Source organism: Coptis chinensis, chromosome 9, assembly GCF_015680905.1.
Source record: "Coptis chinensis isolate HL-2020 chromosome 9, ASM1568090v1, whole genome shotgun sequence".
Taxonomy (NCBI): domain Eukaryota; kingdom Viridiplantae; phylum Streptophyta; class Magnoliopsida; order Ranunculales; family Ranunculaceae; genus Coptis; species Coptis chinensis.
The window spans coordinates 48812535-48873482 of record NC_141464.1 but is presented as its reverse complement, the minus strand read 5'-3'; the positions used below and the strand labels follow the sequence as shown (position 1 = coordinate 48873482).

Genomic DNA, 60948 nt, shown 5'->3' with positions numbered 1-60948 from the left:
CTGTTCGTGTTATATATATAAGAATAGAACACGAAAAACTTGACAACTCAAGTTCAAATCAAACCGTGGAAATCCCGAATTTCGTCGAAGCCAAGCGCAAGGCAAAGTCGAAGCTCCAAAGAAGATAGCTGGTCGCGTGCTTCTTTGAAGCGTGAGCGGCTACAATGTATAAACGAAAGTCCAAGAAGATAGCTGGTCGCTTTTTTGGCGCTTCGCGTTTTCTCGGAATTTTTCCAAAACCTCAAACGGCAACCACAAGATGAATCAAACAAGGGTGGGTGGGTGAAATGGGACTTAAAATTACTAATTCTATTATGAAAACAATGCTAAAGTGCAACTAAGATGGCAATATTTGATAATATAAAATGACTAGTTTTACCTACTGAGATAAATCGATGAAACTTACCAACGCAAGTAAAACTAAACTTGATCTAATCGTACGTTTTATCAAAGATTTATTCTACTCTCAATCCTATGAGATATAGTGGAGTAGATTAAGTTCGCTCCACTCCTAGTGCTCTAGCACGGATGTTTTCTAATCTAACTAGTCGCTTTTAAGTCTATGAGAGTTTTACGAAGGGAATTATACTACGATGCAACTACCCACAAGATGCAACTAGTCGGTTATCGTAATACTAAGGGGAATGCTACGCTGATTCTATTATAAGGAGTTAGAGGGGATTGATTCCACCATAACTCAACTTAATCCACTAACGACGAATCGTCAGAATCCGAATTGAATCGCTTCGAACAATTGGTTATTCCTAATCCCTAATTATACATGCCATTTCTACCAATTCATAACTAGCATGTGAACAATTAAACCCATTCTCATGGTGAACTAATCATTTCTAGAGTGGAATAGAAAATACGACGATTCTATTCTAATAATAATCGAATCAAGCTTTCATCAAGGCTTCACAACCCCCTCTAATGGAGGTTTAGCCTTGAATCATTCCAATCATTTCCATTTATATTAAAACTAAACATAATATAAAGCATTGAAATTTATTTAATTAAACAATAATGAAATCTAATTTAATGACTAAATTGAACTAAGGACATGAATTGAAATTAGATCTAGAATTGAATTGACAAAATCGAAAATGGATAACGAATACTACTTTATTGATCTAATCAAATGAAGAACAAAACTCAAAGGTTTAATCTAATAAGGGATTTGAAACTAATTAAAGAAAACAATTAAATCTAGATCTAGAAGCTATTTTAATGGCTACTTTCTATTCTAAGCTATGAACCCTAATTCTCTACTAATTAATCTACCATTAACAAAGACTTAAGCTTTTGTTCTTATACATTCAGATCCAAAATTCGTGCATGGGCTTGGAGCGGGGTTTGGGCCGAGAATCGTGCCCAAAACCCAATTCTTTCAAATTCAAAAGGCCTCTTCAGCTGCAGTTGACTTCCACAGACTTTTTGTCCACTTCTGCTCCTCTGATTGGGTCAAGGCTTGGACCATTACAAAGCTCTTTCCGAGCCGGTCGTTTTGACATAAGGTATGCCCAATTCAGGTCCGAGTCCAAAGATACGGCTTTTCGAAGTTCTACTTTTTTGCCTCAGATCTCGCTAAAGTGGTACATTTCTCGCACATAATGGACTTTGAAGCCCTAAAATGCATAAAAACGCGTAATCAGTGTTAACTCTTACTTATTATTCACATAATTGGTCTAACAGTATGATTATTAAGGGGTTAAAACTACAGTTTTGGGCTCTTATCACCCAACGTCTATCTCTCCATCTATTTAGGTAAACTTTCAACCAGGATTTCTTTAACTTTTTTCTTTGTATATCCAACTTAAGGTTTACACATTTAATACAAAAGTTTGTACACACCAACATATATGGCCTAGTTTCTTTCTACCATTTTCTTTTTTGTGACCAATGTTTATTGTGGTCTAAGTTTTAGCTTCTAAACTGTTGAATTTCAGTCCCTCTTGGTGCCTATTCTTCTTTTGGGAAGATATGAAAGGAAGGAGTGCACTTACGGCAACAATTATTTGAAGAGGCAAGTGTTTTTGAATAGGCACGCGCTCTTCTCTTGTCTTGGTCCTACTTGTTTATCTGAAGAGCAATGCTTAGATTTGTAGTGCTTGTAGGTTGTCTTGCCATGGTGAAAAGGTATACTCCATTTTTCCATTTTATCAAAGTTGTGTACATGTTACAACGGGTTCTTAATTATTATGTTTTGGATATTGAGTTTGTAAATGAGAACTGTGTAACCACTAGTCCACCCCACCCTTTAAAACTTGGTTAAAATTTGCATTTGTTTTATGTAAAACCCTAAACCTTGTAGTAATAGGGCTTTGTGTTTGGCTTCTTGTTTTATAACCCAAGACCCTTATACTTAAACCCATTTTGGAGAAAGCCCATGGGGAGGCTCTAAAAACAAAAGAAAGGAAAGAGAAAAATAGCACGTACCTATCTTGATTCTCGACTTTGACCTCATCTCGATCTCTTTTTCTCCAATGTCTTCACAAGAGATGGATTAGGGTTTGTTGTGGGGGGAGAAGAGATAGATTAGGGTTGTTGTGGGGGGGAGAGAGATAGAGTAAGGGTTTTGGGCAAACAATATTTCGGGGAAAATGATTCAAGGACAGTGACTTTGATTTGGATGGGAAAATTGGGAGTTTTGCTAAAATGGAACATGTGAATCTCTATGGAACCATAAGAATGTGGAATTTTGCTTAGAGGACGATGTTAGTTTGGAAGCTAGTTTGCTTGGGGGAGTTTCTTTGCAATTTAAAGATAAGTGAATCTCCTCTCTTTCTCAATTCTAATTAAGATTCACTATTGATTCGAGTAGAAATCTATGTGTGTTATATTCTCTTTATTAAGTAAATTGGTGCATTATTGAAGGTGTGTTTGTTCATGTTATTGTCTACCTGAACAGTTACGTTAGGTCTGAAAGTTTGCTTAGTTGAATTGGTATTTTATGGCTAAACACTATTGGCTGTTGATTTACTTTTATGGTTCTGACCTCACATTGTTCTGATATGATTTGAATTATTTATCTGTAAATGAACGCTACAGTTCGGCTATGCAATATATTGTTTGTCGTAACGTTTGTTTGATAGATGTTGAACTGTTGAGTTCTAATATTGAACTATCAAGCTTTAAAGGAATAACTACGTATGGTTTGATCCCTGAAAGGGTACGTAGGAAGTCACCCAGCACAGCCGCTTCCATAGGTAGATAGGGTTTGTATATTTATAGTTTTCTTCTTATTCGAGGATCGGTTACTTGACTTAACTGGCATTGGTCGAGATGGTTAAGTAGTTGGTTTTACGAATCAGTATATCTTTTAGTAGTTGAATTTAGGATTGAGGTATGAGGTTTTATATTTGGTTTGGATGTATTCTTATTAAATTTTTAGGTTACGACAGGTTTTATATTTATGAAAGGTTGAAAATACAGAGGAGACTCTGTCGAAATTTTTCTATAAAAGTCACGTATCTTAGGTATATATTTGGAATATGTTTTGGTTTTGGGGTGTTACATTTTATCTAATAATGGGTCTTTTATTAACCAATGCTCATCTAGTCACCTTGCATTGCGGTCAATATAGCTAATGTGGAGTGTCTTTAGTAAAATAAGAATATCACATGCTGACTACCAGTGTTACATATTGCAGCTCTGATAGCTTTGACGTGCTATCAGTGGCTATATAGCACTAACTAATTGCCACCAACCTAGTATATTAAATTCAATTTTTAGTTTCAGTTTTCAGTTTCCATTCTATTCAAGCTTCAAATGCTTACGGAACGTGCAAAAAGGAAGGGATGGTTTGTGTTGGAATTGAGAGGGCTTTAATCTAGACGTTGGAGCGTCTCTCACGATGATCAAAGGTATCCTCTTTATGTTTTTATAACACATTAATGCAACACTCTCAGACTTTTTTGTTTGTACTCGCATACTTTGGTTCTGTTTATGCAAGTATATATATAATTACTTTGGACAATGTTAGCTAAGTCTTGCATCACATGGCACTTATATGTATTTTCTGTTAATACTAGTATTGTCATTCTGCCTGTGCCAATTGCCTTCAATAGATAAAGTCGTTTAAGTTCTCTCTTGTAGGATCATGATGCACTTCATACGAGACATAATGAGCGATCCTTCTCTTTTGCCATTGAAAGTAAATAAAATGCCCCCACATTTAACTTAATTTATGTTTGATATATTTGGCAAGTGTGATTTTAACTTTGTTTTTTTTCCTCTATTTTGCAAAATATTAACCTTGTTGTTTCTTATATTCTAGCTAAAAATTCTTAGCCATAAAACAGCCTTCACCGACAAGGAGATAAATGAAGTTCGAATGGATTTTGTTATGTTAATCCAAGAATGTATTATGAACTATTCTCAAGACGAAGATAAACCATAAGGCTGAAGACATATATGTGGGTGATCGACTTTGACAAGATTAGGTTATTTTTTCATTTGGATTTGGATTTGGATTTGGATTTTTAATTTTATATGAATTAGATTGGAAATGTGTTATTTACTTCATTACGTTTTACAATGAAGTACAAATATATATTGGTTATCTAATGGGATTGGAATGTTTTAATGAAATTAGCAATATATATGAGTGTTACTTGAAATTTAATGGATCATAATCAGATATATAGTTTATTGCAGGTCTCCAATTTTGGAGGGTTTTTATATATATTCACTTTTTTTTTTTTTTAATAATAAAATATATATATATATATATATCTTACTATATTAGAAAAATCTGGGGTTTGATGAATAGTGTTTTCACATACGTCACAGGGGCAATTTTGTTTTTTTGCTTTCTATTGTGGGGGTATTTTGGTATTTTCATAATTTTCTCTGCGTTTCTCAATTACTCTTCTCTCTCCGTGTACTCCCTAATCTCGCCATTTACGATTTCTTTCTCTCCTCAATACCAAAACAAAAATCAGGCTAGGGTTTTTAGTTACAAAAGTCACATATAATTATATGTTTTCATTAAGTTTAAAGGAAGGATTGACTTATATTGAATTTTGCCTTTAATGAGGTAAGCAATTTTATTTGGGTTTCTTCTCTTGAATTTTTTGGCATCTGGTTTCAATATTTGTAAAACCTAAATACTAATTTGGATAGTTGAAACAGTGAGTTAATCTATGATGGAATTGGCGAACTAATCTTTGTTGTTATATCTCTAATGCTTATGAACCTCCCATCAGGTATGATTGTTTCCGATTGGGTATTTTTATGGTTATGGTCTTTCAAAATGTTTGTTCTAATTGAATTTTGGGTGTGTGGTTTGATATAGATTAGTTCTTTGGATTTAATTTACAGGTTTTTGTTCTGCCTTTATTTTCCTGTTCATTGTTAGTTTTAATTAGAAAGTGGAATTGTTGGCTTGATGAGTGTCCCAGTAATGGGGATTGGGGATTGAACCTGAATATCCAACTTCAGTCCACAAAATCTATGTCGCAGCGTCGTGCTTGGGTATTGGTATTCAACTTACAAACATCCTCAAAGACGTCGTAGAAGAGTATGTAATGGCAAGGTATTTACAGTCTGGTGATCACTATAGTTGAGTTCCAATGATGTTTGTGGCTGGTATATTTATCACTACCGTTCTCGATTATTCCTATCTCTCTGTGCACAGTCTCCTTCATTGTCCTCAATAAAAAAGTAAGCTTATTATAGTTTTGATGATTTTGTAGGCACACTACGTGGGTAAGCTAGAGAATGGCCAAATCTTCGATAGCAGCTACAATCGTGGGAAACCCCTTACATTTCGTATTGGCGTTGGTGAGGTATGCACCCATTGATTGAAACTCTCATCGGGTTTCTTATTAATTTATCAATTTATTAAGTTATATCTCTGTACACAGTTAATTAGTACATAAACTGTATTACCCTAGAGCTTCATGATACCAATAATTTTCCAATATATAGTTAAAACTTAAAAATGCTTCCTCACTAATATATGTGAAGTGGAGAAGCTGAAAATTATTAGTTGCTCAAACTTAGGAGGTGCTAGCTAGATTCATTTTGTTGTTTTGATCAATTTGATTGTAATGCAATATATGTCCTGAAGTAGTTTATTCAGAATGTCTCCCCACACCAGTTATTGATTCATTTAATTGCATGTTGCCCTGCTTTTTTGATATATATATTCTTGAGTTCTGATGCAGTTGTATGATAAATACAGGTTTGGACTGGAACTAATGAAATTGATAACGAGTCTGATGTTGACACTGAGGATGAAAGAAATGTTGAAATTGGCCTCAAGAATATGAGCTCCTTGAATATGGGGGATCAAGTAGGTTGTCGTTCCATTATATTCAGTTGATAGAATTTTTGTAATTACAAGTTGACATGTTTGTTGATTAGCACCAAGCATTTGGTTTTTAACCTCTAGAGACTTGCTTCCTGAGTCTCTTAAAGACAAAGGTAGCTACTCCTCCTTGGACTTTCACAGTTTCCATGTCCCTCTTTGTTTTGCTTTAATCTCCTAATTTATGCCGATTCTCAAATTGTTTCCTACTTGAATTATAACGGCTAACTTAGGTTGATAGCACTCTTTATCTTTTGGGTTATATTGACATACCCCCCCACCAGTAGTTGCAATTATGATTACCCCCATAATAATTGAAATTAGGATTTCCCCAACTTGATAATCAATAGGAGTCAACTAACAGTTTCCGTCTTTATCGTCAAGGATCATGAATTGTCTTAAATACCCTTTTTCTGTGGAAATTACAAAATTAGCCATTAACACTGTTTAAAGCCCACGACTCAAAGCCATTGATACTGTTTAAAGCCCATGACCATGGAATGCTAACCCAGCAATCATCGCTGTCCAGACAGCAACATCTTTTTCCACAACTTCATCAAAAATCATGAGCCTTTTCAATGCTTCCACATTTGCAGTACATGTCTACTAGTGCAGACGCTAAAAATGCATCTATCTTTATATGGGCTCTTGCCAACCATCCATGTATCTCTCCCTTGGTACAAGACTCCAACTTCTGCAGCAGCACAAACGAAGGTAACAACTGTAACCTTATCAGGCTTAACATTCTCACCAATCATGCCTTTAAACAAATCCATAACTGCTGACCAATTCCTCCTTTGTGCATACCCAGCAATCAGAGAATTCCAAGAAACAAGATCCTTTTTAGGCATTTCATTAAAAAGAGAGCTCGCAGATTCCAAGTCTCCAATCTTGGCGTATCCAGAAATTATAGTGTTCCAGGAAATAACATCCTTCTCTCTTAAAGTGCCAAATATCCTTTGAGCAAGCTCCAGCTCTTCAGATTTGTCATACATATCCAATAGAGCATTAAGCAAAATCAAATTCTGCGCACCATATAATTCTCTTCGTGCAATCCATGCATGTATTGATTTACCAAGACGCTTATCACTCAGCCGCCCACAAGACATGAGAAGACCCACCATTGTAAACTCATCTGGATCAATGCCTGTGAATACCATTTCATGAAACAGTTGTAAAGCTTCTACAGAACATCCCTTCCTAGCATACCCAGAAATCAAGATATTGAATGAAACAACATCTTGTTGGGCCATCTTTGCCCATACTCAATACATTTGATGAGGGAGTTCTCACCTGATTTGAATCCTGATGGCATGATTGATTTGCGTGATAGTGATTTGGCGGATTTGAGAAAGGAAGAGGAGGGTGTGCTTATCTGGATATATGTGTAACTGGAGCATGGATTGGTAAATGGTAAATGATTGGGTCGTTGAAAAGGATAAAGCAGATATCATCATGTTGTAAATGAAAAGATTAGGAGTAAGCGTATGATAATTAAATAGGAGGATGGCCATGTCAATGTTTTCAGGATGTGAGATGGCAGAGAAGAAAAGTTCTGGTATGTTTCGTGTCTTTATCGGAATTGTTTTTGTATTCCGTGCGAGATGGTTATATTTTGGGCTTTGAGTCGTGGGCTTTAAACAGTGTCAATGGCTAATTTCGTAATTTCCACAGAAAAAGGGTATTTAGGACAATTCATGATTCTTGACCAAATAACCCGACGGAAAACTTTGGTTGACTCCTATTGACCATCAAGTTGGGGGAAATCCTAATTTCAATTATTATGGGGGTAATCCTAATTGCAACTACTGGTGGGGGGGTATGTCAATATAACCCTTATCTTTTTTCCTTTCTTTTAAGATCACATAATCAATACCTTATACATGATTAGAGCTTTTTTTTTTTTTTTTTTTTGTATCGTATTTTATCAATTTTCATATCTGCTGACTATATTTCCAATAGAAACTTTAGGAAGAAATTTATTGACTCCCACTCTTGTTCAAGTATCTTCACATGCGTAGATTGGTAGATACAATATTTAAGTTTATTTTTGAATTTGTGATGCTATATTTACTGCCATCCAACATGATTCTGGACAATTAAGTGTTACAGTGTTTTGCATTGTGTTACTGTGTAGCTATGTTTCCAATCGTGTTTATTCTATTAAAAATAACATTTATGTTCATCTCCTATTTCACTCTAAGATGTTGTTGGAATGACGATCCTTTCCCTTAGGCAGATTTAGTGCATTCCTAATATGTAAAATTAAGACTAGATACCATTTACCATTATGCCTAAACAAGTATACTATTGCTCATTAACCTATAAGCTTATTCAATTAAGTACTTGAGTCTACTGACGAAATAGAGTGAATCATTTTTAGTTATGAAGTTTCGAGGTTTCAATACATGGACGACATTGAGTGAATCATAATTGTAAATTACTTTTATAATTTGAAAGAACTTAGTAGTAGTTTAGATTCTTATATTTGTACTAACACTCATTCGTTGTAACCTAGCATCTTTATGTTTTTTTTTTTAAAACTTTTGTTTGTTTGTTTTCTTTTTGTTGAATATGTTCTCAAATTGTGGTTTTTTTATGTCAATATTTTTTTGATATTTAGATTGGTAGTTGAAGATATATTGGTTTCCCTGGATGTTATCTCACTATGCAAAGGCTCCAAGGTGCGAATTGCTTAATGATAAGGTAATTATTGATTTTTTTTCTTCTACCAAATGTGTGGTTTTAGGTGCATTTGAGGATTAGTCTTTCTTTTTCGGTGTTATTTATCAGTTTGACTGCTATATAATTTACTAGTGGACACTCCCCGTAGTCGATCTGTAGCAATTCTTAAGATCCTCTGCCCTATTTTTGGGGGTCTAATGACTCTCAAATAAGGCTCCTTCTATTTTTATCATCATCTCAAAAGCACTTTGCACGCCGCTATCTTTACATTTCTATTAGGCACATATAACTTTTACAGTGGGTTGACAACGAACATGAATGAGTCTGCTAATTACATAGAGTTGGAATTAGGAAAATTGTTTTTACACATAAGATACATGATATAGTTGGAGTCCATACTGATGTTCCAACACTTGATGTGGTAATAAATTCACACGTTAGTCCAACATAATTAAATGCTGCTTATTTCTTTGAATTTGGCATATTGTGTTTTTTAGGTCTGTGGCAATAATGTACGGTCAAAAGGAATAGCAAATTTTAGTGTCTAATTAATTAATTATGCTTTTCAACGAAGAACTTCACTGCAAGATCAGAGACATGTTCAGATCAAATATTTTGTTCTTTTGCATTTGTACATGTACATGACATTAAGCTTTCTTTTATGTGTTCTTTACCAACTACTTTGTATATTAACTACTTTGTATATGATATGATGCATCTGTAAATCTATATGTTGTTTTCTTTTTCTCATTTGGTTCACTAGATCTTTTTTTTTTAACTATTTGAAAGCTTTTCTATTTGTCAGCAAAAATGAGTTTATATATATACTAGCGTTATGCACATGTGATGCACGTAGTCATTTTAGAGGCTTATACATTAGTGAGAAATCCAACAGCTTTACGTATCTAATGGTATATATATATATATATATATATATATATATATCACGGTTTTACCCAAACCGTCATGACTAATGGTACCTTTTATGACCGTTAAAAAGGATGAATGCATAACAGTTTATTTAAAACCGTAAAAAATTATATGATTTGTTGTGACGGTTGTTGAGCAGTTGTTACCGTTTTTTTATGGGTTTATGACCGTTAAAAAGGATGAATGCATAACCATTTATTTAAAACCATCACAAATTATATGATTTGTTGTGACGGTTTTTTAGCAGTTGTTTTCGATTTTTATGGTAGAGAGAGGCTAGTCTGGAACAAATATTTGTGACGGTTTTGGAAAAAAAAAAAATAAGTGACCCCCCTCTCATCATAGTTTTGGAAAAAAAAAAAAATGACAAAAGACTTTTTGTGTCACTGTTTTTAACAATGATATAAAGCTTTTTTTCTTGTAGTGGGGCGATACTAAACTACATTAAACAATGGTCAATCGAAGAAGAACATCTACTTCTGGTAAGCAAAAGCACATGTTCTTATGTTTGAAATCTAAACTTATTCATTGCAACAATTACTTCCAAAAGATAATGCAAACGACTAGTCCCTTGCTTATTGAAATTTCACTTTCTTCTAGTCTTTCATGATGAATACATATGTTAATTCAAAAGCAAATGGATATAAGTATATTATCTATTATGTAGGTATCCACAAAACCTTTTCCATATAAATCTATTCCAGTAAGATAGATGTTTAACGTTCCATGTATGTTTATGGTTATTAGTGAATAGTAAACTATGTACGACGAAACCACATCTAGCTTCTCACTGACTGAGCATGTGAAAGGTTAAATAATTCAACCACCTGCACCTAAAAACACATTAATAAGGCAAATGTAATATCACTTTAACACTTGCTGACTGAGTCTAGTATCTTTGTGAACCTGGCAGGCATGGAGCAAGTTTCCCAATAGCACTGTGTTTAGTGTCATGGGAATGCCCACTAGCTTTCGAACCCGTCCTACGAACGGGTGCCGTTATATTAAATTATTCTAAAAAATATTTGAACTATGTAGATAGATCTATTTATGAGATATGAATATTACATTGGTCACTCATCCAAATTTCTTGCAACATGAAAACCATACTCCAAAAAATAATAATAATAACGCACTTTTATAAAAACCCTTCGAGTTCTTTTTGTTGTTTAATAATAGAAGTTTGATAAATTTTTTGTGAGAATGCCCAATGAGGCAAAATTCATATTGAATATACTTGAATAGCAAGTCATTCCTAATCATATACTTGTCGAGACATTTCCACTACACATAAAACAACGATGTTTTGAGTTTAGTTCAATGCATTAACATTTAATTTCTGATTTTCCATTAAATATTTTTTGAGATCAGTTCATTGCATTTGTATCCAGTTTTTTATTTTCTGTTAATTCATCTTTGAGGTTAGTTCAATGCAATTAAATTCAGTTTCTGATTTCCCCTTTTTTAATTTTTGTTAATTATTCTTTGAGGTTAGTTCCATGAATTTGCACTTAGTTTTGGATTAGCAAAATTTATATAAGGTTAGATTAATGCATTTGCATCCAGTTTTCTATTTAAGTTAATTATCATTTGAATTTAATTAGTTCAATGCATTTGCATCCAGCCTCGATTTTCCGTTAATTATTTTTAGGTTAGTTCAATACATTTGCATCTAGTTTTTGATTTCCGGTTAATTATTCTTTGATGTTAGTTTGATGCATTTAAATCCAGTTTTCGATTACACCTGAATGATTCTTTTGAGATTAGTTCCATGCATTGGCATCCTTTCCGATTTGTCGTTGATTATTCCTTGAAGTTAGTTCCATTCATTTGCATCAAATTTCCTGATTTCCCTTTAATTATTCTTTAAAATTAGTTCCTTGATTTGCATCTAGTTTTCAATTTTCCAAGTTAATTATTCTTTGAGGTTAGTTTGATGCGGTTGCATCCACTTTTCGATTTTCCATTAATTTTTCTTTGGGGTTAGTTTGATGCAGTTTCATGTTGTTTTCGACACTTATTCTTTGAGGTTAGTTTGATGCATTTGTATCCGGTTTAAGTTCTCGTTAATTATTCTTTGAGGTTTATTGAATGCATTTGCATCATTTAGATTATTGTCAATTATTCTTTTGAGGTTAATTAGTACAATGCATTTGTATCCAGTTCACGGTTTCCCGTTAATTATTCTTTGAGGTTAGTTCATTGCAATGTAACATCCAGTTTTCGATTTTCCCTTATTCTATGAGGTTAGTTCATTTTATGTTGCATCCACATCCAGAATTTAAATTACATTTGCATCCAGTTTTCAATTTCATCCCACTAATTATTTTTTTTGAGGTTAGCTTGCATTTGTATCAAGTTTTTGATTTCCCATTAATTATTCTTTGAGGCTAGTCGATGCATTTGTATCCGGTTTCGATTTTCTTATTAATTATTCTTTGAGGTTAGTTAGCTTTTGCATCCAATTTTCGATGTCATGTTAATTATTCTTTGGTTCAAAATACATTTGCAAACTTCTAATTTCAATGTTAATTATTCTTTGAGGTTAGTTAAATTCATTTGGATCCAGGTTTCCAATTTCAATTCTTTGAGGATAGTTTGATGCATTTGCATCCAATTTTTTTATTTCCGCTAATTATTTCTTTGAGGTTAGTTTATGCAAAATGCATATAGTTTTTGATTTCCGCTAATTATTCTTTGAATTAGTTCAATGCATTTTTATTCAATTTTTGATTTGTCGTTAACTTTTTTTTTTGGCGTTAGTTCAATACTTTCCAGTTTCAATTTTTCTACTAATTATTCTTTTTGAGGTTAGTTTGATGCATTTGCATTTATCAAATTTTCGATTTTCCCTAATTATTCTTTTTAGGTTAGTTCAATGCAATGTTGCATCCAATTTCCTAATTAGCGTTAACTATTATTTGAGGTTTCTTCAATGCATTTGCATCAAGTTTCCGATTAACATTAATATTCTTTGGCGACGGCTGGTTCAAATTTGCATCCAATTTTCCGATTTTGCATTAATAACTCTTTGAGATTAGTTCGATGCATTTACATCCAAAGATCGTCTCCTATTTCCATTACCCTTTAATTATTCTCTCGAGGTTAGTTCATTTGTTGCATCCATTTTCCCATTAATTATTCTTTTTCGAGGTTAGTTCATGCACTCACATCCATTTTCCATTACCCATTAATTTTTCTTTGAGGTTTGTTCAATGCAGTGTTGATGAGGATTAGGTGAATGAAAATAGTTACTTGAAAAATTTATTGATCAAGAATTGCTCATATAAAGAGAAGTTCAAAGCTTATACATGTAAAGTTTAAATTAAAGCTTTAGAACTTACTAACGTTCTTATGGAAATGACTAAAATATGTTGATAGTATATAGATAGTGACAACTAAAATAAATAACTTAACATTCTCCCTAGATGAGGAAGTAGACTGAGTTAATAAACAGTTAGGGTTGGTATATATATATTAAAATATATGGTTTGTCAAAAGTCACATTCAACCCTACATTACCTTCTCCCTTAACACTCCAAACTTTATGGTAAACACAAATCAAAAGAAAAAAAGACTTTTTGAAATCAACACATGACTTGGGGAGATAGAAAAAGAAGACTTTTGAAATCAAAGACAATAGTTGTAAATTGAAGAACTCGAGAATATGGGATACTTATAAGTTCAAGAATTGAGACTTTTAGTTCCTATTTAGTTTTTTTCTCGTAGCTTATTTCTCTAGCTTTTTTATCAGCAATTTTTTTCTCCTGATTTGAATAGAGTCTCTCCTGTAATCTTTATTATTCTTTGTTTGGATGTGTGTAGATTAGGAACATGAAACATAATTAATTAGGACTCTTGAAGAAGAGAGTCTCTCCTGTAATCCTTATTATTCTTTGTTTGGATGTGTATAGATTAGGAAACATGAAACATAATTAATTAGGACTCTTCAAAAGAGATTTAGTATACAAAAGAAACATAATTAATTGGGACTCTTACTTACTATATTTTTTCTCCTATTTTTTCTTAATCCCCTTGATTACGTGGACAGCCCCAATGAGCTTGAAAAGGGACTGCTATTATATATATATAAAGATTACTAGTTCTAAAGCCTCTTCAAGGGAACCAACTCACACAAAGAAGGTGACCATGCAACCATACTGCTCAATTACAAGCTCAACTTTAGAGATTAAGCTTGAGTGCTTGGGTTAGGTAATACTACATTGCCACCATCTAATTGTATATTAAGAAAAGTTAAAATGATGCAAACTATTGTGGTTGCCTAATTAAATAACAAATGTGATCAAGTTCATCATAGTGTCATACAAACGAAGAATACTGAAGTAGTAGTATTGTGGTAGTCAAAGTTGAGGTTCACCAAAAACTTTTAGAGATGGATTGATGGGAGTTTATGAAGGTGAGAAGATAGTAGTTCTTAAAGTTCATAACTTGTTTTTGAAAGAATGAAAACTTGTGTTGATACTTGACTAAAAAACTTGAATGGAAAAACTTGTATTGAAGAACAAATTTGGATTGAAACTTGAATAATAAACTTGAATGGAAACTTGTATTGAAGAACAACTTGGATTGAAACTTGAAGAACAAACTTGAATTGAAAAGTTGTATTGAAGAACAAAAGTAAATAAAGCAATAAAAACTTGAAAATATAAAGGACATGAAATTAAAATCTACACTACTCCTACATGACCATAGATTAAGTCTAGGTGCTCTCTCTCCTCCTACTTTTTGGCTTTTATATTACACTTTTTTCCAATGACTAAGTTGCCCTCTCCCTCTACATTCAAGACACCTCACTATGTTGCTTTTTGCTTTTTGCTTTTTCTCTATCTTCTTGAGCAAGCTAGGTTTTGAGCAAGTCTTCTTTTGTGATTCAAGATCATCCATCTCCAGTCTTCTAAGTTAAGGACATAACTTTCAATCCTCTAGTTTTTAGACCTTGACTTTGACTTTTTCATAGCATCTTGAGTCATCATAATAAGTATTAATAAATTTCATTTCGGCGCTAAAATGAATCTTTTATGATAAGTGGTCTGAAATGGCCTATAACTTGCAAAAGGCAGTAAAATTTATGAGTTGTCTGTTTATTATGAGTAAGAAGAGTTGTAATGCAGTAATATAAAGATAATAAAATGCACATTTTGGAGTTAATCAAATATCTTGTCGTAAGACAACTCAGTAATTGTTTCATAGGCCCAATCATCACCAAAAGTATATCCATATCACCAACAAATAAGTGATACCCAACTCCAAAACTACAAACAAATTTCACTATCTTCCAATTTTCTATCATTCAAAATATGATAAATAAAATATGAATTGATTATCAATCAATAGACATATGTAAAATAATTTAAAAGCTAGTATTTCTTTTTCAATGCTACAATGATTGATAAAAAGTGTAAAATTAGTGTTCTTCCACAAAATAGAATGGTTGTTAGAATTCCTCACCAAGTCAGCAGCTGAACAACACAATTTCTATAATGCCTTCTTCTCTAGTTTAATTAATAAGCCGATATTACCTCTCTCAATACCCACTGTTACTACACATTTATTAAGAAATTTCATTCAAGTTTATGAAATAGACCTATATTTAATAAAGCATGTAGTACTACTTAACAAAATTGAAATATAAATCAAATAAGAAAAATGATTGGTCTCACCTATAAACTAATTAGATGGAAAGTCAACGGAACTCGAATCTCAATTTGCTGCGAGAAAAATAGTCGAACATAAGTAGTGCAAAAAATATTTGGAAATGATGACATGATGTAGTTGTATTGCCTTCTACGCGTATACCAAATTCCATATAAAACACTAAACATGTGTCCATTATTATTATTACACTAACAATTGGAGAAATAAAAGTGCGAAATGTAAATTACGTAAACAACTATGTAAACGGGCACATATGAAATGTGTGTGTGTGTGTGTGTGTGTAGTAATTGTTTTTCTTAATCTAAATGTATCTCTAACCATATAGAAGGTTTCTACAAGAGAATAAAATCATATGTTTGTCCAATATCATTTTGGTTACTCTGGTACGTAAGATTTTCATTTTTATATCCTCAAGTTTTTTAAAACTATGAAGAGATTTTATAATATACTCGTACCCAAAAGCTGTGATTTTTAAAGCTAAGTTTGAAAACAAACCATAACAGGTGATCTTAGGCAACTTTCGTGTCAGCTCTTTATTGAACCCAATCCAGTCAGACTGTGGCTTCAGTTATGTATGTTGAGGGATTTACTGTGCAAGACGTAAGATGTCTTGTACAAAAAACATGGTGATATGGTCGACTCTTAGTAATACATAACTGATCCTTAAACCACTCTTAGAAGAATGGAGATTGCGTAATTCTAAGGGTTGTTCTGTGTGGAATCCATTACCTATGTTTTTGTTTTGTAGAAAATCACATAACTATTGTTGTATAGAGAATCTTCTATTATGGGAACGAGGAAAAACAACTATTTTGAAAAAGAAATGAAAAATAAAGAAAAAGAAATTTGTATATTTGCTCCATAGGATCACTTACTCAAACGACGAGTAAAAAGTATTTTACAAACAATATGCGAGATATACGTAGACAAAGGTTCCAACACTTACAACCACACACTCCAAGAGGAGGGTCCGGTTACCTTAAGGATGCACTCCCATGGAATGCATCAAAAAACATAATATGAATCTTTTATAGTCAGATATTCAAGACTATATGCGGGGTCATTTTAAATCAGATTCCTCAATATCATGCATAAGATGGATGATATGTTGTTAACTATATACTAATAGTCTAAACAATTGGGGATCTTTATAGAAAACCATATGAAAGCATATACCCCCAAACAGAATGAAATGATGTAGTTGGAGTGTAATATGCAGAATGATAAGAGAAAGCTTATGTAACCCATCATGGAACTTATGTAATAACCCGTCATGTTTGAGTTTTCCAAGAGAGTGTGAATGTGGTAGTAGTTGTTTTTCATGAAGCTCAGATGATTCAAAATAGGACATACCCGACTTCTCAACTATTGGAATGATAGACTCTTAAGTTTGTATGTTTGGCAAAGTCACTTTACTAGGAGGATTGAAAAAAATATGAAGTATTTCGGAGGTGATTGGTTCAAGTGCAAAATTGAGGTTTCTTTGAAATAAAGGAGAGACATATAGCTTGGTGATATTAGATGGGTGAATGGCAAGAGGTGTTAACTTGGGCGAATGGTGGTTGGGTGGTGGCTCTTCACATACTCTCAGGAACTCAAAAGACTCTTCATCTAGTTTGGGCGTATCCACATAATTATGGTTCATTTCAGAAATTATAAGGATGTCACAAATATGTTCCATTGTTAAGTCTGGAACGTCCAAAGTAAATTAAGATCCTCGTTCCACCATAGATTTGTTATCCTCTTTTTTGGGCACTTGATTTTCTTTTTCCTCTCTTTCTATATCTTCATAAATTTTCTCAATGTCATTGTCTAAGTTTGTTGAGTTAATTTCCAACACAGGTTCTTGAGTTTCTTCTGCCGGAGTTTTCTCATTTATGGGTGATAATGCATTAAGGCATGTGAGAGAAAATGTGACTTCAGGCATATAGTCATCGTCATAATAGCTGAAATTCTCACGATAGTCAGGTGGAGGTTGATGGGGATTTGATTGGTCATGAGGTCAGAGAGGGTATCATTTTAAATGGATTGGAGAAAACACAAGGTTTGTGTCATTTCCTGAATTGTTTTTTATTGTTCGGCCATTATTTGGTAGAGTTGGTATGTGATAGATGGTGGTGTGGAATATGAATTTGGAATGGACGACTGAGATAGGTATAGTGATGGATCGTTAATGAAACTGTAATCTAACTGACTAGGTAGAGATATGAATGGTGGTTGACTATTCGTGGTGGAATTCCATGAATTGTCGGAATGATTAGAAAACTCTTGAGTGTATGAGGCACTATGGAAATTTGAAAATTAAGGTTCGTAATCGTAAGGATTTCCCATAGTAGACTCGAATTCAGTATATGATAGACAATGAGATAACCAGTGATAAGGACTACGGAAAAAAGAACAAGGTTATAGGTTTGCATTGTACTTCCATGATAGTTGCAATGCATACTGATAAGGGTTTTTTAGACTTTGGTCCTACGCATAGTTGGTTTATTAGACTTTGGTACAGAAAAGCTTGAATATTAGACTTTAGTCCTAGTTCTGTTTGTTGACCATTAGTCAACTCAGTTAACTGATAGTCAACGTGGTCAATCTGCTTACATACGACTGAGTTGACTAACAGTCAACAAACAGAACTAGGACTAAAGCCTAATATTCAAGCTTTTCTGGACCAAAGTCTAATAAACCAACTATGCGTAGGACCAAAGTCTAAAAAACTCTATTGATAAGTCGTGAATGCTCAAACAAGGATGATGCACAAACAACAGAAATTCATTTTTTTAGATTTTTGAAAATATTTCCTTGGTCTATAAATTAGACTATGTCATGTTCAAACGAACAGTTGGCCGCGAAACTAGGTGGGATCTACTACACGACTCAAAAGAGTAGGCAATCACTTCACCAAGTGGTGTGCTACCAAGAAACTCACTCACGATGAATCTTGGGGAGGTGGAGTGAGGAAGGTAGTTGGTCCACCGGAATCTGGTAATTTATTACTTTAAGTTCTCGTGGTTATATTTTTGTTCTTTTCTGGAGGAGCGTGACTACTTTAGACTCTAGTTGATTGATTTTAATTTGTTTATTCGACTAGGCCTCAATTAACAAGCAACGTCAGGTTTATCTACATAGGGTAATGACCTCCCAATGGTTGTTATTTGGCTCAGGGTCAGCCTTATGCGTGAATTGAAAATACAGTGTGAAAATTTAACTCAAACAATCATATAAGCATGCTCATAACACTCAAGGTATCCTCTTACAGGGGCTTCGAGGATGTTTAGAGCTTACCTCTCAAGTCGTGCTTACACACTATTTGAGGTGAAAGCGACATTGGTTGGCGCGTGATATGAGGATCAGGCCCAACCGTTCGAGTGTTCCATATTTTATGTTACAAAAGCCTACTTAAAAAGAAAGCCCACAATCCGGGTTTTAATAATTATATAATTTTGCCTTCAAGGGCCCAAAACATAAAAGTAAAACTAATACTAATATACTAATTAATTAAGTAGAGCTAATCATAATTAGAGTGTTGATTACCAAGTTGATTCAAAGTATGCGCGCGTATATTTTCGTGTTTTTTTTATTATGATATTTATCAAAACAAAGTTCACTGATTTATACTACGCTATTACAAAATCCGGATCCATAGTTGAAATCACAAGATAAAGTAGATTAGACTGTCAAAAAATGGTGTTACTGTTGTTGGAGGTAGGTGGGCGGTCGGCGGCTGGTCAACGGGCGGTCGCCCTTCTAGTTCCGGTGAAGTTGTCCCAATTTTCATCAGCAGCTCCAGCTCCTCTCCAGCTATTTAACCACGTTCCTAGATTTGATTCAAAATAGATAAGTACTGAAAATAAATGAAATAAAATGATGAAAAAATTAAAAAAATAAGAAATGGAGATGGTAGAATGTTGTTTCCCTCCTTAGAGCTCAACCATGAATCTATTTCTTCCAATTCATGATGGCGGTGTCATTTGAAGTAGTAGTATTGTGGTAGTCAAAGTTGAGGTTCACCATAAATTTTTAGAGATGGATTGATGGGAGTTTATGAAGGTGAGAAGGTAATAGTTCTTAAAGTTCATAACTTGTTTTTGAAAGAATGAAAACTTGTATTGAAGAACAAAAGTAAATAAAGCAATAAAAACTTGAAACTGTAAAGGATTTGAAATTAAAATATACACTACTCCTACATGACCATAGATTAAGTCTAGGTGCTCTCTCTCCTCCTACTTTTGGTTTTTATATTGCACATTATTCCAATGACTGATTTGCCCTCTCCCTCCACAATCAAGACACCTCACTATGTTGCTTTTTGTTTTTTCTCTATCTTCTTAAGCAAGCTAGGTTTTGAGCAAGTCTTCTTTTGTGATAAGGCCATCCATCTCCAGTCTTCTGAGTTAAGGACTTGACTTTCAGCCCTTGACTTTTGACCTTTGACTTTGACTTTTTCAGTAATTTTTTATAGCTGCTTGAGTCTTCATAATAAGCGTTAATAAAGCTCCTTTTGGGGCTAAAATGCATCTTTTATGATAATTGGTTTGAAATGGCCTGTAACATGCAAAATGTAGTAAAAACTATGAGTTGTCTGTTTATTATGCGTAAGAAGGGTTGTAATGTAGTAATGTAAAGGTAATAAAACGCACATTTGGGAGCTGATCAATACATTGTCATAAGACAACTCAATAATTGTTTCATAGGCCCAATCATCACCAAAAGTATATCCATATCACCAACAAATAAGCAATACCCAACTCCAAAACTACAAACAAATTTCACTATCTTCCAAATTTCTATCATTCGTAATATGATAAATAAAATATGAACTGATTATCAATCAATAGACATATGTAGAAGAATTTAAAAGCTAGTATTTCTTCTTTGATGCTACAATGATTGATAAAAAGTGTAAAATTAGTGTTCTGCCACAAAATAGAATGATTGTTAGAATTTCTCACCAAGTCATCAATTAAACAACACAATTGCTATAATTCCTTCTTCTCTAGTTTAACTAAGTCGATATTATCTCTCTCAATACCCACTGTTACTGCACATTTATTAAGAAATTTCATTCAAGTTTCTGAAATAGACCTATATTTAATAAAGCACGTAGTACTATTCAACAAAATTAAAATATAAATCAAATAAGAAAAAGGACTGGTCTCACCTCTAAACTAATTAGATAGAAAGTCGACAGAACTTGAATCTCAATTTGCCGCGAGAAAAATAGTCGAACAACCACACCACACCACGTACTTACTCTAATTTAAGTATTTATTAGAATATTTAGGGGGGGGGGGGGACTTGACAAATTTTACTCTAATTTAAGTGCTTGCTATTAGAATATTTAGATGTGGGGTGTAGAAACTAAAGTGGATAGATGAGTAATTAGCAAATTTGGATTTCTCTTAACTATTTATTTGTATAAGCTATTAGCGTGAAAATATAATTATTTGATATTAAGATTGTATGCAATGATCACGTGCTTATAAATTTCCCATGGAATCGCATCTTAGGTCAAAAAACATTCACAAGTAAATAAAACTTAATTTGGGAGCCAAGTAGAATCACAGTTCATATATAAGGATAGATTGAAAAAGAAGTAATGTAAGCTTTTAATTCTAAAAGAACTACGAAAAGCTTTTGAATTGTTTATAATGAAAATCATGCCTCCTTAAAATATTTTACTAGCATCTAAAGGCTCTAACTCAAACATATTGTTTGCAAAATTTTGAGCAACTCAAGCATCTCCAAACTAAAGTGTATTCAAATGTGTTGCAAACCACCATTATATTTGTTTTAACTCTAACCCTTTTCATGCTACCTAATTAACGTAGCATCGAAGTAAAAGAATATATGTTCTACATTATGAAAAAAAAAATTACAAATTACAAATCCTATAAAGATAGTTCAATTAAGTTGAGCTAAAATAAAATTTATTTAATTGACAAAGAATGATTCACGTCACCTGAATGAAATCAACACTAGGAAAACTCTGAGAGAAGTGATGTACTCAAAGGAGCTGCACCACTTGAAAGTTGCTTCAAAGTTAGAAATTTCTTCATATTCAGTTCGGCCTATAAGTTCAATCTTCATATCGGAAATTGGACTTCTTAATCTACTTCGAAGTGCAAGTTGCTACAGAAAAGTACTCACTGGCAAAAGGAGACCTGAGATACCATATAAACTGCAAATTCTCAAGTTCATCAATAGAAACAATGGTTTCTATGATGCAAGCAAACAGCTACAACTAAGATTATTTTTCGAAGAGAAGTGCATGACATATATTGATAGTCTTAGTGTGTAATCCAAACCAATAGTGCTACAAATGTGAAGTTGTTGAGTCGTGAAAGATCACTATCACCAGAAAGAAAACAGTATCAGTGAGACATTATCACAAACACTTAGACCCCAATTCTATTGAACATAAACAATAACTATTACTAATTCAAAATAAAATAAGGGAACATATGAGGGATTTTTTTACTTCAAAATCACACAGAAAAAGAGTAATACTTGAGGAATTCGATGGTAATTAAACAACCACAAAATTAGCAATCAATAATAACTGTGAAAGAGCAGAGCAAAAAATCTCACCTGGAAACTCCTCACCAAGCCCCTAATGTTTAATGAAGTTGCAGAGAGGGTGTTCAACAAACATGGCCATTATAGAATTTGATGAAGGCAGATGATTTGAGAAGATTGATGAATTGAAGAAGACTAGAATCAAAAAATACGAAAAGAAAATTGCAAAATTGTTGTTGATTTTGTTGTTGTTCTTGTTGATTGATTGAAAGAGTAGTGTTGGGTGGATGATGAGGTTTTGACAAAGGGTTTTGCTTGTTTTTGGTTATTAACGTTTGGTAATTGTAACACGAATGGAGGAAGACGAAGATAACCTAGCTTGTTTTTAATTCATGAAAATAGATTATTTGATTTGAAAGAACAAAGTTTGCAGTGAGGTTGACAAAGGTTTTGTGAATTAAAGGTTCGAGAAATACGGCTTGGATGCTTGAGAGCAACTAAGAAAAACAGGTGTTAAATTCTAGTAGGATGAAAGGCCCAGACGTACAGGTGATCTCAACCTTCGAAACATGAGATGCATCTTACTTCCAAAAGAAATGAAATTGATGAGGATGAACTTACACGACACCAATTTATTTCCCAACTGTATACCAAATTGTAGTGGTTCACCGGTCTACGCACGTCAAGTATACGGGAACAAGTCACAATGATTTTCAAGTGGGATGGCAAAAAGAATATGGATGTCCTCATGTCCTACATTTAGCACTCCTGATTTGTCAATAAAATAAAATCATTTAGCACACCCAATGTCTAAATATTTAAAAATCTTCAATGGTTAATGTTTTATCACTATTGATTCTCAGTGATTTACAGTCTACACTCATCTTTTTTCTTTTACTGATGAGGCTTATTTACAACACATAAAATATTCAGGGAAGTAGGCACTTGTGATTCATGAAATATAATCAGTTTGAACTTAGCACTTGATGTATCAAAATCTTGGATTCTTGGTTGCTTAATATTGCATTTACAAAATTTCAATCTTATAAAGATTCTAGTCTTTGGATATCATGGATAAGGACAGAGCACATTAAAGGGCAATTTTTCATGACAATACCAACAACTAGAGAATAAGGACAGAGCACATTAAAGAGAAAAATTTCATGACAATGCCAACACCTAGAGACTGCTCATGTACATGGAGATGCATTTTGAAGCATAGGAAACATTTTATCAAACTTCTAAAATACATCATTGCAAATGGTGAGCATACTCTATTATGGCACGACCCATGGTACTTTCAGGGCCGGCCATGCGTTTGAATGGGCCCAATGCAAGGTTCACATAATGAGGCCTTCATTTCCTTTTATTTTCAAAGAATGAGCTTTTTATGTGGTTTTAACACTATAGTGGGTTTTTTTTAGCTTAATGGGGCCTTTTGTTTTGGTTTATATTGGGGGCCATATGCAAGGCCTTAGACGACATTGGCCCTGGGTACTTTGCTGGCTCACTACTCCACTTGCAAGAGAAGTAAACAATCACTTATCACTTCCACTTGATGCAAAGGTAAACTCACTACAAATGGAGTATGGAATCAACTAGTTCACATCTTACCAGAAGGAGAAGTTAAGCATCAAATACTAGCTACTAAAATCAACAGACAATGGGTTTAATCTCCCTGGTACTTAAATGGTTGCACAAAAACCCCCCAAAAGCGAACAAATACATAAAACCTCCCTATTATTTAAAACATAACATCAAAGCCAAAGTAGACCAAAATACCCCTGTGAAAACCGGGCTGACGTCATCAATCTTTACTTATAATTTCGACTTAAGGACAAACCGAGCTGACGTCATCCTATGTAAATTTGTATTTACATATGACAATATAAAATTACACAGTCTTCTTAACCTATTTAAATTTAAATTTTCATATGAAATTTTTTTTCATAGGAAAATTTAAATTTATATTCTGTCTGGTGTCGTCAGAAAATTTTCATTTCCAAAAGTTACTATGTAAATTTAAGTTTTCATAGCTCCAATGACTATATAAATATAGTTTATATATATATATATGACTATGTAAAAATACATTTACATATATTCTCACAATGTCGGAAATTTTCAATCCCAAAAGTTACTATGTAAATTTAAGTTTTTATAGCTCCAATGACTATGCAAATATAGTTTTACATATATATATATGACTATGTAAAAATACATTTACATATAGTCGGGAAATTTTCAATCCCAAAAGGGTAAAAAAGAAAATAAGATAAAATGGGAAATAAAAACAGACCAGATTTTATATCTTTTTTGGAAAACAGGGAGATTATTTAACGAGACCTAAATAATAAGGAGGTTATGTGATATGGGTCGATGGGAGGGAGTTTATACTCAACCGAGTTAGAACCAAGGGGCTTAGCCTCATTTCTTGCTAAAATCAATGCCCACTTACTAGAAGATAGAGTGGTTTGGTTGTCATCTCCGTTAGATTATTTCACTTCTAAAGCAGCTTACAATGACCTCAGAAAGGAAAGAAGTAGTCCCAACTAGTGCAAGATGGTGTGGGGAAAACTGGTGCTGCCTAAGCACTCTTTCAATGGAAGGCAATTGTTCTCGGGTAGTTTACCTACTCAAGCTAGATAGATTAAGGTATAAGAAAGTTTTGAATTCTTCCCAGTGTTGTTTCTGCAATTGTGAGAGAGAAAACTTTACACATTTGTTCTTTAACTGCCATTGCTCTTCAAATGTCTGGTCAAGAGTGATGCAGGCTTTAGGATTGGGTAGCATTATGAAGAGTTCAAATGAAGAATGGTGTTGCAGAAAACAATCTCCTAATGCTGAAGTCTATAGAGCATATGTAAATGCAACTATAGGTTATCTCTGGTCAAAAAGAAATAGCAGAAGATTTCAAAATCACTCTGTAACATGGCAACATCTTGCAAACACTATCCTAAAAGACATGAAACTTTATCTTAGTATCAAGATAGAATTGGTACTAGATACTGTAGAGATCGCCTTACTCACAAGACTCGATATACAAGTTAAGTACCCGACTAAGAATCATATTCTCTATAAGTGGAAGTTACCACCCTCAAGGTTTTTTAAACTCAATACAGATGGATCTGTAACTGATCAGAGAGTTGGAGATGCTAGCTTAACATTTGATAAAGAAGGAAATGTAATATCTGTTAGAAAAATATATGGGTGTGCAATTGAAAGTTCAAAGTGTTGTGAACACATGGAACTTGGATTATTTTTGCACAAATCCATTAAGAAATGAATGAGTAATTTGTATCCTAAGTTACCTCACTTGAGGTGAAATGAGTGTGAAACACACTTAGTCCCACATGGGAAGAACACCAAAGAGTTGTTGAGTTTATAAGACCTAATTGTGGTTACTTTAGTTGGGCTAGTCAAGCTCAACAAGAAACACGGGCACGCTGCCTCCGTTCGTCCGACCAACCGGCTAGGCTTGGCCATGGCTAGGTGGTGTGTATCCTTTTTGGACAACCAATTTCTTAACAAGACCCAATCCATTTTGGCCCATAAAGCTTAACAATTTCTCTTGAAATAGTAAAGAGAGAAAAACCTTTCCGAAATGGTACAACGGTTCGAAACATTGTATTATACCGAAAACGTGCGTTCTTTCGAAAAGGTGTGACTGTTAGAACAATTGCATTAATTGTTGTTTCAAAAAGACACTATTCTCCTATAAATATCGGGCGTGTTTGCATGAAGAGAGATCATCCCTTTCTTCACATCTCTTTTCCTCTATGTTCTTAGTCAAAACACAATATTGAGTTCGTTGTGTGGAATTTTATTGAAGTACTACTTTCTATAGAAGGAAAAATATGTTTTATCTTGGGAGACAGTTTCCCATCCAACCTTAAAGCATCGTGAGAGCCGGGGAGAAAATATGTCTTAAGGACATAGTGAATTTTCACTAAGCTTGGATTGACATTTTCATATTTGGTACATTTGAGAGAAATTTTTGTAGTGTTGTGGTAATCGGTAAAGAGTAAGTATATTTGGGTTGTGATTCCTAGCAATATTCACATACATAGGTGGAGGACACACAATGTTAGTTCTTTTTCAAGAGTTAAGAGTTGTATCAACGCGAAAGCCATAGATGATCTTCCACTAGTATTCAGTTGGCGTGTAATATTTTGACCATGTTTTATATCTAGCTTGGCACATGTGAAATTTCAGCTTGTTATTAACCGGCCATAGCAAATAGCTAAGCTATGCGAATCCTACTCTAAGAAACAGACCCAATTCATAGCAAATTGATCAAAAGAAGTATGTCTTAGAATTTCGAACAACCCAATACATTGAGGTCCCTGGTACAGTGGATGCTATCACAGATCAGGATCATACACAAACTTAAAAAAAAATTGACGCCAAACAAACAAGCAAATACGAATTGAAATGAAGTAGATAGGTCCAGCAGGGTGCCTAAGGGTACTGCCACTCGAGAAATAAGCGATCCAACAAAACTAGTTAAGGCGTTTGGAAACAAGGTAGGCATCCAACTTGTCATTCTCCACAGAATACAGGTCCATATAATCATGTGGATCAGGCATGTCCTCATTTTCCTTTTCATACTCCACTGTCCATTTAACCATGTTCCTCTCCTCCCCTGGAATAACTTGAACCTTAACAATGAAAAGTTTATAATAACTCCTCACATTTCCTTCATATACGTTGAGAACTAGCAACATCTTTTCATCGTCGATTTCTTCTATCTTTTCCGTGCAAGTAAAAACTTCAGAATTCCCTGTCGTGATTATCAAGCATAAGTAAATTTTTATTATTACGATAAACAAAAACAGTATCATTACAAATTTATAATAGACTGACACTATGAGGGCTTTTGGTTTAGGGGTCTAAAAATATTTTGACTGCTGCCCGTCCTTGTCCTGGTTCTGTGTGTTCCTCCCCCTTTCTTCAATTCTCAATCTGTTTCTCCTTAAGACAATCTCTCCTTTTTCGATCTTCCCCTACGAGGGTTGATCGTTTCACGCTATACTTGTTATTTGTTAATATTGGATAATTCTAATCCATAGCCAGAACACACACAGACACACTCTTTTAGTCTCCCTCGCAAAACTCACCTTCACGAATCTTTCTGGCAACAGCCCAACCATCACCCGTTTCCCCTGCTTCACTCAAAATCACTAGACCGCAGTTTACTAGTTAATATATATCATATCGAGCTGAGTAGTTGTGCTTTTTGTGAAAAAATGCTACTGAGCTGAATGCCTGAATAATAGTGGGGTGCGTTTGTTTACCAGGAATCGGACTTGAGGAGTGGAATTAACTAGAATCCTTGGTGGACCACTCACTTTTGGCCTATTTGGAGACATAGAATCCAATTCAACGGACTCCAATTCCTTTTATTAAGTCTTTGAGACCCCCTGTTAATCCAAAGGAATCCTAGACTATGGGAATCGGTTTTTTATTTCTAATCCGAAAATGGAGAAATAAACTAAAAATTGGAGTCTGTTAGAGGATTCTATACGGCAACCAAACACATTAATTGAAGTAGGAATTGAATTCCGATGATTTCTAAACGTTTGCCAAATACACATTTTGTAAGTTGGAATCAAATTCTATTATAATAGATTCCATTCCAATGGTTTCCTACTCTATTCTATTCCTAATTAGTTTCCAGTCTCAGTTGCCAAACACACTCGTGGTTGGATTTTAACCTCAAACGAGAGGAATGTGGGAATTAAAGAGTAAAAATACAAATGAGATAAACTATCAAACTGAAAGGAACGCCTAATGTGAAACTACTCATAAATCATAATATACCTGGGAGGACATATTTCCAGAACTTAACAGAACCAGTGCTTACACCATCGCCTTTGAGTACTTTAGCACTCTTGTATGTCTGAGGGAAGATAATTGGGTATTAATGATGCATATACTTCATCACTTCATAAAACTTTTGTGGATTACATTTTACTTCCTTCGTGATCTCGAGCTTACGAATTTCAGATGTCATTTTATTCTCGAAAGAAATCAAAATGATTAGAATTTAGATCTTTCCCAACTGTTTTAACTGTGGCTTACAAATCTTCCATATATAAAAGCTTATGGAACATGTTACAATGATTCTCGTGTGGGCGGTAGTCCGTGGACCATTAAAACTATCAAAACTAAGAGAATTAGGGTGCGCCATCACCCTCAGTCCCTCCCATATAAAAGCTCGTGGAGCATGATGTTACAATGATTCTCGTGTAGGCGGTGGACCATCAAAACTTAAAAATTCGAATGGGCATCATATCGCCCTCACAAGTTGTCACTTTTATATTCATGAAACATTATTAGTTAGCAGTGACCACTTAGCACTTCAATTTTGGTAATAGGGTTAACTAGTATTACCTCCTACTAGATGAGCCAATTAGGATTTCCCCCAACTAGATAGGAAAATTAGGGTCTCTCCCTTAGCACACACAAAAGAATTAGACTTATTAGGCTTTTTTTTGTGTGTACTCAGGGGAGAGACCCTAATTTTCCCATCTAGTTGGGAAATCCTAATTGGCTCATCTAGTAGGGGGGTAATACTAATTAACTCTTGGTAATATACAGTGATTTCATTATTACTTGAATAAGACCTCGTTGGTGTCTAGGAAAGTTGGCTTTTCCCTAATTGATTTGTCCATACCACAACAAATTTCATTGAACCACTTAATTATTTTGTGAAAAGGGCAAAGGGTACTACTGTAATGGACATACTATCTTTCAAGAACGTGACACGCACACAGTCCACATACAACAACGACTCCGCCAACTCAACTTGACTCCAAACATACGAGCACTCGCCTACTCGTCTGTTGGATGTGAGTCCCTCACCATGTGACATAAACAGGTACTGTTCGTGTGAATAAGTGAGCACGCGCGCGCTCAGATTGGCTTTGCCCAAGGCGCGCCCGCATCCATGTTTGGAAAAAGAAGATAATTTTTTTTCAGCCTTTCACGAAACATGTCTACTGGAAGTTGGGAAAAGTGGAAATAGAAGAGGGAGCACACACGCTCGAGTTGGCCTTGCCCAGAGCGCGCCCGCGCTCATGCCTATACATATCGGGTTTTGATATTTTGCCGAAAAAATCGAGATAGTGTTTTTACACTGGAATTTCACCCCAATATAAATAGAAGAGTTTCAGGTTTTAAAAAACCAAATCTTGAATAGAAACCCAATTTTGAGAGCAACCAAAATTAAGAGGAAACCCTTGCAAAGAGAAAAAGCTTGTAAGGAGATAAGAGTGATCTAGTAAGTTTGGAGAGACTTGAGAGGAGTGATTGTAATCTTCTTTCCCACACTTATAAAATGATTTGCTCTTGTGGAATTAGACATCATTAGCCGAACCACATTATATCTTGTGTTTTCATTGTGGTAAGTTACTTTATATTACTATTGTTTGTTTGTGATAGTTTTATCTATAGCTTAGGTTGTGGTTGTTAGTTGTAGTTAAAGTTCAGATTTTTTTTAATTGGAGTAGTAGATTGTTCAAGTGCAAGTTATCTTAGTGGGGATCGATTGGTATCATTTTCCCCAAAATCGTCAAGATCAGTTCGACACCAATGACTCGTTACTCGATCTTATCTTATGACATCGTCATCTGCCACCCTCATTATTGATATCATTAGCATTAAGCCTTTATCCAATGCAACACTCAAATCATTGTTATCATCACCGCACACCAATGATTCTCGTGTAAGCGGTGGACCATCAAAACTAAAATAATTCGAATGGGCATCATATAGCCCTCACAAGTTGTCACTTTTACATTCAAGAAACATTATAGTTTGCAGTTACCACTCAGCACTTCAATTTTGGTAATTTGGTAAAATCTTAGCTTGGTGTAATGTCCTAATAATCCATCACAGTCGACCGAACGCCTACTCTACGCATACCTTACTAGCTACGTTTTTTTCACGAGATGCAATTGACCCAAGTTCTTCAAAATACTCAGCAATCAACAACAACACCACCCTATTTTGATCTCTACTGAGTGCCGCAAAACCCGAAATCTTCCCAAAACGCTCTACCTGAGGTACTATATATTTCGGTATCTCTGCAAAAGAAAAAACAAACATAAAAAAAACTCAAGACAAACCAGACCAAAATAACAATAATCTTTCCTTACCATCATTATTACAGGCCCTATTATGTAATGAGCCCCTGCCTCAAAAAACAAACCAATAATCAACACCGAATGCTCCCACCACAACACAACTCCCGGTTAGGCAAATCCAAAATATCCGCCATACTCGCCCTCAAACTCAATGCGTACGTCAAAACTTTCCTACACTTTGACCATGTCAACTCCACATACATATATTCCAGCACATCCTTTAACACTATCCCATATCCTTGTTTCTCATTCAACAAATCAAAGATTCTCATATACTGCTAGTTGTTCCCAGAGAACTAGTATGGTGCCTTAGGACAAAAGTTCATAAAGACAACATTAATTTCAAAACGGGATTCGCGAACCCAATTCAAATCTGCCCTGTTGTATTGATCCGCAACTGAATCTGCAGCGGCGATTTATAAGCAGGAGTCCTCAATCCTCACAAAGAACACATTCGACTTCAAATCTACAATCGCTCTGAAACCAAGTTTTTCCACACAAAGTAACTCCCTCAACAATCCCTCCAACGGCTCACACACTCGGTGAACTTCGATCAACCGATACAACACAAGCCACCCCATACGACTCATCCCCCATACCAGAATAATTATCACCATCATTCGACTCATCACCCAACCCATGATTACTACTACCACTACCTTCCTCCCGATTAGAAGTCAACTCGTCCATACTGACAATCTCCTTGCAGACATGACCTCTCCCATAAAAATTCACTTCAAACATTATCTCTTCAGAACAAACACTTTCTTCTTCACTAAGAGATTTTTCCTCTTCTACATAAGTATCATCAGAACTATCACTATTTATAACACAACCAAAAATCCAATCATATCTCATAACCACATTTACACTATAAAGCCACAAAAACTCATATTTTACATAACCCTAACCCAGGCTTTCCTAGTGAAAACAAAATAGACAAAATTTAAAACAAGCAACCTATGACAGAGATCAAGAAGCACACCTTTCTTATTAAAGCAAACTCCACTCCTTCTCACAAGCTTCCCTTAGAACAATTGAAAGCACAATCCCTTTTACAACGCTTAAAAACTCCTGCTAGTTCCAAAATAAACCCTTCTCCCACAAACTTCTTTGCTTTATATACTATTTATATACTAGTACCAAATGAACCCCAACCGTTAGATGGAAAACCGTCATTTCCATCATCAATGACTCACATACACGACCTTTCGTATAACCGTTTTAAGCGCGCACTCTCAAATCAAATGATGCATATCTACAGCCCAGAAACCTTTTATCCAATGATTCAACATCAGTACCGCCCATGCAAAACTACACCAACGCTTTCACCGCCACGTACCCATCTCGAGTTCCACAACCGTATTTTCAAATGAAAAAAATAATCATAACCGCATCAATTATTGTTCCAGCCGTTCCCCACTAATCCATGTAACCGTCCCATCATGCGACCACGAGTTTTGGATTTCTCATCAGCACACCCTTTTCATCGACGTACTAACGAGAGAGGGCTATGTAAGGGACATCTCATCTCTCAAGCACGTGACACGCACGCAATCCACATACAACGACTCCGCCAACTCAACTCAACTTCAAACATATGAGCACTCGCCCACTTGCCAAAATCAGTTCGGCACCAATGACTCGACACCCGACCTTATCTCATGACATCATCACCTGCCGCTCTCATCGTTGTTATCATTAGTGTCAGGCCTTTACTTACTACAACATTCAAATCATTGTCATTATCACCTCCTTAACCACTCTCTTTCAATATCAGCTCAAACAACATAATATCAGGAATCACCATACACATACACGTGTAGCTTGTGAGGACGTGTCGCTCATCTTGATAGCACACATGTCCATACCACCACACGTGTCCTACTTGCTACTTGCTCACATCGCCCATAAAGACCAACCCCATAACTATGTTGGCTTGATTCCAGTCTCACTCTAAAAGTGTTGGATACGTAGGCATTTTCTTACTCATACTTATTTCCATCCACCAAAACACTCCCCTTTCTCCGTTCAGATTAGAGCTAAGTCATAAATACTTGGTGTAATGTCCCGTTAATCCCCTAGGATAAAAATAGACATTTACACTCCTATTAGTTTTGAACTTGTGACCTGTATCATTGATATACATGTGTTTTCTCTTATCTTTTCATTAAGAGATTGCAGGTTTTTAAGTCGCCCACATTGAATTCACTCATCTATTGTAGCTAAATCAATAAAGTGGCATTATCCGGCCAGCTCGGTTAAACTTGGAAATATAATCCAAATCGAAGCATTTGTAATATTCGGATAGCACCCAATCATGCATTCCGGTAGAACATGGTCATTTCTAATTCCAACATGAACTCAGTTAGTGTTCTCAAGTTTCTCCTTTGTTTCAAGCATAAGCTTCTTGTATTCAATCGGAGTAATAACTAACATTACAAAGAAATTAAATGACATTAATAGAACAACAAAATTATGGGATTTCAAAGTCAAACAACTTTTACTGAACCATATATAGATAGATGCAATTCACGCGCACAGAATTTGAAATGAGATGCGGCATTCGTCGTGCAATACAAATAGAAACCTAGATTTAGAAACAAGTGAAACACGTGTGTCAATGGTGCAATATTCATTACAATCACATTGAAATGTAAGTTTATGCTTCGATGGGGATAGCATAAAGTGGCTTGGCTTTCTGCAAGGTAAGCCCGAACTTTTCTTCCATGTCGATATCCTTAGGCTTCACCCCATCTTCGAGCTCCCAACCAAATGAATGTAGAAGTGAAGCCAGCATCAAATGTACCATTCGAAACGCCAAAGGCAATCCTGGACAGATCCTCCTACCAGCACCAAAAGGAATGAACTCAAAATCTCGACCTTTAAAATCTATAGTTGATCCAGAGAACCTATCAGGAAAAAACATAGTTGGATTTATCCACATTTCAGGATCTCGGCTAATAGCCCACGCATTTACTAACACTTGTGCATGTCTAGGCACAGTGAAACCACAGATATCTACATCGCATTCAGCTTTGTGAGGGACTAAAAGTGGAGCTGGTGGGTGCAAGCGCATAGTCTCCTTTACAATTGCTTGCAAGTAAGGGAGTCGAGCAATATCAGATTCTTCAATAGGCGCATCTTTGTTGATTTTTTCTTTAAGCTCCAATCTAGCCTTTGTCATTGTATCTGGATTGCGGAGTAGCTCTGTCATTGCCCATTCAAGTGTGCTCGAGCTAGTTTCTGTCCCTGCTACAAATATGTCCTGGAACAAATTCGTTTGCATCAAGAGGACTTCTAGGACCAACAAATTCTTATTATGAAGTAAATTTGTTTGATTCATTATTTGTTAATTAAGATCCCACACAGGACAACCCCATTGAAGGTCCCCTAACGTGAAGCTAGGTATTTCAATAGTTTCGTTAAGAAACAAAATCCGGCAGAGCTCAACTAAATTATATTTATTATTTCTAGCAAAATTAAGTCTTACTCAGAGAAACAGTGCGGTGATTTATAAAAAATGGTGCATGACAAAGTCCTTGATCGGCAATGCCTTTTCAAGGGAATGTGATGAGTCGAACTCAAAAGTTGCTTGATCAAAAAATGCCTTTTCAAATATCTCTTTCATTCTACCGTACTCTTTTTTTTTTTTTTTTTTCTATTAATGATGTATAAAGTAAGCATATATACACTAGTAGACAGTAAAAGATCAAATGTTCAAACCTTAAGTAAGGCTCTGATATCAAGAGGACCAAGTTTGAAGCCATTTTCTTCTGTATGGTGGAGAAGTATATCTAATAAGTCACGTGAGGCATCCTGCTTCTTGAACTGTAATCTCTGATCAATAATTGTATCAAAAAGTTTGTCTAATTTTCGAAAATATACTGACATACGCCGCTTTATGCCTTGGGGATCAAAGGACCTTAGCAATGGGAAGTAATCAGCAAAATTTGGTTTTCCGACCTCTTCCAAAACTCCCCATACAATTGCCTTGAATTCTCCTCCCGACTTTGATTGATAAGGAGCCAAGTCAATAGAGAACAGAGTGTTTGATATCATGTTAAGAATGGTAGAGAAAACAGTTTGGCCGATATTAATTGTGTGCTTGGATTTGGACTCTTCTCTAATGTGATCAATGAGATCTTTCACCTTAGTGAGTCGAATTCCTTCATTGTCATTGAGTCTTTGAGCAGTGAAAATCTGAGTGGCACATATCTTTCGAAAAGTACGCCATTGGAGGGAGGATGGTAACCATGTCATTGAGACCTCATGGTGATTAAGTGCCTGTACCGCATGTGGAATGGTTCGCCCCGAAAAGGTTTGGTCATGCTTTTGTAGAACTTCTTTAGCCATATTTGCTGAAGAAACAACTATAGCGGTTACACTGCCAAGTTTAAGAGTCATAAGAGGGCCGTACGTCGCGGCTAACTCGGCAAGTGACTCATGTGGTTTATTGCCAAGTTCAAAGAGATTTCCAAAGATAGGGAGAGGGAAAGGACCTGGTGGAAATTTGCAAGGAAAGACTCTCCTCCTTATCCTAGTGAAAACAAGAAGGCATGCCCATGTAGAGAAAAAACACAAAATAGAAGTTGAGAAATCCATATTGCTTACAGCAGTAATGTCCATGTACAGAACAAGCTAAGGAAATTTAAATGAGGTGTCACCTCAGAGGTGAAGTGCGAACAAGAAGCTAGAGATCAGAGATGGGTGGGCTGTGGGCAAGAGAGAAAACTAACATAGTGAGTCGAGCTTTTTTTTTTTTTGTTCCAAGTGAGCTTGAAATTTTGTTAATAAGAACGAGAAAAGTTACATGATTGGTGAAGGAGAAAGTAAGAACTTACGGCAAAATTATTATTGGACTTTGTCCTTAGGCTGTAATCACTGTTTTAACTATTTGGGATATGTGGGTGTAGATTAGATGATAATCAATCAATGTAATATTTTGTCAAATGAGATCCGGCCAATTCAATCTCTATCACTCATTAAATTCATGAGAAACACATTGGGCAAAAATGCTAAATACAACTGAACACTGAAGAGAGGGACAGGGACCTAGCAATAACTGAAGGATGAGGAAATTGTTAGAATAGTTGTATGAACACAAGAACTAAAAAGTAGAAACGTAAGGAACAATGAAGAATGAAGAAACAAGGACGCCAGAATCGGGAATAACCAAGGCGCTGGATTAAGTCAGTCCTTAAGGAAAGATTTCGCCCTTCCAATGGTGCGAGAAAGGCAACAAGCATGCGTCTTCCCTCACGAGATTCAATGGTTAACAGCCTGACTTTGCACTAGAAACGGACTACCCTCTAGAACAAAGAATATAACTCTCTCTCAAGGCCGCCGACAGAAGAAGAGAAGAAGAAAAGGACTGGTTTGAGTTTTACGTTTCTCGAGTTGAGTTTCGATCAAGTCTCTTTTCTCTATGGACTCACAAATCCTATTTATAGAGGTTAGAGAAAGAGAGACCAACTCCTAATAGAACACTGAAACTTGTCGCTCAAGAAAAAGGCAAAACAAGTTTAGGCTATTGCTATCGTCAAACCACTACCCACAACAAGAAGCCCAAGCCCAGCCCCTAACCCCCCACCCGATGTGGTGGATAACCAATGTGGGACTATCTACTATGCACTAAAGTGGCGAGAATACCATTTGTTCATCTCCTCCACTTTGCACACACACACACTAGTATTTAGAAATACACAAGAGATTCCAACAATCCCCCACTATTTCAAAATACTAATAGTCCCCCACTATTTTGGAATAGGATATTACAAAAGAAATGGGTTAACGAAATGCCAGAGAGAATCGAAAAAACAATGCATAAGATACTGGTGCTTTACGGGCTTGAACCAGTCATAGGGTAACATGTCTTATAATACGTGAAAGTGGTGGATTAAAAAATCTTTGAACCAACATTCCCTTGTAGTAAAATAGAGGACATGCACCCACATTGCTCTTTCATTATATGCCTGTTCTACGGTGTTGCGCTTTTTGGCCCTTGCGCTGCCTGTGTTCCATGAATGCTCTAGAGTACTTGCCTAAATACTCATAAGAACCGACCCAGTTCTACATTCACGTAGGTGGATATCCATCAAGTGTACATTGCAGTTAAAATACACTATCTCATTATAAAAAAATGGACTATGGATTCCAATAAGAGTAAAATAACTCATCCTTTCTCATTGCAATTCAAGTTATACAAAGTATACAAAAAAATGCTATCTAGTCATAGGGGGGGCGCCTCAAAGAAAGACAATAGCATACCAGAGGCGGCGATTTAGGTGACTTGTTTTTCCCTTTGAACCTAATTCATGGGATCTCCAATCACATAGGTGGGGTTGCCGTCAGTGTCGCCCTCTATCTAAGGCAAAAGTCCCATCCCCCTCGACGTATAACCACTTGCCTCCAAAGAAGTGGTGCGGTTAGACATGTGGCCAAACTAAGTCCAACCTAACATAATCTCTAGCAGCTGCTTGATTAAGTTATATCTCAACTTACATGTATTCTTTTCCCATTGCACATAAGATAACATGTCTTAGCTATTGAATGAGACAATCTTGCAAAAAGCATATACATATCGAGGTCATTTTAGAGCCAATGGGAAGATTTGCCAAGAGGTTGCTAACCCACTCAGCATCATCACATGCCTTTTCTAAGGCGATTAGCTTGGATGATATCCAAGACACTCAATTTCCACCAAAGGTAAACACATAAACATTACTGGATCCAGTTTATAACATATTACCCTTCTAACAATGATGGAAATCTACTAAATATCAGTCCATAATCAATGGCTCTGCTATAGTACTTGGATAATCTGACAATATACATCAAAGTTCCTTATAAGGACACAATGGGTTATCAGCTCAGTATGCCATTAATGTAGGCAATGTCATGTCTCACATACATTATCCATCAAGTACAATTGGCTACCAATGATATTGACATATTTAGTATGAGAAAACATAAGGAGATTATTTTTCATAAGATGGATATTTGCCACAAAATGTGTTAACACATGCTTACTATCATAATACCCATACTTTTCAATGAAAAATATTTCTACTAAGTGCTATAACAATATAATGAGACCAACATGAGTTTTAATTCCTATATTCACCAGTCATTCAATTCTGTAGTGCCCGAAATTCCCCTATACCATCCGGCCGGTCTGGTTTAAGGTACGCTGTGGCCTTCAACCATATTCAAACGTCAACATCTTGACAACCTAATATAGCGATTCTGAGAATGAGTTTAACAACATAATAAACTACCATTTTCAATGATGGTTTATGATGTGTTTCAAATAGGAATTTCTCTGTCTCATGCACATTCTCAATGCTAGCACTCATGATATTAAATCATCTAAACAAAGAGAGATTAACACATATGTCTTGCTTTACTCTAAAGAAAGTACACATTTTTTTTTTTTTTTTTATCAACAACGGTACTTTGACATCCATATAACACTAATATGTTGTTGAATTGCTCATGCCATTTATAGGCGCTTGAATCAACTCATACAAAGATTTAACTAAATTGTATACCTTCACCATCACCGGTACTACTTGGTATTGTAGTTCAAGACAACTACTCAACTAGAGTATTTAGAATTATGTAGAAGAAATTCTAGTTATATGAGCAAGGTTTCAAAATAGTATAAATCTTGTCTCTCGATTGAAACCCCTTGGCTATTATTATTAGCATTGTATTTTGCAATACAACTATCACGTTTTAGTTTTCTCTTGAATATCCAATTCAACCTATAGATCCCCCAATAAATCAATACTCCAGTTTAGAGGAGTTGTATCCTTAAAAAGGACACTTCTCATGTATTGCAACAACTTCCTTATAGGTTAATAAATCTTCCTCAAGAAACATATAAACATCATCACCGTGAATGGTGGAAATACTCATTAATAGTCTTCCAAATTTCTTGTGCAGAAATAATGGGATTATCTTATGTAGTTCATTATGAACATTCAACCACTCTATGCCAATTTCTCAGAAAGCACAACCTCAAATAAAATTAGCATATAAGACATTCAATAATAGTGTAGTATCTACAAAATTGTTATCACTCATGACAACTGAAAACAAACATCACTATTATGAGTTTCACCAATGAACATCTACTTGATAATTCTAGGTCTCAAAAAAAAATATATATATTTCTTTTAGATTCATTCACAATAGCCTTGGCAAGACACCCCCCACATTTTGAAACATTTTTGGATAGGCCCAAGACCTTTCCATACTTTGTAGTTCAGTGTCTTTCCAATTATCTTGTGAGATGAACTATGGTAAAACAGTGTCATGCATATGGGTCACTACCCCCCACAGTTCAATGGTTACTCAACCTAATCAAACTTACATGCAAAACATATTATACCGCTACAAACACTAAAAGAAACAACAACAATAAAATGCACTCTTATGACAAGAATATACTTTTTTACAAGTCTATGATTCTAGATCATATTAAACATAGTCATATTATGTCCATGCTATCTATATGAAAGGAAATCCACAAGTGATTCAAATGAATTTTAAAGAATAGAAGAATTAGATGAAAAAGGTTTTACCCAAGATAATATCATTATCATCCTTCTTTTCATCATTCAACATTCCAACTGTCATAGGGAGACAATCCACGCACTTGTACATCACCTTGGCTATTTATCCATAGTCATAGGAGGATAATGCCTAATAAGACAATCTACAAGCGTTACATCTCCTTGTCTAAAATAGTCACTGGAGGATATTGTCTAAGAAGACAAACCATTACCTTACATCTCCTTGACTAAATTAGGTTTAAGAGGATATTGATTGTTTCCCATATTGTTTCCTCTCGTAGACAACGATGCTCATTACTTAATAAATATATGACATGGTTAAACTTCATGTCAATGTTAAATAATGCATTCATGCCAAACATGGTAAATATCATATCATAGGTTCAGAAAAAGTAAACTTTAACTGTACCCCTCACAACAAAAAGTATACAATATTTAAGCAAATCTAGCCATTGAATATGCAAAACAACTGAGGACTCCACCTCCTCTTTTTATATGAGCTCAAGTAAGATAGAATACCCTATCAACAAGACCTCAAGTACTACCACAACATCTAATGGCTCAACCCATTAATGTCTTCAACTAGAAAAATTTACCAATAAACTATTATCAAGTTTAAAGTAAATCCACGATGATTAATATCCAAAACTAGCATGCTACACAACTTTAACATATGTTATATTGGATATAAGCTACAAGTTACTTCATCTAACATGTATTTTCACAACAGTACAATTATAACCATCGTCTAACAACACGTTCACTCAATAAAGGTAAGCAATTATGTATTGAATACATTATAATTACTATCCAAGATTTGAGTGTGGTTGATATTAACTATCTTAAGGTATCTCTTAGACCATCTACATACATCTACATATGTACAAAGAAAATTAATATCAAACTACTTCTAGTCAAACTAATTAATTCCTCAGTGATAAACACGTATAATTTGTTGACTAGGTTATTAAAGAAGTTTAAGCTTAGGGATTTCCCTCCTAAGAAAACTAGCATGCAACTCAAGGCAAGAATATCACCATATAATTAAACCAAAAGAATTGCAAAGAGTGAAAGAATACGATACCTAACCGATTGAAAAACCGGATTACCATATTTTCCTCCTTCTAGAAAAACAGTTCAAAAGAACTATAATTCTAAATCAGCTCAGGACGAATTGGGTATCAAGCCTTATACCACTGGAAAGCTCTTTGAATCAGCTATCCAACACAAGAAGCGGATTGCAAAACCGAGCTCTGAGCTGAAAGTTATAGCAGTTTCCGTAACAAGTGACGCAGCTGTCAAAAAGACGAACTTTGACGTTTTTCTTGATAGAAATCTCATATTTGACTCCCATAAACGTAGGAGAAAAGTCTACAACCATATAGGGTTTGATAAATCACAAAAGATCAATAAATATTCAATCTTTAATTAGTTTCCCTACCAAAAACGAAATTATTAGAAAATTTCTAAAGTCATAACCCAATAACACAAACAATAACTCAAAGTAAAAGACTTATCTTTTTGATTGTCGATTTAAAGCACTCTCCTTTGTTCTACTACAAAACTCTTTCCTTAAGATTGTTAGAATAGTTGTATGAACACAGCAACTAAAGTAGAAACGAAGGAACAAAGTAGCAATGAAGAAACAAGGACAAAGAGAGTAATCGGAATAACCAAGGCGCGATTAGTCAGTTCCTTAAGAAAGATTTCGCCCTTCAATGGTGCGTAAAAGGCAACAGCATGCGTCTTCCCTCACAGGATTCAATGGTTAACAGCAGCCTGACTTTGCACTAGAACGGACTACCCTCTAGAACAAAGAATATAACTCTCTCAAGGGCCGACAGAAGAAGAGAAGAAGAAAAGGACCGGGTTTGAGTTTTTACGTTTCTCCGAGTTGAGTTTCGATCAAGTCTCTTTTCTCTATGGACTCACAAATCCTATTTATAGAGGTTAGGAGAAAGAGAGACCAACTCCTAATAGAACACCAAACTTGCCGCTTTCAAGAAAAAGGCAAAACAAGTTTAGGCTATTAGTCAAACCACTACCCACAAGTAGAAGCCCAAGCCCAGAACCCTACCCGATGTGGTGGATAACCAATGTGGGACTATCTACTATGCACTAAAGTGGCGAGAATACCATTTGTTCATCTCCTCCACTTTGCACACACACACTAGTATTTAGAAATACACAAGAGATTCCAACAAAAATGAGAAACACATTGGGCAAAAATGCTAAATACAACTGAACACTGAAGAGAGGGATAGGGACCTAGCAATAACTGAAGGATGAGGAAAAGCCCAAGAACCTTTCTAATCACAAAGGGCATGCATCAAACTTCCTATCAAAAGAAAATGCATGTATGTGTTTGGTGCAGTTGGAACTTTGGAATACGTTTTTTTTTTCTTTTACCTCTTCAGCCACTGCAGTGTAAATGAGGATGTTATAGAAAGTGTGTAGCTCATAGGTAAATATAATGCTAGTTGGGGTCTGCGTAAGTCTGGTTGATTAAAAAAAAAAAGAAAAACAAAGGGGCTTGTTCTCGGTTTTAGACAACAAAGAATAGTACAAACGCCCATTGTTCGTTTTTTAAAACCAAACAAAAAGACGCGTTTACCAAATTTTGCTAGGAACGGGCATTTCAATCTGAGTCCCCAACAAAAGAGTAAGAAGAACTAGCCACAAAACATCTTAGAACAACCGTAGCTAGGAAGGAATTAGGGTTTTACATAATTGTTTCAATTTTCACCTAATTACGGCTAGAATTATGGTTTTTTACGTGTTTTTACCAAATTTTAGTTGAAATCTAATGAGAAAATGACCAAAAGATTCAACCCAGGGGCGGCGTTGAGATTGAATGGGCCCTGTACAAAAGTAGGAAAATGGGCCTTTAAAAAAAAAGTTGTATAATTTGTGTTTTGGGAAAGATAGACCATTTTCCTATTTAATCTTAACATTTTCCACTTATTTGTCTGCATATTTGATTGAACAGTTTAAAAAAAAAAAAAAAAAAAAAAAAAAAAAAAAAAAAAAAATTTTGTGGAGCAAAAACATATCAAAGACTATTAATACTGAGTAGTTGAGAATGCTCCCAGTGACCCACGTCCGCTCCCTTTTTTTCTCTGAGACTGACATATCAGATTTTACAATAATTCAGCATAAAAAAGGGAATTCTACACCTTTTTTTTGTAATTGTTCGTAACCCAAAATAGATAAAAACCTCTTTCCATGCTCTTTTTTCAATTCTACAAAACACTTTCAACTCAAAAAAAAAAAAAAAAAAAAAAAATCTCTTCAAACCCTCTCTCTTATTGTTCTCTTCTTCCAAAATTAAACTAAGAATGATAGAGTGATGTCAAAATTATGTTGAGTCAAGACCGGAAACCTTTTGCCAATGCCATTGCAAATGTCATCGACAATGATCTTATTCAGGTGAATATTGAGTTTGCGCTCTCTTTTTCTTTTTTTATTTGTTTTTAAAGGAAATATGGTGACGGTGGCGATGGGCGTGATTTGGGCCTTAAACGGCAACGCATAATTGATCAGCCTCCATCCTTTTATGGGGCGCCACCCGGTTCCAGTTTCATGTGCAGTGCTTCTCCACCACCTCCTCCTTCATATGCTTACAGTGCTCAACCACCACCACCTTTTTCTGTTGTCCGGCTGCGCGGACTCCCCTTTGATTGCACTGAACCAGATATCATTGAGTTCTTCAGTGGTCTTGACATAGTTGACATTTTGTTGGTCAACAAGGACGGGAGGTTCAGTGGCGAGGCGTTTTGTGTTCGGGGGTATCCTCTTCAGATTGATTTTGCTCTTCAGAGAAACAGACAAACCATGGGTAGGCGATATATTGAGTTTTTAGGACTAAGAGACAAGAATATTACAGGGCAATTGCAGATAGTTTCTTGAAAGAAAATTCCCAATCAATCCGAGCTATAGTTAGGAATGCAGCAGTTGGGGCAAGTTCAAAATTGATTGATTCATTACCCAAACTCGAAATTGTATCGAGTTATAGTGTTGGGCTAGATAAGATTGATTTGAACAAGTGTAATGAGAAAGGATTTAGAGTTAGTAATACACCTGATGTTTTGACTGATGATGTTGCTGGTTTGGCAATTGCTCTTATTTTGTCTACTTTGAGAAGGATTTGTGAGTCTGATCGGTATGTTAGAAGTGGGCTCCGGAAGAAAGGTGATTTCAAGCTGTCTACTAAGGTGAAAAAAAATTCAATCTTTGACTTTATTTCTTGATGTTTTTTTTATGAATATGTTGATTTGCTTACAAAGGGTAGATTATAATTTGATTGTTTGGTTTGATATATGTTAAGGGTTGACTTTTTATGATGGTCTGAGGTTTGTTAGCATTTACATAGGATACCCTTTGTTGAGTTGTTCATCTGTTGAGTTGGACAGCTTTAATTTGTTGTTGTTCATTATTCCACTTTCAATGATCCTGCTAATGTATTTATGTTGTTTTATATGATCCCGGATGTAGGTATGAGTCAAGATTAGTTTTGACTCGCTTATTGAAGTATAAAAGTGTTGCGTGTTGGTGATGTTTCTCTTAATGTAGAATATCCGCTTTCAATAATGTATGTTCAAACCAGGAAGATGGATATAATTGCTTAAAAGGCTTTTTTAGGATAATAATTCATTAGTTACTTGCATGGGTTTCCAATTTTAGCAAACATATTGGGTTACATGATCAATAATATTACATGTGTTTTATTCCAAACGTGGCAAATAAGTGTAATGTTATGTGGGTTGAAGATCCTTAACAAACAATTTGATGAACTATTCGACCGATTTCATTTTTAAGTACACCTTAACTTATTGTACCTGTATCGATAAATGACTGTGCCTCTTTTTCATAGAAATTGGCATCAACGTTCTTCTCATTCTCAAAATTTCTCGGTAGTGAACTATAAGGTTTGATGCATTCAGAGGGGATGAAGCTATCTATTTTTCCATGTCAGTTTACCGCCTTTAAGGTTTACTGTTGCATTCTCCTCCAACTTCTTTTTACGCAAACATACATTGTTCATACACTTAGAATTTTTTTTATTGGTATGCACATATTACTTATTCATAGTTGCTTCAGGCTTCGAAATCCAAATGTGTGTTTTATTTATTCATTGATTTTATCTTGGGACTCTAGCAGGAACTCTAAGCGCATCCATTTGCTGCAAAGCTCACTAGGTAAATTTCTGTTTTTATTTTAGGTTTTGTGTTTATTTTACTGTTTTAGGATGTGCTTCTATTCTGGGAAACATTAGTCTGAAATACCTCTATTCAAAACTCAAAATATTGCTTTCAATATTTCCTAAAAGTTGATTTTCTACCAATATGTCACATCAGTCTTAACTCTTAAGTGTATAAAGTCAAAATCAGTTGATGCTCCTTGAGAATATCCTTGAAAGTGGAAATAAAAAATGCTTTGTGAAATACAGTGGGATTGCAAGACGGTCATGTTTGTTCAAATCAGCCCAAGTTTTGCAGACTCAGTAGAGACCCTCTATTCGCTGAACTTGACAAGTCGGGGAGGCACCGACCTTATATTGCCCATTTATCGAAGCCCGCTCAAGCGATTGAAGCGGGTACTAAATTGGTCTATGAGACTCAGTCCTGAACTCTAGAAGCCATAGCAGAGTACGTCACTTTGTTTTGGTGAGTATAAGTATCCCGCTTTTTTATTCACGATTTACACATTAAGGGTCAACGTTATTTATCAATTCAGAGAAAGATCAGTCAGACCTCCCTCACCAGAGAAGCAGCGAAATATTTATGAAAGGAACCTCATCAGATGTCACTGAAACCGGATGCAGCAGAGTTGAAATGGTTGGTAGGGTGAGCGGAACAGTTAAAGATATGAAACAGATGCAAATGATGGCTATATTGCTTCAGAGTCAAGGATATCAGACTACAACCAATCTTCAAGTGTTCATTCAAAGAGAGAGAGACTGCTGAACTACACTAAATACAATGAAGTGTTGCTCCCTCCACCTTTGCCCCCTTCCTTACCGTTTCTCTTGGTTCGCTCTTGGTTGGCCGAGCTCGAAGCTGATGTCTTCGCAGCCTTTGCTCGATTAAAGGCATCTTTCTTTGAGCATGGACATACACATAACAAGCAGATTCTTAGGAGTTGTATGTTCAAGTACAAGCAGATGGTATGTTTCTCATATCTGCACTAATACTATCAAAAGGGTTTTTCGTATCGAAGGTACTTATTCTTGATGGTTGTATAAATGCTTCCCTTTTCTTATGTTATGAGCAAACTGAGAAGCAAAGGCAGGATTAGAGGGTAATAATGAAATTACATAATAACTTCCAATCATTGCAGCTGAGGTATGTTGCCTGTGAACAACTCTGCAGAAGTCTTCAAGAGAAGGTAAAGATAACGACTTGAGAATATTGATTAAATTATTTTTATCTGTGATCTAATCAAAGTTTTAACTTCTATTTTTGCACTTTTGACAGAAACGGGATTTCATACCAAAATCATAAAGTATGGACATAGAAAAAGCCACCACTTGGACCCTCCAACTTGAGGCCTCCAAGAGCCATCACTAACCTTCCTTCAATGTCCAAGATCCCCTATAAAACAAGCACTGCCCATCGTACCTCATCATCAACAGATGAAAAAGAGAATATTTTTAGGACAGTGAGAACAAGCAACACCGAAATTCTGATGTAACCAAGGCGAGTCTCAATTGCAGTGCGGCCTCCTCAAGCTTCAACTCAGGTTTATCAGCCTAGAAGGCGGGTCTCAATTGCTACCCTTCGCTTAGAGTCACACATGTTATCTACAATGAACCAGTTGATTATTTGACTATTCCAAACTTGATTCCCCCCAGCCCAAAATGGCCAGAGTCACACATGCCTACGAAACGATTGCAGTCGTCCATGTTGAATACAATGAGAAAAGAAAACTGTTATTCTATATATATATATATAATAGCAATCATGCTTCTTACCATTGCATAATGTTTTGCATCTTACCGGTCTTGCATTCATCTGAATCCAACAAAGTTCCTCCATCACATCTAAATGCTCTAGAAGAGGATTACACCAACAGTAGCACAAAGGTTAACATCAACAATACATGTTTCTTTCTTCATTAGCTGTTTGCCTATGTCCTATTTCTAAGACAAATATATTCTCTCTTATCTAATGGATTATACAAAAACGAACTAACATACAGGTAGTTAAATACCTCTTCAAATATATTTATTCGCAACGTGAAAAAGCAGCTAAGATCAAATTGATCGAAGAGGAAGCCAATACTGAAAAATACACTTATCGTATTGAAGTTGGTTTATGAATAAATTATGTATTTTTTTCACTAACGAATTTGATAATACTTATATCAATGTACTTACTTTCATTTCTTTTTTCAATCCCAATTGTTTCATAGAAATAATGTTGTTTTAGATTTCATTTACAGAATTCATTCAATACATACCAGACAGACATTGTCACTATTCTAATGTAATTGCGTTCATTCATTTTTTTTAATCCACAACATTTTTTCGTAGAAAAAAAATTGTTTATAGTTAGCCCACTTTCATGCTTTCTATTCTTTCTATTCTTAGAATGCCCATTCTTTCTATTCTTAGAATGCCCACTTTCATCACACCAATGCACCAAACAAACAAAACTGAAATATAGAAAGAAGAAAAACACAATGTATGAACAGAAAAATGAAAACATGGTACATTTTCAAGAAACTGAGATTTGGGTGTGTTTGAAACCCTCACATTTCATCTTGAGGTATTAATTTTGTTTTTTTCAATCTAAAGAAGATGGTGTTTGTTGGTCTAATGCGGCCAACCCTTCTCTTTTTTCTCTGTTTTTTCCACTCTCCTATGGTACTTTGGGCTTCAGATATCGAAGCATTATTAAAACTTAAGGAGTCATTTAAAGATGCGAAGGAACTTGATTCTTGGAACCTGGATACGCTCCCTTGCAATGAAACGAATCCATGGACTGGAGTTATTTGTTATAAAGGTATTGTGTATGGTCTTCGATTAGGCGACATGGGTCTCTCTGGTAGTATTGATATCTTCGCGTTACAGGAAATAGGCAGTCTTAGGAGTATCAGTTTCATGAATAATAGTTTCACAGGTCCAATTCTTGAATTCAATCGTCTTGGCACTTTAAAGGCTTTGTATTTATCAGATAATGCATTTTCGGGGGGAATCAAAGAGGACTACTTCTTGAAAATGGAATCATCGAAAAAGTTGTGGATGTCGGATAATAAATTTACAGGGCCAATTCCAATATCTTTAGCGAAGTTGACGAATCTCAAGGAGCTGCATCTTGAAGGAAACCAGTTTTCTATACCCCCACTACCGGCATTGACGTCCCTCAATTTTTCTAATAACAATTTGGAGGGCCAAATTCCGACTGGTTTATCTAAATTCAATGCAAGTTCCTTTCTAGGCAATGCTGGCCTTTATGGGAAACCGTTGAGTGTGGAATGTAAAGTAGTCTCACCAACACCACGAGAATCAAAGACAGCTTACGAAGCGAGGCACCTCCATCGTTAAAAGATGAAGCGAGTGTAACAGCCGCAATTGTGACCTTGGTTTTAGTGATTCTTACTCTAGCCGTGGCAACAATTATTGTGGTTAAGAGAATAATATCACAACTACAATTATATTCAGATGGCAAACATTTGTGTGGTGCAAATGTGACTTATCTTAGTCGAACCCGGTCTCGAAAATAACTGCCTCAAGGACAAGCTCTTAAAGTTGCATCTACTTTAAAAGACTATAGATATCAGCTGTCATGTATAACAGTTTCCTGAAGTAGTCTTAAGTACAAAGAATTGATGGAGCAAATGTCAATCTCCAAAGCATGTAACCTGAATGATCAAATTGACTTGGAAATCTAAAGAAATTACATTTTTGTTGTGATAACTATTATTTGTCTCAATATTTCAATATTGCAAATGGTGCAACATGGTGTACAAACAAACATTTATTGTCACCTATGATATTCATCTGGATTTGAAATTGACATCGATTTGTGTTCCGCTATTGCTGATGCATTAGCCAGAAAAAATGTACGCATTACACTTACTAGATCAAGGTTTGAAAGCTTGCAATCTCTTAAAAAAAAAATAGAAAAACATAAACCCTTCAAACAAAGTATGCAATGAATCATTAGCTATCAATATACATATATTATTTATTCAAATGGATTTTAGGCTTCTGAGTCATTAGCTATCTAGGTAGCAAGTCCGGCCATAGGCCGGGCCAAATGGCTAGTATGAATATTAAGAGTACGGAATGTTTAGGAGTTTGTATGCATATATTAGTGGAACTTTTTTACTTCTCATTAATTTTTTACTCCATGTGTTGCTATATTATTGGCTACAAAAATATGCGCCTCCTGCGCCATAAGACCCTGTGCCCGGTCGCACACCTCGCACTCCCTCAGCACCGCCCCTAATTCAACCAACAATGTATGTTGTTTCAAAATAGAGGCATACAACATACTTTTTCTTTATTAAAAAAATACAACGAACTAATTTTCAATTTGTTTCAATTGATACATCTCTACTACTTACAAGAGGCATGGGTGAGTGAGCCGATGGCGTATCTATCCGTTCTAACAAGTGCTGCTTTTATTGACTCGTCTCATGTTAGCCAAGTATAAGCCATTTGAGCTACACAAAAATCAGAACAAAAGTCAATACAAAAGTTCATCTGTTTTTTTTTTTTTCATTTTGTTTTAGAGAGAGACCGTAAGAGAGATCCTATCACTAAAACATGGTACACGTAAAGTAAAGTTTACCGGCTGTTTTTTTTTTGAGGAAAACATGGTTGGCCTTGGGTCAAAATCATAAACACAGATGATTACCTATATTTGCTAGTTATGTTAATTATCGATAGGTTTATGTGGCCAGTTCCGTGTACATATATCCCTAACTCTAAAAGTCCTAACCAAAAAAAATAAAAGCCAGTGGGACGAGTGTAATTTTTAAATATTATAGAAGGCATACATGCTAAACACATGTACGGCTAGTTTAGACAACAACTAGATTTTGAACCCAGGCATATTTAGGTCAAAAAAGCACGCTTACTCGCACCACCGCTAATTTATTTATAAATAATTTTGCATTAGGAAATCCAAAATGCAAAATGACAAAGAAAGAAGGGTACAAAAGACAATCGTTGTTATGCACTTTTGCTTGACTTGAGAAGACCCAACATTAAAGATGCACTAAAATTTGAATATAAAAGCTATGGGTTATAAAAAGTCTTCCCCTCGAGGATCATTTTCCTATTTTTATTTGGTGTAAAACATGTTTTATTTGCCTTTGCTTTTTTATAACCATGTTTTTTATATTTTGTGTTCACTTGCAGCAGTTATATATACTTCAAATTTATAAACATGTTTTCTTTGCCTTTGTTTTTTTAATATTTTCTTACCTGTACCGTGCTATATAATTTGATCTTTCATCAAGTTGGAATTTTTTTGTATAATTTGATTTTGTTTTTCTAACAAGGTCACTACTACTATTTCTGTAGATGGTTGAACTGGAATTAAGGCTTGTTGAGTATTCATGTCTTGATGTTGATAATTCTGGGTCATGGGCACTAAACCTCTATTCTGGTCACCTAAGTTTCCTTATCCTTGATGTTGAGTTAACTGGTTGAAGTGTGATGGTTGGTTGTGGCGGTGGTTGTGCATAGACAAGAGGACAATAGAAGTCGGAATGCTCAAGACTAAAACAGACATTACAACGAGTAGAGTTAATGTTCATGATAGGAGCGGGTTATTGTTTAACAGAGATGGCATCTACCTTTTTAGTGAGGGCATCGATAAAAGTTTTAAGCTTGGGATCAAGTTTAACCTCAGAAGGAATGGAGTGGAAAGAGTCGTTACCTCCCCAATTGTTGTTCTTCTTAGATTGATCTTCTAAGAATTTCTAAGCCTCCAAGGCTCCTTTATTAAGAAAACTACCCCCAGTCATGATATCTAGAACCTCCTTATGACGATGTAAAAGCCCCTTGAAGAAGGCACGAACAAGCGTGTCTTTCGCAAGATTATGATGCGGGCATTCAATGAGAAGATTAGTGAAATGATTCCAAGCCTCTGAAAAGGATTCATGAGGATTCTGGCAGAAGAAATGAATCTTTTGAAGCATTTCATCTATCTTCAGTGGTGGGTAAAATTGTTCCATGAACAATTGAACAAGATTAGCCCATGAGTCCACCGAGTTTGGCATTTGGGCAATTAACCAAGACGTCGCCTTGTCGGCTAGGGTGAAAGGAAACACCTTAAGTTTAACTTGATCCGGACTTTCGCTAGGATGATGGAATGTAGTGAGAACTTGTTCTATCCTACGCATATGCTGGTAAGGCTTCTCATGGTCTAAACCATGAAAAACCGGTAACAAGTTAAATATATTGGGGGGAATTCGAAAATCCCTTACTAGGTCTGCAAGAACAATGCACGACTTAGGGCCATCGTTTAGGGCTTTATAAAAATCAGAGAGAAGAGACTCTTGTTCTTTAGCCATTGATGTAGGTGTAGTGTGTGAAATTCTAGATAGGCGTGTGGTATTTATGTCTACGAAAAATAAGCTTGATTATACTAGAATTAAAACTCCTCTGACAGTAGAGGCGAGGAGTGGAAGAAGGAGTACTTGAATGCCTCCTTGCTATGCGTTTGAATAGCGTATTGTATACGCGATCTCAGTGTTTGTATGATGTTAGAAACACTGAATAACTTGAATAAATGAAAACTTGAACTAACCTGTGAAAAATCGGGATGGTACCCAAGAGGGCGCAGGGTGCGCTCCGAATTAGCCTAGGTAGGGTGCGGGGTGCGCTCTGGTCTTACTCGAGGTCTAGGCGCTTCAGCATAGGGTGCGCTCAAAATTTGCCTGACATGGGAGCAGGTCGCTCTTTCTGAGGCGACTTCCAGTGAGTTGAGCATGGGGGGCGCTCATAATTTGCCTGACACGGGCGCAGGTCGCGCTCTTGCCTTTGGCAATGTCTAGTAAGTTTAACGTGCTCCAAAAAATTGGAAATGTTTACAAAAGTTTCTTAAGACGTCTATCAAGTAGCCTGTAAAAGTTTTAGATCAATCGGAGCTATGAAAGTCCTTCTACTGCCCTTCAAAGTTTGTGAAACAGTTTTCAAACACAATACAAACAACCGAATGGTTAACCAATCAAAACAGAACTAAAAATTGCCAAAATTTTACTGGAGACTCCTAACAGATTCTACGTGTTCCTGTAAAATGTTTAGAGCAATTGGATTTCTACAAACCCTTCTTATCGGCTGGTGTTTCAGAAATTAAGTGTTTGCAAAACTGCATAAACACACTGAAAACAATCCACTAGTTAGGTGATCAAAATAAATCAAAAACCCGTCAAATTTTTACTAAAAAATCTTGACTTATGATAGATACTTCTCTAAAAATTTAAAATTTTTTGGAACTGCCTAAGTAGTCCTACTCGTCTATTTTTCAAGAACTTACAGTTTGAAAACGGAAATGCAGCACTGTAAAGATCGTATTAGTTCACAAGGTAAAACGATTAGGAAAATTCTGAAAATATTCTAGTAAATCAATAACACCTTAAATATTATACCTTAAAATTTTCAGAATTTTCAAGAATTTAGAAATACCTTTACTGCAGTATTCTTCGCTGTGATTCCGCAGACACAAGGGAGGGCGGGCGCGCTCTGAACAAGGCAAAATGGAAGGAGTGTGCTCTTGTGGGCCTATCTTTTCGTCCACTTTTGCTCCTCTTATTGGGTCAAGGCTTGGATCATTGGAAAGCTCTTTCCGATCCTGTCACACCCCGAATTTTAACAGAATTCGGAAAAACATTATTTGTTCCCGACTCTTCGATTTCCGAGGTGTGACGCACTCTCAACTCCCAAAAACCCATAAACAGTTTAGATAATGCGGATAATTAAAAACCAATAAAAATTTCGAATTAAACAAAAGTCATCTCCATTACAAAAATTTACAAATGAAAATGCAAATAACATTATCTCAACTGAAAATCTATACCACCTCAAAGGAAAACAAGGCCTATCTTGAAAGGCGACGCTAACGCAAACCACAAGCAGCAACCAATCTTCTTCAACACTAAACCTGTCAAGACTTATCAACTGTGTTCATTTAATTAACACACCCGATAAGCAAACATGCAAATCGGTCAAAGATTATAAAAATGCTTTGGTGTGAGTAGCTCTAACATACAACATATACTTATACATATATATACACAATCTATAAGGCAGTTAGTTCCTCTACCGAGGCGCCTTAACTTTCAACGACTAATACAATATCCTTAAGTACAATAATTAAGGCCGATAGTTCCTCCACTGAGGCGCCTTAACTTCCCACTAACTACACAACAACTATTCTCATAATAAATAAGGCATGTAGTTCCTCCATCGAGGCGCCTTAGGTTCTAACTAAACTATAACCATCCAAGCATATACAATCATCTATCTAAAGATATATCATTAACCAACATATTACTATAATTAGATTAATTAAGGCTTTCTTTGTGTGTCCCTAAAATCACGTCGTATCTATGTCTTACCTAATTTCCCTGGCTACCACAATCGCTACCCAACGCCGAACATGTACATCCACATGCCTCCCCTTACATAATGTACCACTCCATGCGTAACTACCCCGGCGGGATGTCGCGACACCGGTAACCCTCACACGAAAAGCCATTATGTAAGTATCGCCACTATTCGGCATAAAATATCGCGCGTCTCGTTCTATTTTGCGAACGAATACTCAAGCCACTATTCGGCTACGCCAGAAGGGCCATTCAGATTCACTAAAACGCCAGAAGGGCCAATCATATCACATACGCCCACACAGGGCAAATCACATGAGTTGTGGTAGTCAGGTTCTAGGATTTTCGTTACGTAATTTATTCAGGTGTCATACATCTATGACTCATAATAATTCCACTATATTATGTGCAGGTCAAATACCTTATTGCACTAAGCCACAATATTTAGAAATATCTTAATTATATCTCATAACCACTTTCATTCTTTCACGTGCCAATATATTATTGCACTAAGCCCTAATCCCGTGGGCAAACATTCACCAATACTATACTACCTCCTAGTAGCATCTCACATATATAATAATGGAGTGTTTATACATTTATTTCTCCAAAACTATTGCATTTAATATATATATATATATATATATATATATCCCAACATATTATATAATGTCACAATATCAACGTCAAATCTTAATTAGATAATGACCACCAAATTTATACAAGCTTCCACAACATTTTAGCATTTGATTTGTCCATACAAATTTACAACATAAAATGTAGCACAATTAAACAGTCCACAGTCCACAATCAAAGCCCAATATATATATGCTTTACACACTACTCACGTCAAATCTTAATTAGATAATGACAAACAACGTTATATAATTTTCGACAATATTTTATTACTATATTTGTCCATATTTTTAAATATGAGAAAAACTGGAAAAAGTCAACCTTCTACAGTCAACGGTCAAAGTCAAAGTCAAAGTCAACACGTCATAGTCAAAGTCAATGGTCAAAGGTCAAAGTCAACACGTCATAGTCAAAGTCAAAGTCAAAGTCAACACATCATGGTCAAAATCAAACTGTCGTTTCCATGTTCGACAGGTTCAGGGTCATAGCCATGGTTCATGGCTAAGGTCAAAGGTGCATGGCTCATGGGCTCATGACCAAGGTAATGGTTTGGACCCAACTGGCCAAGCCCAAACCTTAGAACCCAAAAGTCTAAAACCAACTCATTTATTCTACCTGACCCAATTGGGGACATAAGGACCAGCTTACATAAATTAGAAACCGGCCCAACGAAAACTAATTGGAAATGCCCCAAACAAAACAAATGAAACTGGCCCACACAAAATTTAATTAAACTGGTCCAAAATACAAAACAAATAGAAAAAGACCCAAACAAAACACTCTAAACTAGCTAAGGCCCAACCACTTAAATTAGATTTCGGCCCAGCAAGAAATAGAACCGGCCCAACATAAAAATAATGTTTTTGGCCCAACCGATTAGGCCCAAGCCCAAATCGGTTACTGTTCATCTTCTCCAGGCTTCTCTTCCTCCAGCCACCAAAACCGACCACCACAATCCTCCACACGACCACCCATTTCAACCAACCGAAAATGGAGGGTACAAACCCCCACCACTTTAATAAAACAAAAATCCCCACATCCTTCAATCCCTATCTCCTCAAAAACTAGATCTAGAATTTTTTTCCGACCGCCATTAATGGCTTCCACAACCTTTCAACATCACTCAAACACCCAAAAACCAAACATCAACCCAATCATCCACAATCAAAAACGAAAAACCAACACTAACAGTTACATAAACTATTACTGGCGATTTCTTGGTTGTAGCTTTGGCAGCCATTGACGCCCTCTACCGAGCTCCAACAGCACTTCCGCCAACCCCCAACCACCGGTCTACAGCCCATCATCAGCCAACAACTTATAACAAAACCACCCAACAGTTACATAATATGGTATCGGCGATTTCTTGGTGCCGCCATTAATGTTTCTTCAGAGCTTGAACAGCTCATCCAAACCACAATAACCAACATCAAACCTATAACCCCCGACCTCAAACAACCCATATAAAACCAACAAAATACCCCAAATCCACAGTTCCCAGTTCGACAGTCTAAAAGCTCAGTAACACAGTATTTCAATATCCGAGTTTCACTAGAGTTTTAACGACCCGACAAACACGACGACGTCGAATAAAAACAAGATAATGAGTAGTTAAAAAAGAAACATTATACAGTATACACCGATATACGAAAACTATAAATCCGGTGAAATAGCAAAATAGCTACTCACCTTTATTAACAGCTCGACGAATTTCTTCAAGTCCGAGTCGTCGCGCTCCAACGCTCGAGCCTCCATTTTTATTATTTTATTTGTCTTAGAACCCTATTCTCCAGAACAATACGAATATATACTTGGGTTTGAAACCCAAGCCTAACACAGACTCGGGCCCAGAAACCAGGCTCGCGTATCCCAAATCCAATCCAGCCGATTTTTAAATAAATAAATAAATAATTAAATAAATAAATAATAATTACGTATTTTAAATACGGGCATTACAGATCCGGTCGTTTTGACGTAAGGTAGGCCCAATTCCGAGGTCTGAGTCCAAAGATACGGCGCCCGAAGTTTCATTGACTTTTGTGCTTTTGTTTACGCCCAAGGTTGACTTTGACTTTTCATCTTTGACCGGGCTTTAAAAAGGCTTTTTCTCCTTGAATCTTGGCCTTTTATCATAGAACTTCTTAGCAACCAACCCTTGCTCCTTTATCTCGCAAAAGGGGCACATTTCTGCACATATTCGACTCCAATGCCTGAAATACATAAGAACATGATAGCAGTACTAACTCTTACTTATTAATCACATAATTGGTCAAAAGCGATATTGTTAAAGTGGTTAAAACTATAGTTTTGGGCTCTTATCAGTATGTTATCGTATTGAACTACTTGTAACTTTTGTTTTTGCCTGTAAGATTGCTACCAGTCAATGAGCACTTAACTGACACTATTCCAGTGAGTATATGGGCAAAACAAAAAAAATAATGTAATCTTTAATCCTTCATCTTTTTTTATTTTGCTGATTGGATATCAACATTGGCAAATGGGTGTAAGTGTATTTATATGTCTCTTAGTAGTGGTGTTGCATCATGTCTGGTGGCCTATCTTAGTTGAATTCTTGTTTTCTTAGTTTTGTTCACTGGATTTTAATTTTGACGTGACGAAACTATTATATTTTTGGTTTCACATTATTTTTTTGGGTGATCTAATGGATAACATCTTAATGTGCAGATAATCTTACATCAAAAGAGAAGTGGTATTATTTTTTGTGAAGAAATGGTGATAAAGAATTACAAGAGGCTTCCGATGAATCTAAATGCTATTGGTCAATTTTTTATTTTTTTGTGAAGACGGTTTCATTCACAATTTACTTAATTGAGAGATGTTTAGAATTGTGTTTGTTTAAATTAATACTTTTATTAAGATGACTTTAGAAAAAATTTATGAAAGGGGATGATGCAACTCTCTTTTGTTTCTAATTAAGTGAATTAACTCATTTTTATTTATTAAAATTTTGTTGTGTATTACATATTATTAAATAATTGATATTCTAGTTGTTTTATTTTAGGTTTATTTGTTGAATGGTAATTGGATGGTAAGGGGGACAGGTGAAAATTGTACAAATGGTGCAAAATTAACGACAATATTAGTAATGAAAATAGTCTCATATCTATTGCCTCTAGCGACGATTAAAACGTTGCTTAAAACACTCAAAATTCAAATATTTTAGAGCTTTGACGACGATAAAAACGTTGTTCAAACACTCAAAATTTAAATATTTTTAGACCTTTGATGATGATAATAATATCGCTAAAAACACTAAAAATTCAAATATTTTAGACCTTTGACGATGATAAAAACGTTACCAATTTTTCAAATTTTTTGGACTTGTAGTGATGATCAAAACGTCGCCAATAATACTAAATTTTTCAAAAAAATTGGGCATTTACTGACGATAGAAACATTGCTAAGTAAGGCCTCATTATCAATGATTTGGTAAACGTCGCAAAACATTCACCTTTTGCGACGTTATTGCATTGAGAACGCGGAAATAAATTAGCAACGAAATTCGGACAATAGCGACAGTTACCATCATCACCAAAGGTGCCACATTTAGCGACGTTAAAAAAGCGCAACTCTATATAATTGCCAACTATATCATTGGCTATCATATGGACACACTCCAAAAATCGTCGCTAAATATTATGGGTGATGTTTTCTCAATATTCAGCGACGTTTATTTTTGTTGCTAAAGACCCTGTTTCTTGTAGTTATATTACAGTCTTATAAGTGAATCATCCGACTTCACCCTTAACTGTGAGCATTCTAGGTAAATAGATACAATCAATAAATCACCTGCACATGACTCTTCATATGCTTGATTGTTCTAATTCTATTACCTATGGAACTTGTGGTTTCCTCATATGATATTAGTTCAGCCATATGCATAATAATAAGATTCGTGTATTTAATTAAACGTCATCATGTATAATCAATAAATGTTCATTGGCTTTGTAACGTCATCATGTATAATCAATAAACGTCCAAACAGAAACAACTATAACGGTTACACTGCCAAGTTTAAGAGTCATAAGAGAGCCGTACATCGTGGCTAACTCGGCAAGTGACTCATGTGGTTTGTTGCCAAGTTCAAAGAGATTTCCAAAGATAGGGAGAGGTAAAGGACCTAGTGGAAAGTTGAAAGGAAAGACTCTCCTCCTTGTCCTGGTGAAAACAATAACAATAAGGCATGCCCATGTAGAGAAAAAACACAAAATAGCAATTGAGAAATCCATATTGCTTACAGCAGTAATGTCCATGTACTGAACAAGCTAAGGAAATTTAAATGAGGTGTCACCCATAGGTGAAGTGCGAACAAGAAGCTAGAGATCAGAGATGGGTGGGCTGTGGGCAAGAGAGAAAACTAACATAATGAGCTGAGCTTCTATTTTTTTTTATTTTTTTTTTTTTCCACTAAGTGAGCTTGAAATTTTATTAATAAGAATGATAAAAGTTACATGATAGGTGAAGAAGAAAGTAAGATGAGAAAAACAACATAAAAGGGAAAACCCAATATAGTGGGGACTGCATCATTGTAATGGATATGATTTCCCTACTAGATAGATCCTCCAGCCATACCATTACCAATCATGTGCACTACCTCTTGTTCACAAACTGAAAATGTGCACTACATAGTGAGCTGAGCTAGGTATGGTATATATGTGTATGTGAGTGCTAACTGCTAACCCAAAAGAAATCGAAGAGCAAGAGATCCCAGCCCCCACACACGTTAGTTAGTTGGGTTTAATCAAGGATGGAGATGTAACTCTAGGTTTAGGGGTCCAAGGTGGGGGCAGTAGTTAAGGCCGGCTCAAGGCTGGATGTGGCCTTAGGCGACGATCCAAAGTGAGGCCTTTTTCTAAACTAATTGATTAGCTTCCAAATACAAAAGTATTAGAGACCAATTTGTGAGAATGTGAGTTTAAGATGATCAATGGTTGGGAGTGAAACATGGAAGGGGCAGTGAGAGAGAGACGTTTAGAAAGAGATGCTTGATATAGAAATTGATAAATTTGTCTTTAATTAACTTGAGAAGAAGTGGAAAGGCGCCATCGAATATGGAGATTTTGCTTTAAATATGGGATTTACCATTTTCATTTAATCTTTCCAATTAAGAGATTTAACTAGATGATGACACTCCCACAAAAAAATTAGACTAGTTCGCGTTTGTAACCATTAGATTTGTCATATAGTTTTGAGATGCAAATAATGTAGTGGACTATTGGATATTATTTCTTTTAAACCAATTCAATTCCCGAAATTTAGTGCGGTGGGGAGAATTGGAGAAAACAAATTGACCACATTATCCTTTTGTGTTTTGTTTTGCATTTTAAAAAATAGTAATATCAAATATGTGCAAGGACAAACAAGGAAATTTGAGGCCTTCCAAATTTGAGGCCTTAGGCGGCCGCCTAACTCGCCTAATGGATGAGCCGGCACTGGCAGTAGTACATTAGCCCATAAAAATTTGGAAGGACGAATTCAAAGTCTGGTCCTTATAGTTTCAGGTTTTTTTCTACTGATTGTAGTATAACGTATGGATGTTTTCCAAATGTTGGGTGGGTCCTCCATCCTTGCTACACGGCCTGCATGTACATGCTCCTGCAATATATGTTATTCGATCCGGCCTGTCCAAGAATTATCTCCTGGTGGTCTTTGCTCCTGATATATTACATTTCCCGCCAGGTCCTTACAGTTTTAAGTACAATTAATTGGGCTGAGAGCCTAATTTTCTAAAAAAAATCGCCCTAAGTCCACTTCAATTTTAATTTTGTCATAAGTCCAAAACCGGGCTAACACCATTATATGTAAATTTAAATTTACATATGAAAATTTGAATTGACACAGCTTGAATTTGAAATTGAAATTTACATATGCAAATTTGAAATTTACATATGTAAATAAAGCTGTGTAAATTCAAATTTTCATATGTAAATTGATGACGTCAGCCCGATTTGTCCTTGAGCCAAAACCATTAATGAAAATGTGTCATTAATCCCAAATTATAAGTAAAAAATGATGATGTATGATGACGTCAATTTGGTTTTGAACTTCTAGCAAAATTAAAAATCAAAGTGGACTTATGGCAAATTTATTATTGGGTTTTGTCCTTGGGCTGTAATTACTGTTTTAACTATCTGGGATATGTGGGTATAGATTTGATGATAATCAAGTACAAGCCATTTGAGCCAAACAAAAGTTAATACAAAAGTCCGTTTGTTTTTGTTTTTGTTTTTGTGTGTGTTTTTTTTTTTTTTAGTACACATACATAAAGTACTGACTGGTTTTTTATTTGGAGGAAAACATGGTGAGCCTTGGGTCAAAATCATAAACACAAATGATTACCTATATTTGCTTAGTTATGTGAATTATCGATAGGTTTATGTGGACAGTTCCATGTACATCCCTAACTCTAAAAGTCCTAACCAAAAAAAAAAAGCCAATGGAACGAGTGTAATTTTTAAATATTATAGAAGGTATACATGCTAAATACATATACGGCTAATTTAGACAACAACTAGATTTTGAACCCGGACATATTTAGGTCAAAAAAGCATGCTACTCTGCACACTGCGTTAATTTATTTATAAATAATTTTGCATTAGGAAATCCAAAATGCAAAATGACAAAGAAAGAAGGGTACAAAAGACAATCGTTGTTCTGCACTTTTGCTTGACTTGAGAAGACCCGACATTAAAGATGCACTAAAATTTGAATATAAAAGCTATGGGTTATAAAAAGTCTTCCCCTGAGGATCATTTTCCTATTTTCGCTGGTGTAAAAACATGTTTTATTTGCCTTTGCTTTTTTATAACCATGTTTTTTATATTTTGTGTTCACTTGCAGCAGTTATACTTCAAATTTATAAACATGTTTTCTTTGCCTTTGCTTTTTTAATGTTTTCTTACCTGTACCGTGCTATATAAGTATGCATTTGGGTTACCCAGCTCTGTACCAGCACTCTTTCCTCTCACTGCTAGCGATGAATCTGATTAATTTGCAGTTCTCAACATCAGCCACGAGACTCAATGATCACCAATGCACTGCAAAACGAGCTTATGCGTTTGGGAATCTGCAGGTTAGTATGTTCCCTCTGCAGTTCTCATCATGTACAGAAGTTTTTTCTTGTTTTTTATTTTTCTCTTGTACAGAAGTCACAAACCAAATGCAACTCAAGAGGAGCAAATGTGAAAGGACATCGTTCAATAATGTCCCCTGATTTGCAAAAGGAACGACGATCTGCTGATTACCACCCGACTATATGGGATCCTCAACTTGTTGAATCTCCCTGATTTTTGGTTCTCATTTTTTTTCAAAAAGTATTTTTTCTTAAAAACACTTTTATGAAAAAGTATTTATTCTAAAAACAGTTTTTCAATAAACATGTTTGATTTCTTAAAAGCCAGATTTCACCCGACTATTTTGGCATATAAATCACTAAAGTCCTCAACATCCGGGGAGTTCATTTGCCTTTAGCTCCAAAAGTGTTTCCTTCAAAAAAAATAGTTTTTAACTTAAAAACAAGTTTTAAATTATCATAAAACAAGTTTTTGGGACCAAAAGTTTTTTGGATGAAAAACTACACTAATAAACACTTTTTTAGCAATAAATAAATAGGATCCAAACACCCCCTAAGACTATTCATCTGCTGATTCTAGCGTTGTATATGAATTGTGATAACGACAAGTTAAATATTTTGAATTTGACAGTGTTCGTATAATCATATTTGAATGTATATAAGAGGATATGGCCAAAGAAACATATCAAGCAAGGCACCCAATACCTAAGAATTAGGGACACCAACCACTTTCTATCCATTAACCACCATCTCCACCATCATGGCATCATCCACCACCCAACGAACTTGCATATATTG

General features: G+C 35.4%; 2 protein-coding genes, 3 long non-coding RNA genes and 2 pseudogenes across 7 annotated transcripts; 5 read left to right on the top strand and 2 right to left on the bottom strand.

Moving 5' to 3' along the window:
- The first annotated feature begins 5457 nt into the window (after positions 1–5457).
- Positions 5458–7565, top strand: LOC147476437 (uncharacterized). The gene is made up of 5 exons (XM_086585728.1): positions 5458–5478; positions 5700–5792; positions 6191–6301; positions 6913–7030; positions 7128–7565. The coding sequence occupies exons 1-5, from the start codon at positions 5458–5460 to the stop codon at positions 7277–7279; spliced, it is 495 nt and encodes a 164-aa protein (XP_086441854.1). The 3' UTR covers positions 7280–7565.
- A 109-nt stretch (positions 7566–7674) lies between these two features.
- LOC147476436 (uncharacterized) lies at positions 7675–10899 on the top strand. The gene is made up of 4 exons (XR_015207571.1): positions 7675–7874; positions 8940–9022; positions 10356–10413; positions 10845–10899. It is a non-coding gene; the product is annotated as an uncharacterized LOC147476436 (long non-coding RNA).
- Positions 10900–14026: 3127 nt separating this feature from the next.
- On the top strand, positions 14027–22972 carry LOC147476434 (uncharacterized). Of its 2 annotated transcripts, none has more exons than XR_015207573.1 (2): positions 14027–14143; positions 22587–22972. It is a non-coding gene; the product is annotated as an uncharacterized LOC147476434 (long non-coding RNA). The 2 variants fall into 2 exon arrangements; XR_015207572.1 differs by lacking the exon at positions 22587–22972 and adding an exon at positions 22234–22557.
- On the bottom strand, positions 21617–22313 carry LOC147476435 (uncharacterized). The gene is made up of 2 exons (XR_015207574.1): positions 22196–22313; positions 21617–21768 (listed from the first exon to the last, which is right to left on the bottom strand). It is a non-coding gene; the product is annotated as an uncharacterized LOC147476435 (long non-coding RNA).
- Positions 22973–32775: 9803 nt separating the features above from the next.
- Positions 32776–34990, bottom strand: LOC147476433 (cytochrome P450 76T24-like). Its single transcript, XM_086583767.1, has 2 exons — positions 34000–34990; positions 32776–33541 (listed from the first exon to the last, which is right to left on the bottom strand). The coding sequence occupies exons 1-2, from the start codon at positions 34900–34902 to the stop codon at positions 32936–32938; spliced, it is 1509 nt and encodes a 502-aa protein (XP_086439893.1). The 5' UTR covers positions 34903–34990; the 3' UTR covers positions 32776–32935.
- Positions 34991–42158: 7168 nt separating this feature from the next.
- On the top strand, positions 42159–44799 carry LOC147476432 (glyoxylate/hydroxypyruvate/pyruvate reductase 2KGR-like; annotated as a pseudogene). Its single transcript, XR_015208229.1, has 3 exons — positions 42159–43069; positions 44016–44053; positions 44305–44799. The product of XR_015208229.1 is annotated as a glyoxylate/hydroxypyruvate/pyruvate reductase 2KGR-like (transcript).
- Positions 44800–46656: 1857 nt separating this feature from the next.
- On the top strand, positions 46657–47403 carry LOC147476431 (pollen receptor-like kinase 1 pseudogene; annotated as a pseudogene).
- The last annotated feature ends 13545 nt before the right edge of the window (positions 47404–60948 follow it).

Bases quoted from the DNA above. Each gene is read 5' to 3' on its own strand.
- LOC147476437 (XM_086585728.1), top strand. From the start codon at position 5,458: ATGTCGCAGCGTCGTGCTTGG. The intron at 6,302-6,912 runs GTAGGTTGTCGT...CCACATTTGCAG, and splicing joins CCTTGAATATGGGGGATCAA to TACATGTCTACTAGTGCAGA. The intron at 7,031-7,127 runs GTAACAACTGTA...GTGCATACCCAG, and splicing joins CTGCAGCAGCACAAACGAAG to CAATCAGAGAATTCCAAGAA.
- LOC147476433 (XM_086583767.1), bottom strand. From the start codon at position 34,902: ATGGACATTACTGCTGTAAGCAATATGGATTTCTCAACTTCTATTTTG. The intron at 33,542-33,999 runs GTTTGAACATTT...AATTTGTTCCAG, and splicing joins ATATCAGAGCCTTACTTAAG to GACATATTTGTAGCAGGGAC.